We start from the raw sequence: 72,089 nt of genomic DNA, 5'->3' as shown, positions 1-72,089 counted from the left end.
CCCTCTGTGCCACTCATTTCCCCTCATATTTTGTGCCTTTCTGCCCTCTGTTCCACTCATTTGTCCCTTGTTTTTTGTGCCCTTCTGCCCTCTGTTACACTCTTTTTTTTTGCCCTTCTGGCCTCAGTGCCACTCGTTTTTCCCTCGTTTTATGTGCCTTTCTGCCCTCTGTTCCACTCGTTTTTTCACTCATTTTTTGTGCCTTTCAGCCCTCCGTTCCACTTGTTTTTTGTGCCCCTCTGCCCTCTGTGCCACTCATTTGCCCCTCATTTTTTGTGCCTTTCTGCCCTCTGTTCCACTCGTTTTTCCCTTGTTTTTTGTGCCTTTCTGCCCTATGTTCCATTCGTTTTTCCCTCATTTTGTTGTGCCCTTCTGCCCTCTGTGCCACTCGTTTTCCCCTTGTTTTTGTGCCTTTCTACCCTCTGTTCCACTCCTTTTTCCCTCATTTTTTATGCCCTTCTGCCCTCTGTTCCACTCGTTTTTTTGTGCCCCTCTGCCCTCTGTGCCACTCGTTTTCCCCTCGTTTTTTGTGCCTTTCTGCCCTCTGTTCCACTAATTTTTCCCTTGTTTTTGTGCCTTTCTGCCCTCTGTTCCACTCGTTTTTCCCTCATTTTTTGTTCCTTTCTGCCCACTGTTCCACTCGTTTTTCCCTCATTTTTTGTGCTCTTCTGCCCTCTGTTCCACTAGTTTTTCCATTGTTTTTTGTGCCTTTCTGCCCTCTGTTCCACTTGTTTATCCCTCGTTTACTGTGTCCTTCTGCCCTGTATTCCACTCATTTATCCCTCGGTTTTTTGCCCTTCTGCCCTCTGTTCCACTCGTTTTTTTGTGCCCCTCTGCCCTCTGTGCCACTCGTTTTCCCCTCGTTTTTTGTGCCTTTCTGCCCTCTGTTCCACTCATTTTTCCCTTGTTTTTTGTGCCTTTCTGCCCTCTGTTCCACTCGTTTTTCCCTCATTTTTTGTTCCTTTCTGCCCACTGTTCCACTCGTTTTTCCCTCATTTTCTGTGCCCTTTTGCCCTCTGTTCCACTAGTTTTTCCATTGTTTTTTGTGCCTTTCTGCCCTCTGTTCCACTTGTTTATCCCTCGTTTACTGTGTCCTTCTGCCCTGTATTCCACTCATTTATCCCTCGGTTTTTTGCCCTTCTGCCCTCTGTTCCACTTATTTTTTTGTGACCTTCTGCCCTCTGTTCCACTCGTTTTTTTGTGCCCTTCTGCCCTCTGTTCCACTCGTTTTTCCCTCGTTTTTTGTGCCTTTCTGCCCTCTGTTCCACTCTTTATTTTGAGCCCTTCTGCCCTGTGTTACACTTGTTTTTCCTCCATTTTTGGGCCTTTCTGCTCTCTATTCCACTCATTTTCCCCTCATTTTTTGTTCCTTTCTGCCTTCTGTTCCACTTGTTTTTCCCTCATTTTTTGTGCCCTTCAGCCCTCTGTTCCACTTGTTTTTTTGTGCCCCTCTGCCCTCTGTGCCACTCATTTTTCCCTCATTTTTTGTGCCTTTCTGCCCTCTGTTCCACTCGTTTTTCCCTTGTTTTTTGTGCCTTTCTGCCCTATGTTCCATTCATTTTTCCCTCGTTTTGTTGTGCCCTTCTACCCTCTGTGACACTCGTTTTCCCCTTGTTTTTGTGCCTTTCTGCCCTCTGTTCCACTCGTTTTTCCCTCGTTTTTTGTGCCCTTCTGCCCTCTGTTCCACTCGTTTTTTTGTGCCCCTCTGCCCTCTGTGCCACTCGTTTTTCCCTCGTTTTTTGTGCCTTTCTGCCTTCTGTTCCACTTGTTTTTCGCTTGTTTTTTGTGCCTTTCTGCCCTCTGTTCCACTCGTTTTTCCCTCGTTTTTTGTGCCCTTCTGCCCTCTGTTCCACTCGTTTTGTTTTGCCCTTTTGCCCTCTCTGCCACTCGTTTTTTCCTCGTTTTTTGTGCCCTTCTGCCTTCTGTTCCACTCGTTTTTTTTGTGCCCCTCTGCCCTCTGTGCCACTCGTTTTTCCCTCGTTTTTTGTGCCTTTCTGCCCTCTGTTCCATTTGTTTATCCCTCGTTTATTGTGTCCTTCTGCCCTGTATTCCACTCGTTTATCCCTCGTTTTTTTGCCCTTCTGCCCTCTGTTCCACTCATTTTTTTGTGACCTTCTGCCCTCTGTTTCACTCGTTTTTTTGTGCCCTTCTGCCCTATGTGCCACTCGTTTTTCCCTCATTTTTTGTGCCCTTCTGCCCTCTGTTCCACTTGTTTTTTTGTGCCCCTCTGCCCTCTGTGCCACTCGTTTTTCCCTTGTTTTTTGTGCCTTTCTGCCCTCTGTTCCACTCGTTTTTCCCTCATTTTTGTGCCCTTTTGCCCTCTGTTCCACTAGTTTTTCCCTTGTTTTTTGTGCCTTTCTGCCCTCTGTTCCACTTGTTTATCCCTCGTTTATTGTGCCCTTCTGCCCTGTATTCCACTCGTTTATCCCTCTGTTTTTTGCCCTTCTGCCCTTCTGCCCTCTGTTCCACTCATTTTTTTGTGCCTTTCTGCCCTCTGTTCCACTCGTTTTTCCCTTGTTTTTTGTGCCTTTCTGCCCTCTGTTCCACTCGTTTTTCACTCATTTTTTGTGCCCTTTTGCCCTCTGTTCCACTAGTTTTTCCCTTGTTTTTTGTGCCTTTCTGCCCTCTGTTCCACTTGTTTATCCCTCGTTTATTGTGCCCTTCTGCCCTGTATTCCACTTGTTTATCCCTCGGTTTTTTGCCCTTCTGCCCTCTGTTCCACTCATTTTTTTGTGCCCTTCTGCCCTCTGTTCCACTCATTTTTCCCTCGTTTTTTGTTCCTTTCTGCCCTCTGTTCCACTCTTTATTTTGAGCCCTTCTGCCCTCTGTTACACTTGTTTTCCTCCATTTTTTGTGCCTTTCTGCTCGCTATTCCACTCATTTTCCCCTCATTTTTTGTTCCTTTCTGCCTTCTGTTCCACTTGTTTTTCCCTCATTTTTTGTGCCCTTCAGCCCTCTGTTCCACTCGTTTTTCTGTGCCCCTCTGCCCTCTGTGCCACTCATTTTTCCCTAATTTTTTGTGCCTTTCTGCCCTCTGTTCCACTCGTTTTTCCCTTGTATTTTGTGCCCTTCTGCCCTCTGTTACACTCTTTTTTTGTGCCCTCCTGCCCTCAGTGCCACTCGTTTTTTACCTCGTTTTATGTGCCTTTCTGCCCTCTGTTCCACTCGTTTTTTCCCTCATTTTTTGTGCCCTTCAGCCCTCTGTTCCACTTGTTTTTTTGTGCCCCTCTGCCCTCTGTGCCACTCATTTTTCCCGCATTTTTTGTGCCTTTCTGCCCTCTGTTCCACTCATTTTTCCCTTGTTTTTTGTGCCTTTCTGCCCTATGTTCCATTCGTTTTTCCCTCGTTTTGTTGTGCCCTTCTGCCCTCTGTTCCACTCGTTTTTTTGTGCCCTTTTGCCCTCTGTGCTACTAGTTTTTCCGTTGTTTTTTGTGCCTTTCTGCCCTCTGTTCCACTTGTTTATCCCTCGTTTATTGTGCCCTTCTGCCCTGTATTCTACTTGTTTATCCCTCGGTTTTTTGCCCTTCTGCCCTCTGTTCCACTCAATTTTTTGTGACCTTCTGCCCTCTTTTCCACTCATTTTTTTGTGCCCTTCTGCCCTCTGTTCCACTCGTTTTCCCTCGTTTTTTGTGCCTTTCTGCCCTCTGTTCCACTCTTTATTTTGAGCCCTTCTGCCCTCTGTTACACTTGTTTTTCCTCCATTTTTTGTGCCTTTCTGCTCTCTATTCCACTCATTTTCCCCTCATTTTTTGTTCCTTTCTGCCTTCTGTTCCACTTGTTTTTCCCTCATTTTTGTGCCCTTCAGCCCTCTGTTCCACTTGTTTTCTTGTGCCCCTCTGCCCTCTGTGCCACTCATTTTCCCCTCATTTTTTGTGCCTTTCTGCCCTCTGTTCCACTCGTTTTTCCCTTGCTTTTTGTGCCTTTCTGCCCTATGTTCCATTCATTTTTCCCTCGTTTTGTTGTGCCCTTCTACCCTCTGTGACACTCGTTTTCCCCTTGTTTTTGTGCCTTTCTGCCCTCTGTTCCACTCGTTTTTCCCTCGTTTTTTGTGCCCTTCTGCCCTCTGTTCCACTCGTTTTTTTGTGCCCCTCTGCCCTCTGTGCCACTCGTTTTTCCCTCGTTTTTTGTGCCTTTCTGCCTTCTGTTCCACTTGTTTTTCGCTTGTTTTTTGTGCCTTTCTGCCCTCTGTTCCACTCGTTTTTCCCTCGTTTTTTGTGCCCTTCTGCCCTCTGTTCCACTCGTTTTGTTTTGCCCTTTTGCCCTCTCTGCCACTCGTTTTTTCCTCGTTTTTTGTGCCCTTCTGCCTTCTGTTCCACTCGTTTTTTTTGTGCCCCTCTGCCCTCTGTGCCACTCGTTTTTCCCTCGTTTTTTGTGCCTTTCTGCCCTCTGTTCCATTTGTTTATCCCTCGTTTATTGTGTCCTTCTGCCCTGTATTCCACTCGTTTATCCCTCGTTTTTTTGCCCTTCTGCCCTCTGTTCCACTCATTTTTTTGTGACCTTCTGCCCTCTGTTTCACTCGTTTTTTTGTGCCCTTCTGCCCTATGTGCCACTCGTTTTTCCCTCATTTTTTGTGCCCTTCTGCCCTCTGTTCCACTTGTTTTTTTGTGCCCCTCTGCCCTCTGTGCCACTCGTTTTTCCCTTGTTTTTTGTGCCTTTCTGCCCTCTGTTCCACTCGTTTTTCCCTCATTTTTGTGCCCTTTTGCCCTCTGTTCCACTAGTTTTTCCCTTGTTTTTTGTGCCTTTCTGCCCTCTGTTCCACTTGTTTATCCCTCGTTTATTGTGCCCTTCTGCCCTGTATTCCACTCGTTTATCCCTCTGTTTTTTGCCCTTCTGCCCTTCTGCCCTCTGTTCCACTCATTTTTTTGTGCCTTTCTGCCCTCTGTTCCACTCGTTTTTCCCTTGTTTTTTGTGCCTTTCTGCCCTCTGTTCCACTCGTTTTTCACTCATTTTTTGTGCCCTTTTGCCCTCTGTTCCACTAGTTTTTCCCTTGTTTTTTGTGCCTTTCTGCCCTCTGTTCCACTTGTTTATCCCTCGTTTATTGTGCCCTTCTGCCCTGTATTCCACTTGTTTATCCCTCGGTTTTTTGCCCTTCTGCCCTCTGTTCCACTCATTTTTTTGTGCCCTTCTGCCCTCTGTTCCACTCATTTTTCCCTCGTTTTTTGTTCCTTTCTGCCCTCTGTTCCACTCTTTATTTTGAGCCCTTCTGCCCTCTGTTACACTTGTTTTCCTCCATTTTTTGTGCCTTTCTGCTCGCTATTCCACTCATTTTCCCCTCATTTTTTGTTCCTTTCTGCCTTCTGTTCCACTTGTTTTTCCCTCATTTTTTGTGCCCTTCAGCCCTCTGTTCCACTCGTTTTTCTGTGCCCCTCTGCCCTCTGTGCCACTCATTTTTCCCTAATTTTTTGTGCCTTTCTGCCCTCTGTTCCACTCGTTTTTCCCTTGTATTTTGTGCCCTTCTGCCCTCTGTTACACTCTTTTTTTGTGCCCTCCTGCCCTCAGTGCCACTCGTTTTTTACCTCGTTTTATGTGCCTTTCTGCCCTCTGTTCCACTCGTTTTTTCCCTCATTTTTTGTGCCCTTCAGCCCTCTGTTCCACTTGTTTTTTTGTGCTCCTCTGCCCTCTGTGCCACTCATTTTTCCCGCATTTTTTGTGCCTTTCTGCCCTCTGTTCCACTCATTTTTCCCTTGTTTTTTGTGCCTTTCTGCCCTATGTTCCATTCGTTTTTCCCTCGTTTTGTTGTGCCCTTCTGCCCTCTGTTCCACTCGTTTTTTTGTGCCCTTTTGCCCTCTGTGCTACTAGTTTTTCCGTTGTTTTTTGTGCCTTTCTGCCCTCTGTTCCACTTGTTTATCCCTCGTTTATTGTGCCCTTCTGCCCTGTATTCTACTTGTTTATCCCTCGGTTTTTTGCCCTTCTGCCCTCTGTTCCACTCAATTTTTTGTGACCTTCTGCCCTCTTTTCCACTCATTTTTTTGTGCCCTTCTGCCCTCTGTTCCACTCGTTTTCCCTCGTTTTTTGTGCCTTTCTGCCCTCTGTTCCACTCTTTATTTTGAGCCCTTCTGCCCTCTGTTACACTTGTTTTTCCTCCATTTTTTGTGCCTTTCTGCTCTCTATTCCACTCATTTTCCCCTCATTTTTTGTTCCTTTCTGCCTTCTGTTCCACTTGTTTTTCCCTCATTTTTGTGCCCTTCAGCCCTCTGTTCCACTTGTTTTCTTGTGCCCCTCTGCCCTCTGTGCCACTCATTTTCCCCTCATTTTTTGTGCCTTTCTGCCCTCTGTTCCACTCGTTTTTCCCTTGCTTTTTGTGCCTTTCTGCCCTATGTTCCATTTGTTTTTCCCTCGTTTTGTTGTGCCCTAATGCCCTCTGTGCCACTCGTTTTCCCCTTGTTTTTGTGCCTTTCTGCCCTCTGTTCCACTCGTTTTTCTCTCATTTTTTGTGCCCTTCTGCCCTCTGTTCCACTCGTTTTTTTGTGCCCCTCTGCCCTCTGTGCCACTCGTTTTTCCCTTGTTTTTTGTGCCTTTCTGCCTTCTGTTCCACTCGTTTTTTGCTTGTTTTTTGTGCCTTTTACCCTCTGTTCCACTCGTTTTTTCCTCGGTTTTTGTGCCCTTCTGCCCTCTGTTCCACTTGTTTTTTTGTGCCCCTCTGCCCTCTGTGCCACTCGTTTTTCCCTCGTTTTTTGTGCCTTTCTGCCCTCTGTTCCACTTGTTTATCCCTCGTTTATTGTGCCCTTCTGCCCTGTATTCCACTCGTTTATCCCTCGGTTTTTTTGCCCTTCTGCCCTCTGTTCCACTCATTTTTTTGTGACCTTCTGCCCTCTGTTTCACTCGTTTTTTTGTGCCCTTCTGCCCTCTGTTCCACTTGTTTTTTGTGCCCCTCTGCCCTCTGTGCCACTCGTTTTTCCCTTGTTTTTTGTGCCTTTCTGCCCTCTGTTCCACTCGTTTTTCCCTCATTTTTGTGCCCTTTTGCCCTCTGTTCCACTCGTTTTTCCCTTGTTTTTTGTGCCTTTCTGCCCTCTGTTCCACTCGTTTTTCACTCAATTTTTGTGCCCTTTTGCCCTCTGTTCCACTAGTTTTTCCTTTGTTTTTTGTGCCTTTCTGCCCTCTGTTCCACTTGTTTATCCCTCGTTTATTGTGCCCTTCTGCCCTGTATTCCACTCGTTTATCCCTCGGTTTTTTTGCCCTTCTGCCCTCTGTTCCACTCATTTTTTTGTGACCTTCTGCCCTCTGTTCCACTCGTTTTTTGTTCCCTTCTGCCCTCTATGCCACTAGTTTTTCCCTCGTTTTTTGTGCCCTTCTGCCCTCTGTTCCACTCGTTTTTTTGTGCCCCTCTGCCCTCTGTGCCACTCATTTTTCCCTTGTTTTTTGTACCTTTCTGCCCTCTGTTCCACTCGTTTTTCCCTCATTTTTTTTGCCCTTTTGCCCTCTGTTCCACTCGTTTTTCCCTTGTTTTTTGTGCCTTTCTGCCCTCTGTTCCACTCGTTTTTCACTCAATTTTTGTGCACTTTTGCCCTCTGTTCCACTAGTTTTTCCCTTGTTTTTTGTGCCTTTCTGCCCTCTGTTCCACTTGTTTATCCCTCGTTTATTGTGCCCTTCTGCCCTGTATTTCACTTGTTTATCCCTCGGTTTTTTGCCCTTCTGCCCTCTGTTCCACTCATTTTTTTGTGCCCTTCTGCCCTCTGTTCCACTCGTTTTTCCCTCGTTTTTTGTTCCTTTCTGCCCTCTGTTCCACTCTTTATTTTGAGCCCTTCTGCCCTCTGTTACACTTGTTTTCCTCCATTTTTTGTGCCTTTCTGCTCTCTATTCCACTCATTTTCCCCTCATTTTTTGTTCCTTTCTGCCTTCTGTTCCACTTGTTTTTCCCTCATTTTTTGTGCCCTTCAGCCCTCTGTTCCACTCGTTTTTCTGTGCCCCTCTGCCCTCTGTGCCACTCATTTTTCCCTAATTTTTTGTGCCTTTCTGCCCTCTGTTCCACTCGTTTTTCCCTTGTATTTTGTGCCCTTCTGCCCTCTGTTACACTCTTTTTTTGTGCCCTCCTGCCCTCAGTGCCACTCGTTTTTCCCTCGTTTTATGTGCCTTTCTGCCCTCTGTTCCACTCGTTTTTTCCCTCATTTTTTGTGCCCCTCTGCCCTCTGTGCCACTCATTTTTCCCTCATTTTTTGTGCCTTTCTGCCCTCTGTTCCACTCATTTTTCCCTTGTTTTTTGTGCCTTTCTGCCCTATGTTCCATTCGTTTTTCCCTCGTTTTGTTGTGCCGTTCTGCCCTCTGTTCCACTCGTTTTTTTGTGCCCTTTTGCCCTCTGTGCTACTAGTTTTTCCCTTGTTTTTTGTGCCTTTCTGCCCTCTGTTCCACTTGTTTATCCCTCGTTTATTGTGCCCTTCTGCCCTGTATTCCACTTGTTTATCCCTCGGTTTTTTGCCCTTCTGCCCTCTGTTCCACTCAATTTTTTGTGACCTTCTGCCCTCTGTTCCACTCGTTTTTTTGTGCCCTTCTGCCCTCTGTTCCACTCGTTTTCCCTCGTTTTTTGTGCCTTTCTGCCCTCTGTTCCACTCTTTATTTTGAGCCCTTCTGCCCTCTGTTACACTTGTTTTTCCTCCATTTTTTGTGCCTTTCTGCTCTCTATTCCACTCATTTTCCCCTCATTTTTTGTTCCTTTCTGCCTTCTGTTCCACTTGTTTTTCCCTCATTTTTGTGCCCTTCAGCCCTCTGTTCCACTTGTTTTCTTGTGCCCCTCTGCCCTCTGTGCCACTCATTTTCCCCTCATTTTTTGTGCCTTTCTGCCCTCTGTTCCACTCGTTTTTCCCTTGCTTTTTGTGCCTTTCTGCCCTATGTTCCATTTGTTTTTCCCTCGTTTTGTTGTGCCCTAATGCCCTCTGTGCCACTCGTTTTCCCCTTGTTTTTGTGCCTTTCTGCCCTCTGTTCCACTCGTTTTTCTCTCATTTTTTGTGCCCTTCTGCCCTCTGTTCCACTCGTTTTTTTGTGCCCCTCTGCCCTCTGTGCCACTCGTTTTTCCCTTGTTTTTTGTGCCTTTCTGCCTTCTGTTCTACTCGTTTTTCGCTTGTTTTTTGTGCCTTTTACCCTCTGTTCCACTCGTTTTTTCCTCGGTTTTTGTGCCCTTCTGCCCTCTGTTCCACTTGTTTTTTTGTGCCCCTCTGCCCTCTGTGCCACTCGTTTTTCCCTCGTTTTTTGTGCCTTTCTGCCCTCTGTTCCACTTGTTTATCCCTCGTTTATTGTGCCCTTCTGCCCTGTATTCCACTCGTTTATCCCTCGTTTTTTTTGCCCTTCTGCCCTCTGTTCCACTCATTTTTTTGTGACCTTCTGCCCTCTGTTCCACTCGTTTTTTTGTTCCCTTCTGCCCTCTATGCCACTAGTTTTTCCCTCGTTTTTTGTGCCCTTCTGCCCTCTGTTCCACTCGTTTTTTTGTGCCCCTCTGCCCTCTGTGCCACTCATTTTTCCCTTGTTTTTTGTACCTTTCTGCCCTCTGTTCCACTCGTTTTTCCCTCTTTTTTTGTGCCCTTTTGCCCTCTGTTCCACTCGTTTTTCCCTTGTTTTTTGTGCCTTTCTGCCCTCTGTTCCACTCGTTTTTCACTCAATTTTTGTGCCCTTTTGCCCTCTGTTCCACTAGTTTTTCCCTTGTTTTTTGTGCCTTTCTGCCCTCTGTTCCACTTGTTTATCCCTCATTTATTGTGCCCTTCTGCCCTGTATTTCACTTGTTTATCCCTCGTTTATTGTGCCCTTCTGCCCTGTATTCCACTTGTTTATCCCTCGGTTTTTTGCCCTTCTGCCCTCTGTTCCACTCAATTTTTTGTGACCTTCTGCCCTCTGTTCCACTCGTTTTTTTGTGCCCTTCTGCCCTCTGTTCCACTCGTTTTCCCTCGTTTTTTGTGCCTTTCTGCCCTCTGTTCCACTCTTTATTTTGAGCCCTTCTGCCCTCTGTTACACTTGTTTTTCCTCCATTTTTTGTGCCTTTCTGCTCTCTATTCCACTCATTTTCCCCTCATTTTTTGTTCCTTTCTGCCTTCTGTTCCACTTGTTTTTCCCTCATTTTTGTGCCCTTCAGCCCTCTGTTCCACTTGTTTTCTTGTGCCCCTCTGCCCTCTGTGCCACTCATTTTCCCCTCATTTTTTGTGCCTTTCTGCCCTCTGTTCCACTCGTTTTTCCCTTGCTTTTTGTGCCTTTCTGCCCTATGTTCCATTTGTTTTTCCCTCGTTTTGTTGTGCCCTAATGCCCTCTGTGCCACTCGTTTTCCCCTTGTTTTTGTGCCTTTCTGCCCTCTGTTCCACTCGTTTTTCTCTCATTTTTTGTGCCCTTCTGCCCTCTGTTCCACTCGTTTTTTTGTGCCCCTCTGCCCTCTGTGCCACTCGTTTTTCCCTTGTTTTTTGTGCCTTTCTGCCTTCTGTTCTACTCGTTTTTCGCTTGTTTTTTGTGCCTTTTACCCTCTGTTCCACTCGTTTTTTCCTCGGTTTTTGTGCCCTTCTGCCCTCTGTTCCACTTGTTTTTTTGTGCCCCTCTGCCCTCTGTGCCACTCGTTTTTCCCTCGTTTTTTGTGCCTTTCTGCCCTCTGTTCCACTTGTTTATCCCTCGTTTATTGTGCCCTTCTGCCCTGTATTCCACTCGTTTATCCCTCGGTTTTTTTGCCCTTCTGCCCTCTGTTCCACTCATTTTTTTGTGACCTTCTGCCCTCTGTTCCACTCGTTTTTTTGTTCCCTTCTGCCCTCTATGCCACTAGTTTTTCCCTCGTTTTTTGTGCCCTTCTGCCCTCTGTTCCACTCGTTTTTTTGTGCCCCTCTGCCCTCTGTGCCACTCATTTTTCCCTTGTTTTTTGTACCTTTCTGCCCTCTGTTCCACTCGTTTTTCCCTCTTTTTTTGTGCCCTTTTGCCCTCTGTTCCACTCGTTTTTCCCTTGTTTTTTGTGCCTTTCTGCCCTCTGTTCCACTCGTTTTTCACTCAATTTTTGTGCCCTTTTGCCCTCTGTTCCACTAGTTTTTCCCTTGTTTTTTGTGCCTTTCTGCCCTCTGTTCCACTTGTTTATCCCTCATTTATTGTGCCCTTCTGCCCTGTATTTCACTTGTTTATCCCTCGGTTTTTTGCCCTTCTGCCCTCTGTTCCACTCATTTTTTTGTGCCCTTCTGCCCTCTGTTCCACTCGTTTTTCCCTCGTTTTTTGTTCCTTTCTGCCCTCTGTTCCACTCTTTATTTTGAGCCCTTCTGCCCTCTGTTACACTTGTTTTCCTCCATTTTTTGTGCCTTTCTGCTCTCTATTCCACTCATTTTCCCCTCATTTTTTGTTCCTTTCTGCCTTCTGTTCCACTTGTTTTTCCCTCATTTTTTGTGCCCTTCAGCCCTCTGTTCCACTCGTTTTTCTGTGCCCCTCTGCCCTCTGTGCCACTCATTTTTCCTTAAATTTTTTGTGCCTTTCTGCCCTCTGTTCCACTCGTTTTTCCCTTGTATTTTGTGCCCTTCTGCCCTCTGTTACACTCTTTTTTTGTGCCCTCCTGCCCTCAGTGCCACTCGTTTTCCCTCGTTTTATGTGCCTTTCTGCCCTCTGTTCCACTCGTTTTTTCCCTCATTTTTTGTGCCCTTCAGCCCTCTGTTCCACTTGTTTTTTTGTGCCCCTCTGCCCTCTGTGCCACTCATTTTTCCCTCATTTTTTGTGCCTTTCTGCCCTCTGTTCCACTCATTTTTCCCTTGTTTTTTGTGCCTTTCTGCCCTATGTTCCATTCGTTTTTCCCTCGTTTTGTTGTGCCGTTCTGCCCTCTGTTTCACTCGTTTTTTTGTGCCCTTTTGCCCTCTGTGCTACTAGTTTTTCCCTTGTTTTTTGTGCCTTTCTGCCCTCTGTTCCACTTGTTTATCCCTCGTTTATTGTGCCCTTCTGCCCTGTATTCCACTTGTTTATCCCTCGGTTTTTTGCCCTTCTGCCCTCTGTTCCACTCAATTTTTTGTGACCTTCTGCCCTCTGTTCCACTCGTTTTTTTGTGCCCTTCTGCCCTCTGTTCCACTCGTTTTCCCTCGTTTTTTGTGCCTTTCTGCCCTCTGTTCCACTCTTTATTTTGAGCCCTTCTGCCCTCTGTTACACTTGTTTTTCCTCCATTTTTTGTGCCTTTCTGCTCTCTATTCCACTCATTTTCCCCTCATTTTTTGTTCCTTTCTGCCTTCTGTTCCACTTGTTTTTCCCTCATTTTTGTGCCCTTCAGCCCTCTGTTCCACTTGTTTTCTTGTGCCCCTCTGCCCTCTGTGCCACTCATTTTCCCCTCATTTTTTGTGCCTTTCTGCCCTCTGTTCCACTCGTTTTCCCTTGCTTTTTGTGCCTTTCTGCCCTATGTTCCATTTGTTTTTCCCTCGTTTTGTTGTGCCCTAATGCCCTCTGTGCCACTCGTTTTCCCCTTGTTTTTGTGCCTTTCTGCCCTCTGTTCCACTCGTTTTTCTCTCATTTTTTGTGCCCTTCTGCCCTCTGTTCCACTCATTTTTTTGTGCCACTCTGCCCTCTGTGCCACTCGTTTTTCCCTTGTTTTTTGTGCCTTTCTGCCTTCTGTTCCACTCGTTTTTCGCTTGTTTTTTGTGCCTTTTACCCTCTGTTCCACTCGTTTTTTCCTCGGTTTTTGTGCCCTTCTGCCCTCTGTTCCAGTTGTTTTTTTGTGCCCCTCTGCCCTCTGTGCCACTCGTTTTTCCCTCGTTTTTTGTGCCTTTCTGCCCTCTGTTCCACTTGTTTATCCCTCGTTTATTGTGCCCTTCTGCCCTGTATTCCACTCGTTTATCCCTCGGTTATTTTGCCCTTCTGCCCTCTGTTCCACTCATTTTTTTGTGACCTTCTGCCCTCTGTTCCACTCGTTTTTTTGTTCCCTTCTGCCCTCTATGCCACTAGTTTTTCCCTCGTTTTTGTGCCCTTCTGCCCTCTGTTCCACTCGTTTTTTTGTGCCCCTCTGCCCTCTGTGCCACTCATTTTTCCCTTGTTTTTTGTACCTTTCTGCCCTCTGTTCCACTCGTTTTTCCCTCATTTTTTGTGCCCTTTTGCCCTCTGTTACACTAGTTTTTCCGTTGTTTTTTGTGCCTTTCTGCCCTCTGTTCCACTTGTTTATCCCTCGTTTATTGTGCCCTTCTGCCCTGTATTCCACTCGTTTATCCCTCATTTTTTTCCCCCTTCTGCCCTCTGTTCCACTGCTTTTTTGTGCCATTCTGCCCTCTGTTCCACTCGTTGTTCCCTCGTTTTTTGTGCCTTTCTGCCCTCTGTTCCACTCTTTATTTTGAGCCCTTCTGCCCTCTGTTACACTTGTTTTTCCTCCATTTTTTGTGCCTTTCTGCTCTCTATTCCACTCATTTTCCCCTCATTTTTGTTCCTTTCTGCCTTCTGTTCCACTTGTATTTCCCTCATTTTTTGTGCCCTTCAGCCCTCTGTTCCACTCGTTTTTTTGTGCCCCTCTGCCCTCTGTGCCACTCATTTTTCCTTATTTTTTGTGCCTTTCTGCCCTCTGTTCCACTTGTTATTCCCTTGTATTTTGTGCCCTTCTGCCCTCTGTTACACTCTTCTTTTGTGCCCTTTTGCCCTCAGTGCCACTTGTTTTTCCCTCGTTTTATGTGCCTTTCTGCCCTCTGTTCCACTTGTTTTTTCCCTCATTTTTTGTGCCCTTCAGCCCTCTGTTCCACTTGTTTTTTTGTGCCCCTCTGCCCTCTGTGCCACTAATTTTTCCCTAATTTTTTGTGCCTTTCTTCCCTCTGTTCCACTCGTTTTTCCCTTGTTTTTTGTGCCTTTCTGCCCTATGTTCCATTAGTTTTTCCCTCGTTTTGTTGTGCCCTTCTGCCCTCTGTTCCACTCGTTATTTTTGTGCCCTTTTGCCCTCTGTACCACTCGTTTTTTCCTCGTTTTTTGTGCCTTTCTGCCCTCTGTTACACTCTTTAGTTTGAGCCCTTCTGCCCTCTGTTACACTTGTTTTTCCTCCATTTTTGTGCCTTTCTGCTCTCTATTCCACTCATTTTCCCCTCATTTTTTGTTCCTTTCTGCCTTCTCTTCCACTTGTTTTTTCCTCATTTTTGTGCCCTTCAGCCCTCTGTTCCACTCGTTTTTTTGTGCCCCTCTGCCCTCTGTGCCACTCATTTTTCCCTCATTTTTTGTGCCTTTCTGCCCTCTGTTCCACTCGTTTTTCCCTTGTTTTTTGTGCCCTTCTGCCCTCTGTTACACTCTTCTTTTGTGCCCTTCTGCCCTCAGTGCCACTCCTTTTTCCCTCGTTTTATGTGCCTTTCTGCCCTCTGTTCCACTCGTTTTTTCCCTCATTTTTTGTGCCCTTCAGCCCTCTGTTCCACTTGTTTTTTTGTGCCCCTCTACCCTCTGTGCCACTCATTTTTCCCTCATTTTTTGTGCCTTTCTGCCCTCTGTTCCACTCGTTTTTCCCTTATTTTTTTTGCCCTTCTGCCCTATGTTCTATTCGTTTTTCCCTCGTTTTGTTGTGCCCTAATGCCCTCTGTGCCACTCGTTTTCCCCTTGTTTTTGTGCCTTTCTGCCCTCTGTTCCACTCGTTTTTCTCTCATTTTTTGTGCTCTTCTGCCCTCTGTTCCACTCGTTTTTTTGTGCCCCTCTGCCCTCTGTGCCACTCGTTTTTCCCTCGTTTTTTGTGCCTTTCTGCCTTCTGTTCCACTCGTTTTTCGCTTATTTTTTGTGCCTTTTACCCTCTGTTCCACTCGTTTTTTCCTCGGTTTTTGTGCCCTTCTGCCCTCTGTTCCACTCGTTTTTTTGTGCCTCTCTGCCCTCTGTGCCACTCGTTTATCCCTCGTTTTTTGTGCCTTTATGCCCTCTGTTCCACTTGTTTATCCCTTGTTTATTGTGCCCTTCTGCCCTGTATTCCACTCGTTTATCCCTCGGTTTTTTTGCCCTTCTGCCCTCTGTTTCACTCATTTTTTGTGACCTTCTGCCCTCTGTTCCACTCGTTTTTTTGTGCCCTACTGCCCTCTATGCCACTCGTTTTTCCCTCGTTTTTTGTGCCCTTCTGCCCTCTGTTCCACTCGTTTTTTTGTGCCCCTCTGCCCTCTGTGCCACTCGTTTTTCCCTTGTTTTTTGTACCTTTCTGCCCTCTGTTCCACTCGTTTTTCCCTCATTTTTTGTGCCCTTTTGCCCTCTGTTCCACTAGTTTATCCCTCATTTATTGTGCCCTTCTGCCCTGTATTCCACTCGTTTATCCCTCGGTTTTTTGCCCTTCTGCCTTCTGTTCCACTCGTTTTTTATGCCCTTCTGCCCTCTGTTCCACTAGTTTTCACTCGTTTTTTGTGCCTTTCTGCCCTCTGTTCCACTCTTTATTTTGAGCCCTTCTGCCCTCTGTTACACTCGTTTTTTCCTCGTTTTTTGTGCCCTTCTGCCTTCTGTTCCACTTGTTTTTTTTGTGCCCCTCTGCCCTCTGTTCCATTTGTTTATCCCTCGTTTATTGTGCCCTTCTGCCCTGTATTCCACTCTTTTATCCCTCGTTTTTTTTGCCCTTCTGCCCTCTGTTCCACTCATTTCTTTGTGACCTTCTGCCCTCTGTTTCACTCGTTTTTTTGTGCCCTTCTGCCCTCTGTGCCACTCGTTTTTCCCTCGTTTTTTGTGCCCTTCTGCCCTTTGTTCCACTTGTTTTTTTGTGCCCCTCTGCCCTCTGTGCCACTCGTTTTTCCCTTGTTTTTTGTGCCTTTCTGCCCTCTGTTCCACTCGTTTTTCCCTCATTTTTGTGCCCTTTTGCCCTCTGTTCCACTAGTTTTTCCCTTGTTTTTTGTGCCTTTCTGCCCTCTGTTCCACTAGTTTTTCCCTTGTTTTTTGTGCCTTTCTGCCCTCTGTGCCACTCATTTTTCCCTCATTTTTTGTGCCTTTCTGCCCTCTGTTCCACTCGTTTTTCCCTTGTTTTTTGTGCCCTTCTGCCCTCTGTTACACTCTTCTTTTGTGCCCTTCTGCCCTCAGTGCCACTCCTTTTTCCCTCGTTTTATGTGCCTTTCTGCCCTCTGTTCCACTCGTTTTTTCCCTCATTTTTTGTGCCCTTCAGCCCTCTGTTCCACTTGTTTTTTTGTGCCCCTCTACCCTCTGTGCCACTCATTTTTCCCTCATTTTTTGTGCCTTTCTGCCCTCTGTTCCACTCGTTTTTCCCTTGTTTTTTTTGCCTTTCTGCCCTATGTTCTATTCGTTTTTCCCTCGTTTTGTTGTGCCCTAATGCCCTCTGTGCCACTCGTTTTCCCCTTGTTTTTGTGCCTTTCTGCCCTCTGTTCCACTCGTTTTTCTCTAATTTTTTGTGCTCTTCTGCCCTCTGTTCCACTCGTTTTTTTGTGCCCCTCTGCCCTCTGTGCCACTCGTTTTTCCCTCGTTTTTTGTGCCTTTCTGCCTTCTGTTCCACTCGTTTTTCGCTTATTTTTTGTGCCTTTTACCCTCTGTTCCACTCGTTTTTTCCTCGGTTTTTGTGCCCTTCTGCCCTCTGTTCCACTCGTTTTTTTGTGCCTCTCTGCCCTCTGTGCCACTCGTTTATCCCCCGTTTTTTGTGCCTTAATGCCCTCTGTTCCACTTGTTTATCCCTTGTTTATTGTGCCCTTCTGCCCTGTATTCCACTAGTTTATCCCTCGTTTTTTTTGCCCTTCTGCCCTCTGTTCCACTCATTTTTTGTGACCTTCTGCCCTCTGTTCCACTCGTTTTTTTGTGCCCTACTGCCCTCTATGCCACTCGTTTTTCCCTCGTTTTTTGTGCCCTTCTGCCCTCTGTTCCACTCATTTTTTTGTGCCCCTCCGCCCTCTGTGCCACTCGTTTTTCCCTTGTTTTTTGTACCTTTCTGCCCTCTGTTCCACTCGTTTTTCCCTCATTTTTTGTGCCCTTTTGCCCTCTGTTCCACTGGTTTATCCCTCATTTATTGTGCCCTTCTGCCCTGTATTCCACTCGTTTATCCCTCGGTTTTTTGCCCTTCTGCCTTCTGTTCCACTCGTTTTTTATGCCCTTCTGCCCTCTGTTCCACTCGTTTTCCCTCGTTTTTTGTGCCTTTCTGCCCTCTGTTCCACTCTTTATTTTGAGCCCTTCTGCCCTCTGTTACACTTGTTTTTTCCTCGTTTTTTGTGCCCTTCTGCCTTCTGTTCCACTCGTTTTTTTTGTGCCCCTCTGCCCTCTGTTCCATTTGTTTATCCCTCGTTTATTGTGCCCTTCTGCCCTGTATTCCACTCTTTTATCCCTCGTTTTTTTTGCCCTTCTGCCCTCTGTTCCACTCATTTCTTTGTGACCTTCTGCCCTCTGTTTCACTCGTTTTTTTGTGCCCTTCTGCCCTCTGTGCCACTCGTTTTTCCCTCGTTTTTTGTGCCCTTCTGCCCTTTGTTCCACTTGTTTTTTTGTGCCCCTCTGCCCTCTGTGCCACTCGTTTTTCCCTTGTTTTTTGTGCCTTTCTGCCCTCTGTTCCACTCGTTTTTCCCTCATTTTTGTGCCCTTTTGCCCTCTGTTCCACTAGTTTTTCCCTTGTTTTTTGTGCCTTTCTGCCCTCTGTTCCACTAGTTTTTCACTTGTTTTTTGTGCCTTTCTGCCCTCTGTTCCACTTGTTTATCCCTCGTTTTTTGTGACCTTCTGCCCTCTGTTCCACTCGTTTTTTTGTGCCCTTCTGCCCTCTGTTCCACTCGTTTTCACTAGTTTTTTGTGCCTTTCTGCCCTCTGTTCCACTCTTTATTTTGAGCCCTTCTGCCCTCTGTTACACTTGTTTTTCCTCCATTTTTTGTGCCTTTCTGCTCTCTATTCCACTCATTTTCCCCTCATTTTTTGTTCCTTTCTGCCTTCTGTTCCACTTGTTTTCCCCTCATTTTTGTGCCCTTCAGCCCTCTGTTCCACTCGTTTTTTTGTGCCCCTCTGCCCTCCGTGCCACTCATTTTTCCCTCATTTTTTGTGCCTTTCTGCCCTCTGTTCCACTCGTTTTTCCCTTGTTTTTTGTGCCCTTCTGCCCTCTGTTACACTCTTTTTTTGTGCCCTTCTGCTCTCAGTGCCACTACTTTTCCCCTCGTTTTATGTGCCTTTCTGCCCTCTGTTCCACTCGTTTTTTACCTCATTTTTTGTGCCCTTCAGCCCTCTGTTCCACTTGTTTTTTTGTGCCCCTCTGCCCTCTGTGCCACTCATTTTCCCCTCATTTTTTGTGCCTTTCTGCCCTCTGTTCCACTCGTTTTTCCCTTGTTTTTTGTGCCTTTCTGCCCTATGTTCCATTTGTTTTTCCCTCGTTTTGTTGTGCCCTAATGCCCTCTGTGCCACTCGTTTTCCCCTTGTTTTTGTGCCTTTCTGCCCTCTGTTCCACTCGTTTTTCTCTCATTTTTTGTGCCCTTCTGCCCTCTGTTCCACTCATTTTTTTGTGCCCCTCTGCCCTCTGTGCCACTCGTTTTTCCCTTGTTTTTTGTGCCTTTCTGCCTTCTGTTCCACTCGTTTTTCGCTTGTTTTTTGTGCCTTTTACCCTCTGTTCCACTCGTTTTTTCCTCAGTTTTTGTGCCCTTCTGCCCTCTGTTCCACTCGTTTTTTTGTGCCCCTCTGCCCTCTGTGCCACTCGTTTTTCCCTCGTTTTTTGTGCCTTTCTGCCCTCTGTTCCACTTGTTTATCCCTCGTTTATTGTGCCCTTCTGCCCTGTATTCCACTCGTTTATCCCTCAGTTTTTTTGCCCTTCTGCCCTCTGTTCCACTCATTTTTTTGTGACCTTCTGCCCTCTGTTCCACTCGTTTTTTTGTGCCTTTCTGCCCTCTATGCCACTCGTTTTTCCCTTGTTTTTTGTGCCCTTCTGCCCTCTGTTCCACTCGTTTTTTTGTGCCCCTCTGCCCTCTGTGCCACTCGTTTTCCCCTCGTTTTTTGGGCCTTTCTGCCCTCTGTTCCACTTGTTTATCCCTCGTTTATTGTGCCCTTCTGCCCTGTATTCCACTCGTTTATCCCTCGGTTTTTTTGCCCTTCTGCCCTCACAACGCCAACCCACTCCGCCGGCCACATGCTCGACCCAGTCTTCTCCTCAAGTCCGTACGTCTCCATCAGCCACAGCACTGAACTCCTCTTGACCGGCCACCGCTGCATCCACTTCGCCTTCCAGAAACCCACCACACACCACCGCACCCAACAGATACCCTGCCGCTGCTAGAGCAAAATTACCGAAGATCAACTACACGCAAACCTCGCTCTCAGCCCACCCACCAAACCCTCCAACACTGACGACGCTGCCCACAGCCTCAGACGCTGGATCGAGGACTGCGCCAACACCCTCGCCCCGCTGAAGAAACCGCCCCACAGAGACACCAGCAAGAGGGCCAGCTGGTTCACCCCAGAACTCCTAGACTCCAAGCAAGCCTGCAGGAAACTAGAGAAGAAATGGCACAGTGAACAAACTCCGGACAGCCACGCAGCACACAAGGACGCCATCCGCAACCACTACCATCTCATCAGGACAGCCAAGAAGACCTCCTTCAAAGACCGCCTCGACAACAACGAACACAATAGCAAGGAGCTCTTCAACATCATGAAGGAACTCTCCAACACCAACGACATCCCACCGTCGCAAGCCCTGTGCGACTGCGACTCCCTTGCCACCTTCTTCCACTGCAAGATAGCAGACATCCACGACAGCTTCAACACACAGACAGCCCCAACAGACAGCAACACAACAGACCCTCAGTACACCATCAACCATGACCCCCTGCTAGCCTGGGCCAGCGTGAGCATCTATGACACCATCAAGACCCTGGGCTCAATCCACTCAGACTCTCCGTCAGACCCTTTCCAGCACCACGTCTTCAACAGAGCACGCAGCTCCATCACACCCCACCTGCTCAACATCATCAATCTCTCCCTCGATACCGCGACCTTCCCAGAGAGCTGGAAACACGCCGAGATCAACGCCCTACTCTAAAAACCTAAGGCAGACCCAAGAGACCTCGAGAACTTCCGGCCCATCTCTCTGCTGCCCTTCCCGGCCAAGGTCATCGAGAAAACCGTCAACAGACAGCTAACCCTGTCATGTATTCCTATAGGTTCTGAATCGATCCCCCTATTCCTGACCCTATTCTAGTTAAACAAACCAACAAGTTAACTAGCAGTCAGCCCATGAGGCAGAAAACCCCCATGATGCAGATACCGTTATCTGACGCAGTCACACTACGGCACAGGAACGTGTTATCTGATTAGGTCATAACGCTTGCGATCTAATTAGACAAGCGATATTCCTCCAGCCCCTGATAAGGCATACGGAGTTCTCATAACAAATCAAACCTATGACAACCTGGGCAAAACCCTGCGGCCATTGTTTTGATTTCACAGAGAACTTCAGTAAAAGAATGTGCTAACGAGCAAGTCGTATGACATCCTTATTGACGTATCTATGTCCATCCTTACGTCAATCTCGGCACCTTAAAGGTATAAATATTACCGATCTTGCCCTATGCAAACACACGCGTGGTGACGAGACGGAGCAGCCATACCTGCCGAAGCCAAGAGCAGAGCAGACCCCGCTGGCAGCAGCCCCGCCTTCCTGACGCGCTGAGAGACGCGCTGCTTTCTCCTGCCGAGAATCCAGCACCGGCGTTTCTGGGTAGCCCTCGCAGGCAGCCTGGAATATCGAGACCAGAGAGAGAGATACCATTCCTCATTCATCCTAACTTCCAGGTACAGAACTGAATAACCCCTCACAGAGAATTCTTTAGTTATTCACTTGGCAAAAACAAACTTAACTTAAACTGTAACTTTCTATTCCCGCCCACGTATTAGGCTTAGGTCAGGTACACGGGGTAGGCGTATCTAGAAACACCAGTTGAGTACGTTTAGTCAAATGTATATGTGTATGTAATATATTTTATTCATTTTAAAACATCTTATGGCTTAGAAACCATATCAATGTTTTTACAGTATTATTTTATACTATTGCTTTTAATGTATGCACTTTACTTAGCTATAAGTATTGCAATAATATCGATCCATTTCTCTTGTATGAGAAAAGAGACTGATCAATAAATAACACCTTTTTATTGAACACGCCCGTCTCTTCCTTTTCTCTACATTCTGATGAGACTAAGAATGCACGTACTGACTGAGTAAAATAAATTGCCTTTTGTTCACACGACTCTCGAGATTTACTCTTGATTAGGGGAGAGCAAAGTTGTCATGTTCTATGGTTGTCAGAAACTAAATCCCTTCTTGTCTAATCAGGGAAGTTAAGTCCTCCTTGAACATTCGAGAAAGTTTCTAGTGAACTCTGAGCTAAGCTGGCAAACCCAAAACTTTAAGTCTAGTATCGACAGTAGTAGACCTAGTTAACGTCTGGCCTAGGCCTTTACTGCTGTAGGTATTATTCCAATGCGCAGAGCCTATTGGGATGATAGGAACTACACTACATGGCGCCCAACGCGTTTGGAAAGGGCGATAAAACTAACGTAAGACATTTAGAGTAACTCAGTCGTGCTTTCTCACTCAGACCCTTTTCCCAAATACTCCAAAGACGTCTGGAGTGGGTGAAAGGTTATATCCGCCAGACCTCGCAGGAGGGAACTCCTATGTATGGGTCTTGGTATAGTCAACGTTGAAGGATACACTGTTCCAAAATATTGTGCATCTAATCTTTGTTTCCATAAGGAACCTGATCTGCAAACAAAGGAAATAACCTTCAGGACAGTAAAATGTCAGACAATGAAGAAGAAAGAGAGGCAGTTAGATTAGCAGCTGAACTCGCAGCGGCTGATGCTGCAGCACTAGATGCGGACGGGGATATAATACTCATCCCGGTCATCAAAAGGAGATCTATAACCCTGAAACTTATAGAAAATGGACTGACACCTAGAGGTGGCACAGTCATATTCGTAATTGAGGCACACGAATATCGGCAGACAGAGGTATACTATTCATGGATACATTTTCCAGCAGCAAATGCTGTAACAAAGTACTTCCACTATTACAAAATAGAGGAACCTCCTAATGAGTACACTCCTTTCGAGGAGGTGGAAGTACCACTCAAATTTCAAGAGCATTTGCTCTTATTTGATGGCGCCCTAAAACATAACAATCACATCACCAGGCTCGGTCCTTTAGGTAGACCAGGAGCAACGTGGCCGGTCCTAGCCGGATACACTCCACATCCAGACATCAATGGGATGTCTGCAGCAGAGCTGTTAACACAGCTAAAACAATTAATAAAAATTCATAGACAATTAGTTCAGTATGTGATGCGGACATCAACAATTCAGCCAGCGATTAAACTTCCACAGCTGACCCCTCACCAGGGGAACACAAATAAAATTACACCACAAAACATCCAATCCTGCCTAGGTAAAGTACCGGCTAAACGGGAACAAATACCATTCTGGCTAGCGCAAAAAATCACCCAAATAGAGGCGGTGTTTCCTGACACCACCCCGCTAGAAAAGCACAGGATTCTGACTATCTGCCTTCCAATGGGAATCGCACCACACATTGAGGACTGTGACACTTGGGGTACAGTCTTTGCTTCCATCTACACAAAAACGCACGGTGTTCCATCCATTTCGGTAATACCAGATGTGCTAAAACAAATTCAAGATGAATATGGACCTGAACCCGCTTTAACTCTTGGTATGAAATTACTAAAAGACTTCAAGCAGGTCTCGGCTATATTATTATCCAACATAAAGGGAGAAGCAGCAAACGTGGCGATCCGCCAGAGGTTAAAAGAGACAGATATAGCAGACCAACCAGCTGAAATTGCCAGAATCATAGAAAAATCCTATGAGGAACTAGGTAGAGATAGTTTAGGTGGAATACCAGTAAAACCACAACTGACTGAAAGTCCAGAAAAAATATTTTTTAATAATAATTCACCAAAAAAGAACTGGGATGGAAACAAACAATCCAATCCTAAAGAAAAGAAATTCCAGTCCAGAGGAAGGTATCCTAGGCGAAGAGAGAAATCTCCGAACCAAAGACACAGGTCACCCCAGAGTGACCCCTCTGGGAAAAGATATAACCTTAGAAATAGGGATAATATAAAAAAGCCTGATAGATATCAAGACATTGATACACGTCCCTCTCAATCTTTTCAGACTTCCTCGCAGAAATCGGAAAGAAGAGGACGATCAGAACAAAGAGAAGAGCACACCAAGTCCAAAGACAAGGAACCTGCTCAGCTAAAAAAGAAATTACAATTTCCAAAAAAGAAGGTAGCCAGTATCAAGGTAGTTAACAATGCCGAGAATACTGAGGACACAACTGAAAAACGGAGAGTGGGCTCAGACAATGCTAGACAGCGCAGCAGAAGTGAGCATAGCTCGCAAAGTCCTTATGAATCATCTGGAGACAGTGGACACGAATGAATATCTTCAAGTGGAAACTGCGGACACCAGAGTTAGCAAACCTCACAAAATATACGAAATAACATTGCGTATAGAGGGAGATAAGACTAGGAAAATAAGGGGACTATTTTGGGATAATCTCTCCAAGGGCTATGATATCCTTCTAGCTGAAAAAGACTGGCCACCAGAGTTTGTAAGGGAGTGCCCTCATGGCGAAGAAGTAATTATGCCTGCCTTCTCGAATCATATCCCGATTCATAAAAAATACACACTTGCCAGAAAATGGGCAGTGGCTCTAGCTCCTGCCTTATATAAAAATCATGTAGGATGGGATGAGGACTCTCCTCCTCACAAAATCCAGTTAAAATCACAACCAACTGCACAAAGGCAGTACCCAATTAAGCAAAAGCTAAAAAACAGGTAAATGAAATACTAGTCCAGCTAGAATACCAGGGGGTGATTGAAACTTGCACCTCACAAATGAACAACCCTTTGTTTCCGGTCTCCAAACCAGACAATTCATATCGTCTAGTTTTGGATTACCGACACCTTAACACATGTTGCAAAACTTTTGCAGTACAAAACTCACACAGTGCTGCACTAATGAATAACATAGTGCGCAAAAAATACAAAACAACCTTGGACATCTCTAATGGATTCTTTTGTCAAAACATAGCACCAGAGAGCAGATATTTAACTGCATTCTCAATAAATGGCACTCAAAAACAATTCTGTCGGTTAGCCCAGGGGTACAAGAACAGCCCGGGGGTATTCTCAGCGAGAGTAACAGAATTACTACAACTATATGATGATGAAGCATTATCTTATGTCGATGAAGAGAGTGAACACCATAATACTTGGGTTCGCAGCAGAGGGTTACAAATTCAACTTTAAAAAAATCCAGAATTGCCCATCTAACAGTCTTGTACGTAGGATATGAATTATCAAGTATAGCCTGGTTGACAATTTTCTAAGAACTAGAAGAATTAAAAAATCTAGAATATGAAGAAACATATCCTCTGCCAATCGACATTCTGCCTTTACGACATTACGCCTGTGTAATCTATACAGACGGACATGCTCAACCCCCCGTTTGGGGAGAACAGGCATACAACCCCACATGTGAGATTACAAAAGAAGTGTGGCGCGGAGGTAAACTAAAACCTCTATTAACAAAAACACACTCAGTAGAAACTAATTCTGAACAACAAACAGAAATAATAGCATTGAAAATGGAGCTAGATAATGCGGATCGCGAATTCCCGACACTTATAGTGTCAGATTCATATTACTGCGTCAAATCATATAACAAGGATTTGCAGACATGGATTCAAAACGGTTACAAAGATGACACAGATGCACCAATAAAGCAGAAAATGCTCTGGGAACAAATAGCTCTTTTACAAAAAGAACTACCAAAGACTCACGTGACACACTCACTGAGTCATCAGCGTGATGGCGTTCACGTTGCAGGGAATTCATTGGCTGAAACAGCCACAGCGGCAGCAACTAAAACGGCTCCCGTAGATCGAAAAAAGCGTACATTAAAATACATTGACGGTGAAACAGTGCTGGCAGTGAAAACGTCATCAAAAGGCGACTGCTCAGCGTTACCGATCAACTATCCACTCAATTATACATACATAATCGATGCAAACTCCGTCCCTTTTGCTCAAATCCCTGGAGTGGGGGATAGAGTGATTCCAAACATGGACAGGAGAAACTTGTTAATCGCAGACGCACATATGGGCGAGGGTCTCAGACACCTCAAACTAAAAGATTCTCTGGAAGAATTACAATCACGGTACTGGTGGCCAGGCATGAGCCTGCGTCACACCATGTTTGTAAAAAACTGCCCAAACTGCAACAGAGATCGCAGTGGGGAGAGAAACAGTTTAATACCTCGTCGGTTTACTCCAGGAAAAATCAGGAGTAAAAAGGAATGGTTGCGATTAACTTATACAGGCTAGTTCCACTTATAATGTAGATCACCAGCACTCGGCTGACGTCCGGACTGTTATACAAAGATTTGCGAGTCTAAATGGCATATACGCTAAGAGCATGCTATGTTTGACCATTGTCTCCACTCTAGCCCTCAAGCATGGGGGGAAACATGGCCAAATGAGCATAGCCCAGCGGGAATCTTCTCACTTCCTTCCTGAGGGTACGGGATGGTGTAAAGAAAAAACCAAGGCATAAAGCAATCTATAACGGAAAGGATATTAGGTACGGGAGCTGGGTGGGTCAAACATCTAATAAGTGTCCAACGTAGTCTCAATAACTTGCTAAGAAATTCTCTGAAGGGATTCAGTCCGTACGAATTATTATTCGGAACTAGGATGATTATCTCTGACCTTGACAGTCAGACTTCAGTGGTGAAAGAAAAAAGCTTTGATATCAAAGACCGTTTGGCTATTTTGCAGGACTTAAACAAAACAAGAAAAGACCTGAGCAACATAAAGTTGAAACAACAGCCAACAACCACTGAAGAACCACCACCTGTCCCAGCAAGACCTGTCTGGATTCCTAAAGTCGGGGATCTAGTCAGGGAGAAGATCGCGGTAAAGAAGGAATTTGGGCCTTCTTACAGAAAAGCAGTTCCTGTCTTGTCTGTCAACGGGACAAGATCAGTTGTACTACCACCACTTGCTGGTAAAAAGGAGAACCGAGTTGTATCCATTGACCTGGTAAAACCACAACATGTGGCCGATAACAAACAGTAGGCCAAGTGGACTCCCAATAAGTAGCAGAACACCAAGGTTTGCTACCAGTACAGAGGTCCTAACGAAGAGGCTCATCACATTCGAAACGCCTACAGAAGAACAACAAGGACTATGCAACAATGCAATAGAACTCAGACCTCTGAAAACCCAAATAAAAACATTTAGCAGAGACACACCAATCTATAATGAAGTACCAAGTGAAAATGCAAGAAACAGTAATCCTGAAGCAATTGGAACAATTGACAGAACAGCATCTGGCTACTTCATAAACTTCGATGATTCCTCTGAAGGCTTCAGTGAATCAAAGACACAGCCATCATCAAAAACCTTTAAAGATAAAGCTAAAGAACTTTTGAAACAACTGAAAGAAACATATCTGATTTCTCCATGGATTGAATTTTGGGTGGGTTTTGGTGCATTTATCCTCATACTTTGGCTCATCATGATACTAACATTGGGACGCTTTATTGAGGGAAAATATGCAAAAATGGACACAGCAAGTCAGAAAATCAACTTGATCCTCAAACCACACACATCTTCACACGTCGAGAAAAGAGAACTTTCTTCAGCCAACTTCACAGCCAATCCGATACCTGGTGGGGTAGCCTGGGACAACACTGACTATGAAATTTATGGTCCGGTCGAGATCCTGAAATATCCACACCAAATTAAGATCTCCTTGAGTGACTTTGTAAAACCAAACTCATTTGCTGATGATTGGGACTTCGAAAGCATTAATAATATGATGTCTGATTTAGTAATGTCTGCTAAATTTACCAAACATGATTATTTTCAGGGTTCTACCAATTATGATAGTATGTACTGTTATAACCACTATGGTAACCATTTTTTACATAGATCTGCACAACCTAGAAATGTTTTAAACTATAATCAATGGGAACATTGTGCAACATCTCCAAAAGGGAGCTCAAGAACCGTTTAAGACAAATATTCATATTTTTCAGGTTTTAACACAAGTAATGCTGAAGCATTTTATTTTAAATTATCAAATAAGACAGGGACCAAGACCATGATAACCAACACAAAATTGTTATATTCAGACTCATTCTTTGAAAAAATGAATACCTTTGGATTTGATTATTGGGACAAAAATGTTGAATTGAAAAGTGTTTGGGGTACAAAAGATTGGCAAGTACAGGGTATAGAAGCTTTGTTTAGAGCCTGCATGATCCCAGAACAAATGATATTTTTAAATGACACTGTTCAACAGACCACCTGTCTTGGCTTAGCCAAAATCAAAGATTTAAATAAACCGTCTATTCCAAAGCCAACAATGTTTATCAATAACTCTGATACAGATGAAGAGATAGACGTAAACCATATATTAAACCAAAACAGAACACATCCTGATTGGAAACAGTGGTTGATCTGGCCCACAGATACTAATAACTGTCAAGACAGATTCCTGAACAAAACGCAGGGGTTCAAAATGACCAGGCCAGACCCTAGATATCCTCAAAGACATCACCCAGGGATAATAACCACCTACAGTGTGGGCAAATTATGCCTTCAATGGCTACAAACTTCCACACTGGCAGAAATTAAGCAACACCTAACTTTACTTACTGATGGTGCTGACTTGCGTGATTTCACTATGGGACCACGCAAACAGCGTCAAAAGCGTTTCATAGCAGCCTCTGTATATGCAGCATACAATGAGGCCTGGAAGGTTACTCAAATTGAAACAGCAGAGAGAATACGGGAAATTGACCGTATTAATTTGTAAAAAATCACTTTCTGTAGTGGACAATGGGTTTATGACTCTGTCCTCCAGAATTTTTTCTTTGGACAGCATTGTGTCTTCAGCAATCGATATATTATCGCAAGACTTACTGTTATTACAACACGGTCAGTCACAATTGCGTTCTATTGTACAGCTTGGCTGGACGTTACAAAATCTGCGTTCAGGCTATGTGCCTTGGCGTCTAATCAACACAACGTCATTATTCCAAATCTTTAACCTTACTGATAGACAAATCAGTATGGCACAAAAGGGTGCTGATTATACAATCTTGAGCATTGAAAAACTCGAAAGATTACCAGTGACAATGTCAGAACGACCTGTCAGTGAATGGATAATACATGGGATAATAAATATTCCAATCTCAACCTTCAGGTTTCAATACTGCCAAAAATATATACAGGCTGGCATGTACGAGAAATTGGGAAAGGGGGACCTTAAAACAACATGGAACCTGCCCTATTCACATGCATGTGTCAGTAATAAAGGACAGAAAGTGTTTCTTAGTGGCAACAATTGTGCGATGTCACTAAGTGGCACACTTCTGTGTAACGGAATTAGTTTGCATGGAGCCTGTGAAGGGAATTCATACAGCCTTTCATGTCACCAGCAAGGCGCACCTGCAACAGAAATAGAACCATTCTTTCAAAGACTCTATAATGGGAGTTACATTCTAATTGTAGACCGCAGATGTTGTAGTCTTATGCCCGGGACTCCTTATCTAGTAACTACCACTGCGAAGGTCAAGTGCTGTGGACGCTCATTGTTCCCCAGCTCCTTCCCAGACAGGGAGGCAAGGGCATGGCCCGATTTGAAAATTACTTCTATTCGAATAGATACTTTAAGCAGAATGAAAACAGTGCTTCTTCAGACGCCTACCAGGCTCTCGTCATCAAAAGAAACGTATGATCTACAAGTCGCAAGGACGACTGCAGAGATACATACATTATTATCAACTAATTCCCCCGTTCATTTCGCGGAAATCCTGAATGAAATCTTAAATATTTCTGATACCAATGGGGTCTCAAAGGTATTTAAGACAGCATTTTCGATGGCATTAACACCATTCAAAGCCATACTGGGTATTTTTCCAGATTTCGTCCATTCGATTTTTGGCGGACTTCCCCTGATCTTGGGACTAATTGCAGGAATCCTATTCTTAGTCCTTATTTTTCGTTATGGCAACCCATGTCACAGACGAAACTCTGGCGACAAGAGAAGAAACAATCCTAGCCATTGGATACAGGGACCGGATATCAAAAATCCTGGGACTCTCCCGGCTTAGAGACCTGAACATGACTTGGTTTCTATCATTTCGACCAATGTGGCAAAGATGTGTTTTACCTGTATTGAGGTGTCTGCTATGCGGAGAAGAATGCGTGTTAGACACATGTCTGACGCTACAATCGGATGCGCCGATGGATGCAGAAACATTGTTGAGCCCGATCAAGGTTCATGCTTTGTGCTGCCCTCAAAGGCTACCAATCCTGATGACGGCATTCGTGGAAGCTTCACCACTGCGATTGATGGGTAGTGAAGTTCAAGATGAAAGCAGCATCGAACAGGTACGACCTTCTGTCAGCAATGCGAATCAGAATGTCAATGGAGACAATCATGCACAAGAATGCATGATTACACCTATTTCCGAGTTAGTGGAACTTTCCCAGGAAGCTGTTGACAGTTTTTTCGAAAGCCTAAATGATATGATGTTCTCACCCGAACAGAAATAGAGACTTTTGAGCAAGCTCGCACACGGCGTTCCCTGAATTCGGCCTTCAACTTTAAATAATAAAGTCACATGAACTATTTTTCACTCCAGTTCACGGACAGCAACTCTTTCAGAAGCCCCAATTCATTTTTTCGGTTTTTCGGGACACTTATCTTCTGCTTAAAGTAAGAAACTATTCCTAAAGAACTAAGATTTCTATTTTTAGATACTTTATAGACTTTTAGCTGCCCGCTGGTATGTTCACAAATATTTTATTCTGTGATGGAATGGTCTCGAAACTTTTTTCTGTATTTAAGAAACCATTTCATGTGTAATTCTCATATACTAAATAAGCAATAATGTATACAAATGCGTGATTACTTTAGCATTATTCCATAGCTTGAGTGCATACAATATATATGTCTGCAAATTTTCCGTATATTTGAAGAATTTCAAAATGCATTTATGTATTTTGGGGTGGTAAGGTATACACACTACTCTATAGTATGTTGTACTATGTTATACTATGCCTAGATTAGTAAATATGTCCATAGTTAGCGTGGAGTGGGTGTCATGTATTCCTATAGGTTCTGAATCGATCCCCCTATTCCTGACCCTATTCTAGTTAAACAAACCAACAAGTTAACTAGCAGTCAGCCCATGAGGCAGAAAACCCCCATGATGCAGATACCGTTATCTGACGCAGTCACACTACGGCACAGGAACGTGTTATCTGATTAGGTCATAACGCTTGCGATCTAATTAGACAAGCGATATTCCTCCAGCCCCTGATAAGGCATACGGAGTTCTCATAACAAATCAAACCTATGACAACCTGGGCAAAACCCTGCGGCCATTGTTTTGATTTCACAGAGAACTTCAGTAAAAGAATGTGCTAACGAGCAAGTCGTATGACATCCTTATTGACGTATCTATGTCCATCCTTACGTCAATCTCGGCACCTTAAAGGTATAAATATTACCGATCTTGCCCTATGCAAACACACGCGTGGTGACGAGACGGAGCAGCCATACTTGCCGAAGCCAAGAGCAGAGCAGACCCCGCTGGCAGCAGCCCTGCCTTCCTGACGCGCTGAGAGACGCGCTGCTTTCTCCTGCCGAGAATCCAGCACCGGCGTTTCTGGGTAGCCCACGCAGGCAGCCTGGAATATCGAGACCAGAGAGAGAGATACCATTCCTCATTCATCCTAACTTCCAGGTACAGAACTGAATAACCCCTCACAGAGAATTCTTTAGTTATTCACTTGGCAAAAACAAACTTAACTTAAACTGTAACTTTCTATTCCCGCCCACGTATTAGGCTTAGGTCAGGTACACGGGGTAGGCGTATCTAGAAACACCAGTTGAGTACGTTTAGTCAAATGTATATGTGTATGTAATATATTTTATTCATTTTAAAACATCTTATGGCTTAGAAACCATATCAATGTTTTTACAGTATTATTTTATACTATTGCTTTTAATGTATGCACTTTACTTAGCTATAAGTATTGCAATAATATCGATCCATTTCTCTTGTATGAGAAAAGAGACTGATCAATAAATAACACCTTTTTATTGAACACGCCCGTCTCTTCCTTTTCTCTACATTCTGATGAGACTAAGAATGCACGTACTGACTGAGTAAAATAAATTGCCTTTTGTTCACACGACTCTCGAGATTTACTCTTGATTAGGGGAGAGCAAAGTTGTCATGTTCTATGGTTGTCAGAAACTAAATCCCTTCTTGTCTAATCAGGGAAGTTAAGTCCTCCTTGAACATTCGAGAAAGTTTCTAGTGAACTCTGAGCTAAGCTGGCAAACCCAAAACTTTAAGTCTAGTATCGACAGTAGTAGACCTAGTTAACGTCTGGCCTAGGCCTTTACTGCTGTAGGTATTATTCCAATGCGCAGAGCCTATTGGGATGATAGGAACTACACTACAACCCGATACCCAGAAGAAAACAAGATCCTGGATCCTTCCCAGTCAGGGTTCTGCAGCAACCACAGCATCGAGACTGCCCTCATTGCCACCACCGACAACATCAGGACCGCAGCACTCATCCTCCTAGACCTCTCTGCCGCCTTTGACACCGTTTGCCACTGCACACTACGCGCACGACTCCACACTGCAGGGATCCGAGACAAGGCTCTGGATTGGACCACCTCCTTCCTCTCTGGCAGAACCTAGAGGGTCCACCTCCCCCCATTCCGTTCCAAAGCCTCCGAGATCATCTGCAGCATACCCCAGGGATCCTCTCTCAGCCCGACGCTGTTCAACATTTACATGGCCCGCTCGCACACGTAGCCCGACAGCACGACCTCAACATAATCTCCTACGCCGATAACACTCAGCTGATCCTCTCCCTCACCAAGGACCCAAATCACCGCCAAAGCCAACCTCCACAAAGGAATGAAGGCCGTCCCCGACTGGATGAAGACCAGCCGTCTGAAGCTGAACTCGGACAAGACGTCCTCATCCTCGGCTCCAATCCTCCAGCCTGGGATGACTCCTGGTGGCTGACAGCACTGGGGGCAGCCCCGACACCCACCGACCACGTACGCAACCTGGGAATCATCCTCGACTCAACACTCTCAATGACCAAGAAAGTCAACGCCGTCTCCTCCTCCTGCTTCAACACCCTCCGCATGCTCCACAAGATCTACAGATGGATCCCGACAGATACAAGAAAGACAGTCAACCAGGCCCTCGTCAGCAGCCGACTCGACTACGGAAACGCCCTCTATGCGGGAGCCCCGACCAAGCTCATCAAACGACTACAACACATCCAAAACGCCTCAGCACGACTGATCCTCGACATACCACGCCACAGCCACATCACCCCCCACCTGAGAAATCTTCACTGGCTCCCCGTCAACAAGAGGATATCTTTCAAGCTCCTCACCCACGCACACAAGGCACTTCACAAGACTGGCCCAACCTACCTCAACAGGAGGCTTTCCTTCTACATCTCCAACCGCCAGCTACGCTCAGCCGACCTCTCCCTCGCCACCATCCCGTGCATCCGAAGAACAACCACCGGTGGGAGATCCTTCTCCCACCTCGCCGCGAAGAAATGGAACACCCTCCGACTGAGCCTATGACAGACCCAAGACCTGCTGACCTTCAGGAGGATAATCAAGACCTGGCTGTTCGATCAGTAGCGGCCCCTCTCCCCAGCGCCTTGAGAGCCTTGCAGGTATGTAGTGTGCTTTACAAATGATTGATTGATTGATTGATTGATTGATTGATTGATTGGTGTGTACTCGAGAGTTTGGTCTGCCGGGTACAATGGGTCCAATATTTATGCTTGGTGCCAGCTTTTAAGTAGGTTCCGCCCTAGAGGTGTTTGAAATATCCTGTCTCCTTAGCCTTGCCCCAGCTTGTTTAGGGGTACAATAAACTGGTGTGAGGCCCTTTCTGAGTACGATTCTTTAAACACCAAACTCACATCCCTACCTATTCCCAATTGAACATCATCACTTATTTAATATAATAAGGTAACCCAATGTTATCCTATGGGAGAGGGAGGCCTTGCAGTAATGAAAAACGAATGTAAGAGTTTTTCACTACCAGGATGTGTAGAAAACTGAAAAATACATGCCCAACTTTTAAGATACATTGCATCATACCCTGTGGGGCATTGTGGGCCTACCCAAGGGGTAGCCTACGTGAATTAAAAAGGAAGAATTAGGCCTGGCAAGAGGTTAATCTTGCCAGGTCAAAATGGCAGTTTAAGACTGTGCACACATGCTGCAATGGCAGGCCTGACACATGTTTAGAGGGCTATTTAAGTGAGTGTCACATTAGTTGCTTCAAGCCCAGTACTAGCATTTAATTTACCGACCCTGGGTACATGTAGTACCACTTTGCTAGGGATGCACAGGTAACTTAAATGAGCCAATTAGGTGTAAGCCAATTTTACCATGTTTAAAGGAGAGAGCACAAGAATTTTATCACTGGTTAGCAGTGGTAAAGTGTGCAGAGTCCCAAGAGCCAACGGGTTCAGAAAACAGGAAGGTGAAGACAAAATATCTGGAGATGACCTGGAGTGAGGGCCAAGTCCAACATCAAATTTCAATGGTGTAAAGTACATCTTAGTAGTTGTCTACTTTTTTCAAAATTTTTGAAACATACCCAACCCTTCTATTGAGACAGACCATGGTACTCATTTTAAAAATGAGGATTTGCAGATAATCTGCGAAGCATTTAAAATCAACCAGAGGTTCCGTTGTAGTTATCGTCCACAATCTTCAGAAGTTGTAGAAAAAGTCAATGGAACTCTCATGAATAAACTGGTGAAAGTTTGTGTTTTAACTGGTTTGAAATGGCCAGCCGCCCTTCCTCTTGTTTGGATAAGCACGAGTAGTCCTGATAGAAAGACTGGTTTATCCCCCCATTAGTTCACTATGGGGAATGCAATAGGACTTGCATATGTACCTTCAGCTGAATTAGTTTTAATAACTGATGATTTTGTGCTAGATTACTGCAAGGGTCTGGCTGATATGTTGGAAAAAGTCTCTCATCAGGTGAATGTGGCAACAGACGGCACAAAGGACATTCCGTGTCACAACCAGAAACCAGAGGATTGGATGGTACTCCTGAAACATGTCAGAGAAAGATGCTTGAGGGAGAGGTAGTGTGGACCCTTCCAAGTAATGTTGACAACTGCACTGGAGTGCTGCAGTGGATCCACATTGTTCACACAAAGAGAGTGAGAGGGGCAGAAACAGTGAAATAATCGACTGATGAAACAGATATAAATCCACAAACTTGAGTTTTCAGCATGAATCGAGAGGGGGGCGGGGTGGAAATTTTGAAACTGGTGAAGAAATGAAGTGTTGAAATTCTAGATTAGTGAAAGCTCTAATGAAGAACCTGAAAATCCTTACGACCAGTTTCAAAGGAGGGATCACAGTGAAGAGCTGTTATGGTGCAAAAGTCAAACACATGTGTGGCAGCAAGAAAAAAGTAGACCCTAATCCAATCAAAGAGAAGTAGCAGTTAAAAATCAGAGCTACAAAGACTCCCAAAGAAATAAAGAATTTCACAGTGAACAAAGCATAGAGAGCTGATAAAAGTTCAAGTGCAAGTTCAAGCTTGAGTCAAAGTTCATTGGAAAGTAAAGAGACTCTGGCAAAGACTGTTGATGAACAGATTACAAAAAGGGGGTGGTGATGGACAGAGTATCTGAGTTAATCAGAACACTCCTACCCAGTCAACAGATCAGGGCTTGATCCATCACCGTTTTTTAGCTCACTGCACCATCCCAGTTCAGAACCTGGCTATATGCAAATTAGTCTGTCCCTGGCCCAGTGCATCATGGGAACAGGGCAGACCAAACTACCAAGCCAATTCTTCACTGGAAAGGAAACAAGCAACGGGGACCAGTTTCTTGGCTTTTGTAGTCTGGTCTGCCCTGTTCCCATGATGCACTGGGCCAGGGACAGACTAATTTGCATACAGCCAGGTTCTGAAACTGGGATGGTGCAATGAGCTAAAAAATGGTGTTGGATCTAGCCCTGATCTCTTTACTGGGTGAGAGTATTCTTCTTAATTCAGAGACTCTGTCCATCACCACCCCTTGTTGTAAATAATTTTGTCCACCCTAAGCGTGGAAGGGTATACTCAGATGTGAGTCCCTTGCTCATTGCACCATCAGGATTCAAGCAAGCCGGGCCGAAGACGGCTGAAATGCCAGAAACCGGTCCCCGGAAGCTTGTTTCCTTCCCAGTGTAAGAATTGGCTTTTGTAGTCTGGTCTGCCCTGTTCCCATGATGCACTGGGCCAGGGACAGACTAATTTGCATACAGCCAGGTTCTGAAACTGGGATGGTGCAATGAGCTAAAAAACGGTGTTGGATCTAGCCCTGATCTCTTGACTGGGTGAGAGTATTCTGCTTAATTCAGAGACTCTGTCCATCACCACCCCTTGTTGTAAATAATTGTGTCCACCCTAAGCGTGGAAGGGTATACTCAGATATGAGTCCCTTGCTCATTGCACCATCAGGATTCAAGCAAGCCGGGCCGAAGACGGCTGAAATGCCAGAAACCGGTCCCCGGAAGCTTGTTTCCTTCCCAGTGTAAGAATTGGCTTTTGTAGTCTGGTCTGCCCTGTTCCCATGATGCACTGGGCCAGGGACAGACTAATTTGTATACAGCCAGGTTCTGAAACTGGGATGGTGCAATGAGCTAAAAAACGGTGTTGGATCTAGCCCTGATCTCTTGACTGGGTGAGAGTATTCTGCTTAATTCAGAGACTCTGTCCATCACCACCCCTTGTTGTAAATAATTTTGTCCACCCTAAGCGTGGAAGGGTATACTCAGATGTGAGTCCCTTGCTCATTGCACCATCAGGATTCAAGCAAGCCGGGCCGAAGACAGCTGAAATGCCAGAAACCGGTCCCCGGAAGCTTGTTTCCTTCCCAGTGTAAGAATTGGCTTTTGTAGTCTGGTCTGCCCTGTTCCCATGATGCACTGGGCCAGGGACAGACTAATTTGCATACAGCCAGGTTCTGAAACTGGGATGGTGCAATGAGCTAAAAAATGGTGTTGGATCTAGCCCTGATCTCTTGACTGGGTGAGAGTATTCTGCTTAATTCAGAGACTCTGTCCATCACCACCCCTTGTTGTAAATAATTTTGTCCACCCTAAGCGTGGAAGGGTATACTCAGATGTGAGTCCCTTGCTCATTGCACCATCAGGATTCAAGCAAGCCGGGCCGAAGATGGCTGAAATGCCAGAAACCGGTCCCCGGAAGCTTGTTTCCTTCCCAGTGTAAGAATTGGCTTTTGTAGTCTGGTCTGCCCTGTTCCCATGATGCACTGGGCCAGGGACAGACTAATTTGCATTCAGCCAGGTTCTGAAACTGGGATGGTGCAATGAGCTAAAAAACGGTGTTGGATCTAGCCCTGATCTCTTGACTGGGTGAGAGTATTCTGCTTAATTCAGAGACTCTGTCCATCACCACCCCTTGTTGTAAATAATTTTGTCCACCCTAAGCGTGGAAGGGTATACTCAGATGTGAGTCCCTTGCTCATTGCACCATCAGGATTCAAGCAAGCCGGGCCGAAGACGGCTGAAATGCCAGAAACCGGTCCCCGGTGTGGTATATAAATAAATAATACCGGATCTATTTTTTAATGAATGAATGAATAACAGATAGCTCAATAAAATAAGAGTCAAGATTCGAGGTAGTAGGAGTTTCTGCAGGTTTATTACAGCATAAGGACAGGATCAGGACAACCTGCATAGAATGACCCAGCAGCTGCTGGGGCTTGGTCTGGGATGAGCGCGCTAACTTTTAATAACAATACATGGACTTATATACATAGCGCAAACACATAGCATTACATTGCAGTAGGCGTAGCAGTGGGTGGAGCAGAAGGCGTGACGCGTAGCAGTCGCGAAAGATAACAGTAAAAAGAGGTGTAACTGGGAGTATACTTAGGCATGTGATGAAAACGTAACAGAATATGTCATGAATGGGCGGAAACTTTGGAGGGGGCTACCTAAGGAGCCGGGACCTCTAACCTAATGGTGCGCGAAAACTGGCAATGACGTATTACTAGGAGAAGCTGGGGGCTACGAACTCTGTGCTAGGAGCAGAGACTAGAGTCTGGAGGGTCGGAGCGACATGTACCTAAACCCTATCTGGTATCTGATGTTTAGGGAACATGTTGATATAAACTAGAAGTCATGAGGGGAAAAGCTAACTTGACTCTAAGACTGGACCATGCATTATTCTACATGTAGTGCGTGATGAAGAATATTAAATGACCATTAAATGCAGTATTTCTCTAACATGGAGACGAGAAGGCTAGACAATGACGGAAACTATTGATGCAGTTCAGTAGCTTAGGAATGCAGAGAAGGAGGACTGAACTGATAACTGGAACTATAACATACTCTTGGCAGACTCAGAGGCAGAGCCAAGCTGCACCGGGCACTGCGAGGCAGGAAGTAAGTGAAGGGTCGAGGATACAGGTGGGGGCTGTATCGCTCCTCAGCGAGGCTTTCAGGAGACAGGAGCTGAATCTGATGTCCGGGCCCTTTTGAGGCCTGGAAACGGGGACTTTATAATGGAATAACGTGCACACTGAGAAACGTGGCAACGTAGCTTTACATAGGCCTGATATTCGTATTATTCACGAGGACTGGAAACTGGCATACTAGAAGTGGACACAACTATAATTGCGTCATTAATCAGACATGGGGAATAACATATGCATATTGGTCATGCACACATAACATATGATGGATGAGGCGTAGGGACACAGAACATGGCAAAATTTACTTTTCCACATTCCCTCCTTGTCACTACGTTTCCATCAGGAAACATCAATATTCATGATACCATCTATCATTTCATACAGTACCATTTGCTCGTCTCGAATTGTCTTGGAACGGGACTTAGAACGGGGCTTGGGACTAGGAATACAAGAGGTAGCACAAATGCCGCAAATCGCAGGGCCACATTGTATACAGAGGCAGCAGCTAAATATGATCGCTACTGCAATACCTAAAAAGGACAGGACTTTCCATCCCCATGCGGAAATTATATTCCAGAACCAACCTGACCATGTCCAGGTGCCTGGATCTTGGTGTAACAGATGGGCAATTTTATGGAGTCTGGTTATAGCTGAATAAACAGACGGCGCGTTATTTGGAATGAAAATGCAGCAACTAGATCCGATGACTCTACAGGCCCCGCCCCTATCGGCCAGTATGACGTCAAGGACGAGACGATTTTGCAAAACGACAAATCTCATAGCAGATTGTTCTTCGGTTAAGTTACCTAGAGCAGAGGCAGTCTCATTTACTACAGCTTCAAGGGTTCTTGTTAACCTACGGATCAGTTTACTATTCTGGACAGGTCCTACAAAGAAGAAGAAACCTTTATTGAAATCTGTATACTGTTCTAGAGTAGTTTCAGTATAATCGACAATTGGGGACTCCCTTCTATGTCTAATGTGTACTAGATGTGTGTTTCTGTGATAATCAGATGGGGCTAGGAAAACAGGTGGCAGTAGGAAAGCAATGTAACAGGTTCCCTCCCAATCGAGGGGCAGACGAACATATGCGGTTTGACCACAAATAAAATAAGAATGACGTGAAGCTTTGAAAATAGATTTCCCACTGTCACTATACTTGACAATAGTAGTACAATCACTATGTCCTACGTGTACGGAACCATAATTACGGACACATAATTCACCTTTGACTGGTAGTACTGAAATAGCAGGTAAGTCTGGAGTAGTATCAGACTGAACATTCAGGACCATGAAATTCGACGAATAATTACCTAAATTATATACTTCATTTTCTAGATCTAAACCTGTTCTGTGGGGAAGACCTTGCTTGTCTGGGAAACATGTACTGTTAAGAAAAGACATATCTGTTGAGGATGACGTTAACGTGGACCATGCTCCACACGAACCATTATGTGAGAATGGATAAGGAAAGAGTGGCAGAACTCCCTTCGGTATCTGGAAAGGGGGGAGTCGACCACACACCCAACAATTAGTGGCATTGCTGGTCTGGTGTGAGTAATGTAACATACGGATGAAAGAATTGTTGCGCATAGCGAGGCGGTATGAATATTCGTGAGGAGGCAGATCACTAAACGTGTGCTCTACTGTAGCATTAGCAGACATATTTACATGAGGAACTGGAAAATACAAATAGAACGCATAGCTGGTGCAGGAAATCATTATACTGATGAATAATATGAAACTCAGAAAAACGATACATCGGTTTGCGTTTAGACTGACTCTCTCACTATGGGGGTCTATTTTATACATGTCAGAAACAGTCTAACCGTTTCACCTAGGGGAGGACTTATACAATCAAACTGACTGACTTATTTTACTAGACCTGAGCTTTAACTTATACTCCTGTTGCGGAGTTTTCTCTAACAAGGGAGGGGTTGTAATAATGTCTTTTGCGGGACAGTCCTTTAAAACAATGTTCTGGCAGTCTTTCGAATCCTGGGAATCCTTGGAAATGGTTTTAGAAACCGGTTTCAATCCATTGAAAAGTTTTACATGAGAAAGGTGGACCCACCCCTTCCTGCCTTCCAGCTTGACGGCAGTACGGGTGGTCAAGAGGACCTGACGTGGCTCTTTCCAACGAGGCTCCAGCGGACTTGATCTGTCAAAATTTCGGACCATCACAAGGGAACCTGGAACGATTTCATGCGGTGCCACCTCGGTGTTGTCTGGAAAGGCGGCAGCAACCTGTGAACGACATGAGTTGAGGGCAGACATCAAGGAAGCTAGGTAATCTGTCAGCATATTACATGAAACATCGGTAATACTTCGGGGTCTAGGAGTACCCCACATGTTAGGGGGGCGGCCGAATACGACCTCGTACGGGGACAGACCTGATCTGGAATGTGCAACCATGCGCATATAAAACAAAGCGACTGGCAGAGCTACTAGCCAGTCCACACCTTTTTCTTTACAGACTTTGGCAATGCGGATTTTCAGGGTCTGATTATGTCTCTCGACTAGACCGGCTGCTTCAGGATGGCGTACACAATGGAACTTCCACTGGTACCCTAACAACAGGGAAACGTGCTTCATGAGTTCAGATGAGAATGGCTGACCGTTATCAGAATATACGACTCTAGGGAGTCCGTATCTAGGGAAAAACTCACGAACCAACTGCTTGGCAGTGGTCGCGGCTGTGTAATCTGGGACTGGATATGCTTCTGTCCATCTGGACAAAGCGCATACAACTACAAGGACATACTTGAAACCTCGACATCGCTCCATCTGAATATAATCCATCTGGAGGACCTCAAAAGGGTGGTCAGGAGGCTGGAAACCACCTCGTTCCACCGGAACACTTTTACCTGGATTAAACTGACAACATATCATACAGGTACGGACTTTCTGCTTGGCTGCAGCTCGTAAATGCTTATTGAACCAAATGTTCTGGATACTGTCTAACATAGCTTTTTCTCCTAAATGTGCTGGACTATGTGCGGTATTAATAATGACTTGAACCATAGAATCGGGGAGAAACCATGTGGCTCTACCCTTCGTTAACCATCCTTGATCTGTCTGGACCCCTCCTTGTTCGGACCATTTCTTGATTTCATCGGGGGTAGCATGTAACTGTATATCTATGACGTCTTGTGTAGGGTCCTTAACTGTCATGCATGTAATCGGATCTGGAGTATGTGTCATATTAACTGGAATGTCTGGAGTCTGTGCTGTAAGCTTGGCTGTGCGATCTGCTAGATCATTACCTTGGGAAATAATGTCAGTAACTTTCGTATGTGCTTTGCACTTCATGATAGCAATGGATGTCGGTAAGTGTATGGCATCTAACAGAGCTTGAATAAGGAGACCATGCTGAATCTTGGTTCCATGAGAAGTCATAAAACCTCTCTCCTGCCAGAGCACTCCGAAGTCGTGTACAACTCCGAATGCGTAACGTGAATCTGTGTAAACATTAACTTTCAGGTTCTTGGCATGTATACAGGCTTGTGTCAGAGCGACTAGCTCTGCTGCTTGAGCGGACAGGGTATCAATACGGTGTGTTTCAATAACTTCGGTGTCAGTAGTCACGGCATACGCGGCGACTAGTTCTCCTGTACTAGTTCTCATACATGAACCATCCACATAAAGTGTCAGGTCAGGATCTGGTAACGGAATGTCTGTCAGGTCTTGTCTTGGCTTTGTCGTAATATTAACTACTTCCACACAGTCATGTGGGTCAGAATTTGAACTAACTGATGGTAACAGTGTAGCAGGATTTAAAACGTTGCAGCGTCTGATTTCTATGTGTGGCTGGAACAGTGTCAATTCATAACCTGTTAAACGTGCAATTGTCAAGTGCTGAGTTTGTGTTCGGTTTAAAAGAACTTCCACGGCGTGTGGAACTTGTACTGTCAGGGAATGTCCTAAAACTATGGAATCACTTTGTCTGATAGCTAGTGCTGTGGCTGCAACTGACTTGAGGCACGCAGGCAACGCCTGGGCGACTGGATCTAGTGTGCTCGAAAAATAAGCACAGGGCTTGTATTGTCCTGCTTGATCTTGTGTAAGAACAGATAATGCTGTACCTTCGCGTTCAGTAACGAAAAGTGTAAAAGGCTTACTGTAGTTCGGTGTAGCTAGAACTGGAGCTTGACATAGGGCTTTCTTTAACTCGTTGAAACTAAGTGTGTGTTCAGATGTCCAAGGGAGGACAGTCGATACGGCTGCCTCCTGTGTCGTTAACTGTATCAGTGGCTTGGCTAGAAATGCATACTGGGGAATCCATTGCCTACAATAAGAAGTAAGGCCGATAAAGGCACGTACCTCCTTCTGGGTTCTGGGCTGGGGAAGACTCGCTATTAACTGGATACGGTCGGGTGTCAACTGCCTACCCCTCTTGGACAGCAAGTGCCCTAAGTATACCACTTGCTGGACACAGAATTGAAGCTTCGAAGGTGACACCTTGTGCCCCATCTCGGCTAGGAAATACAGAACTGTAAGGGATGCTCGCTCGCAGGCACGTTCAGAACGGGCTGTGATCAGTAGATCATCGACATACTGGAGCAGGGCAGTGTCAGTTGGCATGTGAATGTTGTCTAGTTGTCTCTTAAGTGCTTGACTGTAAATACTAGGACTTTCTGTGAAACCTTGAGGAGCGCGTGTGAACATATAGCTCCTTCCATTTAAACAAAATCCGAAAAGAAACTGGCTGTCTGGATGAATAGGAACACTAAAAAATGCATTCTTGAGGTCTATGACAGTGAAGAACGTGGCTTCGGAATCAATAGCAGTTAACAGGGAAGAGATATCTGGGACAACTGGGTACTGAGGAATAATACATTTATTAAGCTCTCGTAAATCAATCACTAATCGATATACTGGGGGTGCATTTGGATCAGTACGTTTCATGACTGGAATGATCGGAGAATTACATACATTGGAGTCAGTTTCTACAACTACTCCTTGAGCCATGAGCTCGTCAATAATTTTGGATAAGGCTGCTACAGCCTCGGGTGGCAATCTGTACTGTCTGATTCGTGGTAACACTACACCTGGCTTGAGAGTCACACGATAGGGTGTGATTTGCATATAACCTACATCAGTTGGACCTTGCGCCCATAAATGCTGCGGAACATTAGACAATCTGGAATCAAAATCTCGTAATACATAGTGACCCTTAAAGTCACGTAGGAACAGACGTATTCCCTCTGGGGAACAGCAAATAACTGCACCTAACTCTTTCAGTGTCTTAATGCCTAACAGATTTTCTGGACATGACTTAGTAAGTAACAGATCAGTAGTGCGGGACAATGGACCTACTTCTAGAGTAACTGGCTTTGATATCTCGTTAACTATTGGCTTTCCTGAAAATCCAAGGGAAACATTTCTTGAGCCTGAGAGCGGAGCCCCTGGAACTTCGGCATGACTAATTGTGGTCCTACTTGCCCCTGTATCGATCAAAAACTTTCTGTCTTTCCCTAATACTTGACTGTGAACATAGGGACCTTCTTGATCTACAGGTATCTCGATGAGAGGCAAGCCTACCTCCCTCTCTAGGCTGTTTCATGAATATGGCTGGTACTCTGGATACTCTGTCTGAGCATACTGGTACATCTGCGATGTGACATGCTGTGTTGCAGCAATAGGCTGCGGTGCGGGAACTGTCTGTTGTGCATTCTGTGACTGAGGAATCTGTGAAACTTGTTCTTGTCTAGGCGGACGTGGTCTTTCTTTAGTCTTACCAGTAGCTATGTTGTGTTTCAGAACTGCACACTCATTTATAAAATGACCTGGCTGTTTACAATAATTGCAATTCCCTTTAACGGGAGCTGCAGGATGACTGGCTTGATTCGGACCCCTCTTCTGACTGTCTTGAGGAACAGATTGTGCAACTAGCACTTTCATTTTCGTGTCTTTCATACGTTTTCTCTCGTGTTCTTGCTCTTCCCTGATTCTATTCTGGTGGTACTGGAGCATCTGGAGCATCTGGGACGGAGTATTTGCTTGCCAGGTGCTTTCAACTTTTAAAACTCGATTTTTAATTTGTGGACTTGAATTCTCGACTAATTTAGTAACAAAAAGATGAGGGTATGACTCACTACTTGTCTTGAGACCACTGTTGATACTGAAACATTTTTCAAATCTAGAATAAAAATCACTAATATCTTCATCTTGTTTCTGTTTACAGGCTGAGATTGCATCCCAGTCTTCTTTTCTCGTTGTCAATAATCTGGGTAAAACTTGAATCAGTAATTCTGGTAATTCCGTACATTTATCTCCAAGACCGGTACCTGGTACTCGTGCCTTGTCTTCAGCTTCTAGAACTGCCCAATCGATCTTTTTCTCTCCCACCTCCCATTCCTTTTCCTTTAACTTTTCATACACCCCTGCGGGTAACAGGACCTTTAACATTTTAATGATATCTGGGTAAGTGTATTCTCCCATACGGAGCATGTCTTTTAATTCTCTATGGAACCCTGCTGGATCTTTGTCATGACAGGGAATTAACTTCTTCATTTCAAGAAGTTCCATCTTTGAAATCGGAGTGTATACAAACACTCGTTGCATTTCGCCACCCGTCCCTCTGACTGGGTGGACTTCTCGTAACGGATTCTGTCTGTCTATGTAGAATGGTTTACTTTCTGGGGGTGAGACATGAACAAAATGCGGGTTCAGAAACGTTCTATATTTGTGACGCTGTTCTAGAATGACACTAATTAAATCGGTACCTAGACCTCTCCATCTGTACTGGAGTAACTCGTTCAGGATATCGTGTAACGGGCCTGGATCAGAATGTTGACCCTCATACAGAGTAATGAGGTGCTGGATCATATACATACCCACCAGTCGTTGCTCGACTGGGGGCAATTTCAGAAACATTTGTGCCACTATTTCGTCTGGAAAAGTGGTAGAATCAGTAGTCCATCGGACTGCTGATCGGGCTAGTTCTTGTTCATGCATGGTACTTAATTCGCTATAACCGATTCGTGATTTCAGAATGTGATCGGTAGCTTGAAATACTTGTTCTAGGGAACCTTGTTCTGGTGCTTGATGATGGAAAATAGACTTGCATTCTAGACCTAAATGGCGATCTGGAAATCTAGATTTTCCTACATACGCTATTCTGACGGGATTCTCGTCTTCCTCTTCAGGATCAGAGATACTTTCTTTCTCGCTTACTTGTGCTGCTTTACGCTGTTCGTGTATCTTTATTATCTCTTTACGGATTTTCTTGTACATACTTTCCATGGCACTAATGGTATTGTGTTTTCCTTCGGCTATATTATCACTCCACTTCGTCAGAGTTTTCATTTCGACTGGATCTGTAGACGGGGTATCTTGTTCTCTTATTAGACAATTAATTAAGAACTTTAATATCATACGCTGAATCTCAGCTTTCCTTTGAGACATGGCATCACTAATACTTCCTGGATCATCCCCTGTACGGATGAAACGATATATTCTGTCTAGATCTTCTTTCATATTCGGCAAGGTGACTAGATACTCGGTCACTCTCCTCACACGTAAGGAATATAAAACCATATTGTATTCGCCTGGAACTGGATCATAGACACATTCGGTAAGGGTTTGCCTGATTTCTGTAACAGACTGATGTTTGGGCGTGCGCTGTAACGCTTGAGCATGTAATTCGAGTAATGTTAAACGCTTGTGTGGCGGCGGGGTTTGAGGAAGACCTCCTCCTGTGGCCCCTAAACCAGAATCATCAACTGATGCTTTTCGTGCTGGCAAGGTCGGTAATTGTAACGTGGGCTGGACTTGTATGGCGGACTGGGCCGGGGGAGCTGTTAAGGGCACCCCGGTGTCTGGAGGAGCAGGAAGTGCCTGATTTACAGGGACTGGCGGAGCGCGAACGGGATTTGCATATTCGGGGACTGTGTCGTCCAAGTAGGACGAAATAAAAATATCAGCTGCGGTCGGTTTGTGACGTAGCTTGGTCGGAACTAATGGTGGCGGGCAATTACTAGATGCCTCTGGGGTCGCTTTTGGCAAGCCTTCGGCAAGCAGAGGATACATACCCTTAATAAGGGCATGCCTCTGTCTGTCTGACTGTTCGGCTTTGACTCGTTCACCTATCTCGATTAATTCTCTTTCTTGGACTCGTTCTTGGGATTCTCTACTTAACTCTGACTTTCTGACTTCCTTTTCCGTTCTTTTATGAGCTTCTTTACGCCATAACTCGATGGCGTCTTTCTGTGACTGTCTGGCTTTCTTTTTCCATAATGCTTCTTCTACTCTCATGATACATTCGGCATCCCATGTACCCGATACGGGCCATCTGTACTTTTCGTCTAACTGTTTGGTATACTCTACCCATAAATCTAGATACAATATGGCGCTTATGCCATGTATCTGATACATAAAATGACCTGGACTGTCCCTAGGCGGAACAGGAACTGCTTCCTCTAATAAACCCTTTCTAGTTTTTAACTGACGTAACTTGGAAAAGAGCGGCATTGTAAACTTGAATCGGAACACAATACAATACACGAAAAACAATAACAATTGGGAAAACAATTCAGGCATACCACGACATTGGAAAGACATTAAACAACATTATAAATAACAGTTCGAACAGAATATTACCTGGAATACTGAGAACAGAAATACAAGAAGTTTCTCGAGAACGGAACAGACTAGAGTTACTGGATGCACTGCTGTAACAGTACGGAACATACCGGTCCCATAAAGGGACGCATCAAGACCCGTATCCACCTAGGTGAACACTTCGTTTGTGAGTCTGGGCACCACCAACCCACGGACCAGGAGTCAATTTAGATTGGTCCTGTCTAGATACTACCCCAGCAATGGTACTCACCGGGCAGCACGGAACGGAAGGCCTCGGACGGGACTGGACTGCTACGACGACGAACTTCGGACTTCGGACTTCAGTTACGGGTGGGCCTCCGGATACCTCGGACCTTGGACTCTTGGCTTGGGCTCTGGTCGGGACTCGCCGCGTTCCTCCACCGTCTCGTTTGGATGCTGGACCGCCTCCTCCGTCTCCTCCGTGGGCCTGAGGGATACTTGAAGCAGAAATATCTGCACGTGGCCGGTATGGTTCCGTCACGGCTGCAGAGGGTCAGGGGGTCGGCGTGGCTTCACCGACGCGTGGGGAAAGGGCAAGTCCCTATTCGGGCGCCATTATGTGGTATATAAATAAATAATACCGGATCTATTTTTGAATGAATGAATGAATAACAGATAGCTCAATAAAATAAGAGTCAAGATTCGAGGTAGTAGGAGTTTCTGCAGGTTTATTACAGCATAAGGACAGGATCAGGACAACCTGCATAGAATGACCCAGCAGCTGCTGGGGCTTGGTCTGGGATGAACGTGCTAACTTTTAATAACAATACATGGACTTATATACATAGCGCAAACACATAGCATTACATTGCAGTAGGCGTAGCAGTGGGTGGAGCAGAAGGCGTGACGCGTAGCAGTCGCGAAAGATAACAGTAAAAAGAGGTGTAACTGGGAGTATACTTAGGCATGTGATGAAAACGTAACAGAATATGTCATGAATGGGCGGAAACTTTGGAGGGGGCTACCTAAGGAGCCGGGACCTCTAACCTAATGGTGCGCGAAAACTGGCAATGACGTATTACTAGGAGAAGCTGGGGGCTACGAACTCTGTGCTAGGAGCAGAGACTAGAGTCTGGAGGGTCGGAGCGACATGTACCTAAACCCTATCTGGTATCTGATGTTTAGGGAACATGTTGATATAAACTAGAAGTCATGAGGGGAAAAGCTAACTTGACTCTAAGACTGGACCATGCATTATTCTACATGTAGTGCGTGATGAAGAATATTAAATGACCATTAAATGCAGTATTTCTCTAACATGGAGACGAGAAGGCTAGACAATGACGGAAACTATTGATGCAGTTCAGTAGCTTAGGAATGCAGAGAAGGAGGACTGAACTGATAACTGGAACTATAACATACTCTTGGCAGACTCAGAGGCAGAGCCAAGCTGCACCGGGCACTGCGAGGCAGGAAGTAAGTGAAGGGTCGAGGATACAGGTGGGGGCTGTATCGCTCCTCAGCGAGGCTTTCAGGAGACAGGAGCTGAATCTGATGTCCGGGCCCTTTTGAGGCCTGGAAACGGGGACTTTATAATGGAATAACGTGCACACTGAGAAACGTGGCAACGTAGCTTTACATAGGCCTGATATTCGTATTATTCACGAGGACTGGAAACTGGCATACTAGAAGTGGACACAACTATAATTGCGTCATTAATCAGACATGGGGAATAACATATGCATATTGGTCATGCACACATAACATATGATGGATGAGGCGTAGGGACACAGAACATGGCAAAATTTACTTTTGCCATGTATACAGCAAATCAGGATTCAAGCAAGCCGGGCCGAAGACGGCTGAAATGCCAGAAACCGGTCCCCGGAAGCTTGTTTCCTTCCCAGTGTAAGAATTGGCTTTTGTAGTCTGGTCTGCCCTGTTCCCATGATGCACTGGGCCAGGGACAGACTAATTTGCATACAGCCAGGTTCTGAAACTGGGATGGTGCAATGAGCTAAAAAACGGTGTTGGATCTAGCCCTGATCTCTTGACTGGGTGAGAGTATTCTGCTTAATTCAGAGACTCTGTCCATCACCACCCCTTGTTGTAAATAATTGTGTCCACCCTAAGCGTGGAAGGGTATACTCAGATATGAGTCCCTTGCTCATTGCACCATCAGGATTCAAGCAAGCCGGGCCGAAGACGGCTGAAATGCCAGAAACCGGTCCCCGGAAGCTTGTTTCCTTCCCAGTGTAAGAATTGGCTTTTGTAGTCTGGTCTGCCCTGTTCCCATGATGCACTGGGCCAGGGACAGACTAATTTGTATACAGCCAGGTTCTGAAACTGGGATGGTGCAATGAGCTAAAAAACGGTGTTGGATCTAGCCCTGATCTCTTGACTGGGTGAGAGTATTCTGCTTAATTCAGAGACTCTGTCCATCACCACCCCTTGTTGTAAATAATTTTGTCCACCCTAAGCGTGGAAGGGTATACTCAGATGTGAGTCCCTTGCTCATTGCACCATCAGGATTCAAGCAAGCCGGGCCGAAGACAGCTGAAATGCCAGAAACCGGTCCCCGGAAGCTTGTTTCCTTCCCAGTGTAAGAATTGGCTTTTGTAGTCTGGTCTGCCCTGTTCCCATGATGCACTGGGCCAGGGACAGACTAATTTGCATACAGCCAGGTTCTGAAACTGGGATGGTGCAATGAGCTAAAAAATGGTGTTGGATCTAGCCCTGATCTCTTGACTGGGTGAGAGTATTCTGCTTAATTCAGAGACTCTGTCCATCACCACCCCTTGTTGTAAATAATTTTGTCCACCCTAAGCGTGGAAGGGTATACTCAGATGTGAGTCCCTTGCTCATTGCACCATCAGGATTCAAGCAAGCCGGGCCGAAGATGGCTGAAATGCCAGAAACCGGTCCCCGGAAGCTTGTTTCCTTCCCAGTGTAAGAATTGGCTTTTGTAGTCTGGTCTGCCCTGTTCCCATGATGCACTGGGCCAGGGACAGACTAATTTGCATACAGCCAGGTTCTGAAACTGGGATGGTGCAATGAGCTAAAAAACGGTGTTGGATCTAGCCCTGATCTCTTGACTGGGTGAGAGTATTCTGCTTAATTCAGAGACTCTGTCCATCACCACCCCTTGTTGTAAATAATTTTGTCCACCCTAAGCGTGGAAGGGTATACTCAGATGTGAGTCCCTTGCTCATTGCACCATCAGGATTCAAGCAAGCCGGGCCGAAGACGGCTGAAATGCCAGAAACCGGTCCCCGGAAGCTTGTTTCCTTCCCAGTGTAAGAATTGGCTTTTGTAGTCTGGTCTGCCCAGTTCCCATGATGCACTGGGCCAGGGACAGACTAATTTGCATACAGCCAGGTTCTGAAACTGGGATGGTGCAATGAGCTAAAAAACGGTGTTGGATCTAGCCCTGATCTCTTGACTGGGTGAGAGTATTCTGCTTAATTCAGAGACTCTGTCCATCACCACCCCTTGGTGTAAATGATGAACAGAGAAAAGCTGAAGAAGTTATCCCAAGGAAAATAACTTACAAACTAAAGAATTGTGAACCAGAAGAGAAAAGACTTGAGAGACAGTTACATTCTCAAACTAGAGGAAGTGTCACCGGAATCACAAGTGGACAAAAGATCAACAACAATGAGTGCCAAATAAAAAGCATGCTTCATCTGAATGGGTATATCTTTTTACAGTACCTAAAGTAGAAGAAGACGATACAAAAGGGGATGATGGACGGAGCGTTTGAGCAAATCAAACACTCAACCCCAGTCAACTGATCTAGGTTTAATCCATCACCATTCTTTAGCTCACTCAGCCACACCAGTTTAGACATGGCCATATGCAAATCAGTCTGACCCTGTGCCTCATGGGAACAGTCCAGCCCGAACTGCCAAGCCACGTCTTCCCTGGACCGGAAACAAGCATCCTGGGACCGGTTTCGGATTCATAATCCTCATCAGCCAGGCTATCTTGAATCCAGTGGCCAAGTGAGCAAGGGACTCACGTCTGAGCATACCCTGCCAACTTAGGGCGAACAAAGCGATACAAAAGGGGATGATGTAGAAGTAGAAGAAGAAGCAGCAGAATTAGAGGAATACAAATTAGTAGTAAATCATTGCCAGTACGAGTTTGAGACTGAGTCTGACAGTGAAATAGACACAGAAGAAGAACCACCTTGAAAGGATGAAGAAGAGACTATTAAAGTTGAGATGAAAGACAGGTACTGAACAAGACAATACATTTTGAGGACTTAATGACTTAAATGAACTTTTGAAATCATAAAGAAAAGAAGATTAATGTTTTAGATTGGTGTTTAGATTATTGTTTTATGGAATGAGAAGAAAATAAGAAATGTATTATGTTAAAGAACATTTTTCTTGCTTTTAATCTTTAAGTTCCACAATATATTTTTTGTTTCAATTAGAAGATAGAATATAGCAAATTATTTAATTTTATAGGGATATTATTAACATTACTATTAGGTTTAGTTGGGCTGTTGGTGTGCTTACTAATTTTTGTGGGACATACTTCTAATAATATCGAATTAATTACCGTTAGAAATGTTGTCATGATATGTTAGAGCATAGAGAAAGTTTTAGACTTCATGAAAACCTATAAATTTGAATGTTACAAGAATATATATATATATATATATATAATTAGGATTAGTCAGTGTTATATCTGTATCATACTTTCTACTTCTGTTGTGAATATACACTCAGCTTCTATGATCATTTGGGTTGTCATGTGATATGTTTATTGCTATATTTAAAAGTCATTATTTTATTCCTCCCTGTTTACCTGATTTTAGTGTGTCTATATAAAATCTTCCAATACAATTAGATAGGTCTGATGTTAAATATGGTAAGTATTTAAGAAGAATTGTACAAACTGAACATGGATCTAAAAGAACTAATCAGGAATATGTGTATGGTTTAGATAAGGAACAACGTGAGTTCATTAGAGTATGCAATGGGAGAGGAGTCAAAATTGTGCAGAATGTTGAAAAAGGAAAGGCGGTGGGGAAAAGCTAAATGAAAAGCAAGAATTTAGATTGTCAAATATGCATCCTAGATTGAGGATGGAGCTGGAACAGAACAGTAAATTGTGTATGGTTAGAAGAAGGCCACTGAAAAGCTAAGGTTGAAAATCTGGGAAAAAGTGAGTGTGAATGAGTTATGAGATGGGTGGAGATTATGCATGGGCTGAGAACCAATTTTGAAAATAATTTTTGATGTTGGTGGGAAGCTGTAAGAAATTGGGGTATTCGATAACTGGGGTGTGGGCCTTGGTCAAGCAGCAACCACAATCCTTGATCGGGGTGATGCATAAGCCAACTCTATATTAACCTGTGCTCAACCCACCAGTAACTTACCACAAAGCAGTCAGGCTTAACTTAGAGGTAGTATGTAAAGTATTTATGCAACACTTCAAACAGTAGCAACACATCACAAAAGGATCCCACACTGGTTTGGAAAATTTAGTAATTTTTAATAAATGAACCAAGACCAAAATGCAAAAAAAAACCAATTAGTAGAACCGGAGATGAGCTTTTAATTTCTTTTTTGTAAAAATAATGCCAAAAAGTACAAAGCGCTAACTGTGAATATCTGATCACACTAGACCCGTGGTACACATAGTATGGCCCGCGGGCCTCCAGCGGTCCAGCAGGCCTTGCTTGGCGGCCCGCGGACCTTGCAGGTAATGTACCCATAGCCTCCCAGAGAGATAGAGATTGGAAAGAGAGAGAGAGAAATAGAGTGGAGAGAGAGAGTGGAGAGGGAGAGACAGTGGAGAAAGTCAGTGGTGAGAGAGAGTGGAGGGAGAGAGAGAGAGAGAGAGAGTGGAGAGAGAGAGAGTGGAGAGAGAGACAACGTGAAGAGAGAGAGAAAATAGAGGGAGAGTGGAGAGAGAGTTGAGAGAGAGAGAGTGAGAGAGAGTGTAGAGAGAGTGGGAGAGAGACAGTGGAGAGAGACAGTGGAGAGAGACAGCGGAGAGAGTGGAGAGAGAGAGAGTAGAGGGAGAGCGTGAAGAGAGAAAGTAGAGAGAGAGACAGTGGAGAGAGAGAGAGAGAGAGAGAGAAAGAGACTGACTGACTGACAGAGAGAGAGACTGACTGATAGAATAACTGACTGAGAGAGTCTGACAGAGAGACTGACTGACTCAGAGAGAGACTGACTGAGACTGGCTGCGGGAGAGACTGACTGAGAGACTGGCTGACAGAGAGAGAGACTGACTGAGAGACAGATTAAGAGAGAGAGAGACTGACTGACTGACACTGACTAAGAGAGAGACTGGCTGACTGATTAAGAGAGAGACTGACTGACTGAGAGAGACTGCTTGACAGAGAGAGAGATTGAGAGAGAGACAGAGAGCCTGACTGACTGAGAGAGAGACTGACTGACTGAGAGAGAGAGATATAGAGAGAGAAACTGACTGACTAAGAGAGAGAGCGAGAGAGAGACTGTGATCGAATTGGGGTCAAAGTGTGTATGAAGCTAGATAGTGGAGAGAGAGAGACAGTGGAGAGAGACAGTCAAGAGAGAGAGTGGGGAGAGAGATAGTGGAGAGAGAAAGAGAGAAAGTGGAGAGAGAGAGAAAGTAGAGAGTGGAGAGACAGTGGAGAGAGATAGCAGAGAGAGAGAGAGTTAGGAGAGAGAGAGACAGTGGAGAGAGACAGTGGAGAAAGAGTGGAGAGAGAGAGAGAGTGGAGAGAGAGAGGGTGGAGAGAGAGACAGTGGAGGGAGAGACTTTGCAGGGAGAGACAGTGGAGAGAGACAGTGGAGAGAGAAAGAGTGAGTGGAGAGAGACAGTGTAGAGAGCGAGAGTGGAAAGAGAGTAGAGAGAGAGACTGACTGACTAAGAAAGAGACTGACTGATAGAGAGAGACTGACTGACAGAGAGACTTACTCAGAGAGAATGACTGACTGAGACAGAGAGACTGACTGACTAAGACCGACTTAGAGAGACTGACTGACAAAGAGAGAGAGAGCGAGAGACACTGACTGACAAAGACACTGACTGACTGACAGAGACTGACTGACTGACCGAGAGAGACTGGCAGGGAGAGACCTGACTGACAGAGAGAGAGAGACTGACTGACAGAGAGACTGACTGAGAGAGAGACTGACAGAGAGACTGACTGACTCAGAGAGAGACTGACTGATTGAGACTGACTGAGAGCGAGACTGACTGAGAGAGAGACTGACTGACTGAGCAAGAGACAGGCTGACAGAGAGAGAGAGACTGACTGACAGAGAGAGAGACTGACTGAGAAAGAGACTGACCAGGGGCCATATGTATCAAAATCCTCTTTTGCGATTCTCAAATACCGATTTTTTGCGAATCGCTTTTTGAGAATCGCAGAATGCTATGTATGTAGGATTTGCAATACATTTTGCGAATCCTACATATTCCTTAAATGCGAATCTCAAATTGCGATTCGCAATTAAGGAATACCTCCCCATTCATTCCTATGGACCTAGTGGCCCATAGGAATGAATGGAAAGACATTCTCAATTTGCGATTAGCAATTAGAGAATCGCAAATTGAGAATGAAATTTCAAAGGTGCAAGGGTGTCAAAAGGACACCCTGTTGCACCCCTGAAATAAGCATGGGTGCACATGTGACCCACTAACATGCCCCAAGGCAAAAAAGTGAATTTTTCAAAGAAATTGCAAATTAGTGGTGGTAATTTGCAATTCCTTATGGCCAAATTGCACTTTTTTGGTGCTTCTTGCATTGCATTTAAGGAATCGCAAAATTTGCGATTCCTTAAATGCAATCGCAAAATAAGGAATTGCGATTCCTTATTTTGCGCACAGATTTGCCTTCATACACACCATTTGGTAAAATTGTGATCGCAATTTTGCTTGATACATATGGCCCTAAGAGAGAGAGAGAGAGAGAGAGAGAGAGAGAGAGACAGACAGACTGACTGAGACTAAGAGAGAGACTGACTGACTGATTGAGAGAGAGACTGACTGACTTAGAGAGAGAGAGAGCGAGCGAGAGACTGACTGACTAAGAGGGAGAGAGACTGACTGACAGAGAGACAGAGAGAGAGATGCTGACTGACTGAGAGAGAGAGACTGTGATGGAATTGGGGTCAAAGTGTGTATGAAGCTACGCAATGCCTCTTAAGATTGCTATTGTCTGCTAATAATGCAGCTGCTGGGGCTTGGTCTGGGATGAGCGCGCTAACTTTTAATAACAATACATGGACTTATATACATAGCGCAAACACATAGCATTACATTGCAGTAGGCGTAGCAGTGGGTGGAGCAGAAGGCGTGACGCGTAGCAGTCGCGAAAGATAACAGTAAAAAGAGGTGTAACTGGGAGTATACTTAGGCATGTGATGAAAACGTAACAGAATATGTCATGAATGGGCGGAAACTTTGGAGGGGGCTACCTAAGGAGCCGGGACCTCTAACCTAATGGTGCGCGAAAACTGGCAATGACGTATTACTAGGAGAAGCTGGGGGCTACGAACTCTGTGCTAGGAGCAGAGACTAGAGTCTGGAGGGTCGGAGCGACATGTACCTAAACCCTATCTGGTATCTGATGTTTAGGGAACATGTTGATATAAACTAGAAGTCATGAGGGGAAAAGCTAACTTGACTCTAAGACTGGACCATGCATTATTCTATATGTAGTGCGTGATGAAGAATATTAAATGACCATTAAATGCAGTATTTCTCTAACATGGAGACGAGAAGGCTAGACAATGACGGAAACTATTGATGCAGTTCAGTAGCTTAGGAATGCAGAGAAGGAGGACTGAACTGATAACTGGAACTATAACATACTCTTGGCAGACTCAGAGGCAGAGCCAAGCTGCACCGGGCACTGCGAGGCAGGAAGTAAGTGAAGGGTCGAGGATACAGGTGGGGGCTGTATCGCTCCTCAGCGAGGCTTTCAGGAGACAGGAGCTGAATCTGATGTCCGGGCCCTTTTGAGGCCTGGAAACGGGGACTTTATAATGGAATAACGTGCACACTGAGAAACGTGGCAACGTAGCTTTACATAGGCCTGATATTCGTATTATTCACGAGGACTGGAAACTGGCATACTAGAAGTGGACACAACTATAATTGCGTCATTAATCAGACATGGGGAATAACATATGCATATTGGTCATGCACACATAACATATGATGGATGAGGCGTAGGGACACAGAACATGGCAAAATTTACTTTTCCACATTCCCTCCTTGTCACTACGTTTCCATCAGGAAACATCAATATTCATGATACCATCTATCATTTCATACAGTACCATTTGCTCGTCTCGAATTGTCTTGGAACGGGACTTAGAACGGGGCTTGGGACTAGGAATACAAGAGGTAGCACAAATGCCGCAAATCGCAGGGCCACATTGTATACAGAGGCAGCAGCTAAATATGATCGCTACTGCAATACCTAAAAAGGACAGGACTTTCCATCCCCATGCGGAAATTATATTCCAGAACCAACCTGACCATGTCCAGGTGCCTGGATCTTGGTGTAACAGATGGGCAATTTTATGGAGTCTGGTTATAGCTGAATAAACAGACGGCGCGTTATTTGGAATGAAAATGCAGCAACTAGATCCGATGACTCTACAGGCCCCGCCCCTATCGGCCAGTATGACGTCAAGGACGAGACGATTTTGCAAAACGACAAATCTCATAGCAGATTGTTCTTCGGTTAAGTTACCTAGAGCAGAGGCAGTCTCATTTACTACAGCTTCAAGGGTTCTTGTTAACCTACGGATCAGTTTACTATTCTGGACAGGTCCTACAAAGAAGAAGAAACCTTTATTGAAATCTGTATACTGTTCTAGAGTAGTTTCAGTATAATCGACAATTGGGGACTCCCTTCTATGTCTAATGTGTACTAGATGTGTGTTTCTGTGATAATCAGATGGGGCTAGGAAAACAGGTGGCAGTAGGAAAGCAATGTAACAGGTTCCCTCCCAATCGAGGGGCAGACGAACATATGCGGTTTGACCACAAATAAAATAAGAATGATGTGAAGCTTTGAAAATAGATTTCCCACTGTCACTATACTTGACAATAGTAGTACAATCACTATGTCCTACGTGTACGGAACCATAATTACGGACACATAATTCACCTTTGACTGGTAGTACTGAAATAGCAGGTAAGTCTGGAGTAGTATCAGACTGAACATTCAGGACCATGAAATTCGACGAATAATTACCTAAATTATATACTTCATTTTCTAGATCTAAACCTGTTCTGTGGGGAAGACCTTGCTTGTCTGGGAAACATGTACTGTTAAGAAAAGACATATCTGTTGAGGATGACGTTAACGTGGACCATGCTCCACACGAACCATTATGTGAGAATGGATAAGGAAAGAGTGGCAGAACTCCCTTCGGTATCTGGAAAGGGGGGAGTCGACCACACACCCAACAATTAGTGGCATTGCTGGTCTGGTGTGAGTAATGTAACATACGGATGAAAGAATTGTTGCGCATAGCGAGGCGGTATGAATATTCGTGAGGAGGCAGATCACTAAACGTGTGCTCTACTGTAGCATTAGCAGACATATTTACATGAGGAACTGGAAAATACAAATAGAACGCATAGCTGGTGCAGGAAATCATTATACTGATGAATAATATGAAACTCAGAAAAACGATACATCGGTTTGCGTTTAGACTGACTCTCTCACTATGGGGGTCTATTTTATACATGTCAGAAACAGTCTAACCGTTTCACCTAGGGGAGGACTTATACAATCAAACTGACTGACTTATTTTACTAGACCTGAGCTTTAACTTATACTCCTGTTGCGGAGTTTTCTCTAACAAGGGAGGGGTTGTAATAATGTCTTTTGCGGGACAGTCCTTTAAAACAATGTTCTGGCAGTCTTTCGAATCCTGGGAATCCTTGGAAATGGTTTTAGAAACCGGTTTCAATCCATTGAAAAGTTTTACATGAGAAAGGTGGACCCACCCCTTCCTGCCTTCCAGCTTGACGGCAGTACGGGTGGTCAAGAGGACCTGACGTGGCTCTTTCCAACGAGGCTCCAGCGGACTTGATCTGTCAAAATTTCGGACCATCACAAGGGAACCTGGAACGATTTCATGCGGTGCCACCTCGGTGTTGTCTGGAAAGGCGGCAGCAACCTGTGAACGACATGAGTTGAGGGCAGACATCAAGGAAGCTAGGTAATCTGTCAGCATATTACATGAAACATCGGTAATACTTCGGGGTCTAGGAGTACCCCACATGTTAGGGGGGCGGCCGAATACGACCTCGTACGGGGACAGACCTGATCTGGAATGTGCAACCATGCGCATATAAAACAAAGCGACTGGCAGAGCTACTAGCCAGTCCACACCTTTTTCTTTACAGACTTTGGCAATGCGGATTTTCAGGGTCTGATTATGTCTCTCGACTAGACCGGCTGCTTCAGGATGGCGTACACAATGGAACTTCCACTGGTACCCTAACAACAGGGAAACGTGCTTCATGAGTTCAGATGAGAATGGCTGACCGTTATCAGAATATACGACTCTAGGGAGTCCGTATCTAGGGAAAAACTCACGAACCAACTGCTTGGCAGTGGTCGCGGCTGTGTAATCTGGGACTGGATATGCTTCTGTCCATCTGGACAAAGCGCATACAACTACAAGGACATACTTGAAACCTCGACATCGCTCCATCTGAATATAATCCATCTGGAGGACCTCAAAAGGGTGGTCAGGAGGCTGGAAACCACCTCGTTCCACCGGAACACTTTTACCTGGATTAAACTGACAACATATCATACAGGTACGGACTTTCTGCTTGGCTGCAGCTCGTAAATGCTTATTGAACCAAATGTTCTGGATACTGTCTAACATAGCTTTTTCTCCTAAATGTGCTGGACTATGTGCGGTATTAATAATGACTTGAACCATAGAATCGGGGAGAAACCATGTGGCTCTACCCTTCGTTAACCATCCTTGATCTGTCTGGACCCCTCCTTGTTCGGACCATTTCTTGATTTCATCGGGGGTAGCATGTAACTGTATATCTATGACGTCTTGTGTAGGGTCCTTAACTGTCATGCATGTAATCGGATCTGGAGTATGTGTCATATTAACTGGAATGTCTGGAGTCTGTGCTGTAAGCTTGGCTGTGCGATCTGCTAGATCATTACCTTGGGAAATAATGTCAGTAACTTTCGTATGTGCTTTGCACTTCATGATAGCAATGGATGTCGGTAAGTGTATGGCATTTAACAGAGCTTGAATAAGGAGACCATGCTGAATCTTGGTTCCATGAGAAGTCATAAAACCTCTCTCCTGCCAGAGCACTCCGAAGTCGTGTACAACTCCGAATGCGTAACGTGAATCTGTGTAAACATTAACTTTCAGGTTCTTGGCATGTATACAGGCTTGTGTCAGAGCGACTAGCTCTGCTGCTTGAGCGGACAGGGTATCAATACGGTGTGTTTCAATAACTTCGGTGTCAGTAGTCACGGCATACGCGGCGACTAGTTCTCCTGTACTAGTTCTCATACATGAACCATCCACATAAAGTGTCAGGTCAGGATCTGGTAACGGAATGTCTGTCAGGTCTTGTCTTGGCTTTGTCGTAATATTAACTACTTCCACACAGTCATGTGGGTCAGAATTTGAACTAACTGATGGTAACAGTGTAGCAGGATTTAAAACGTTGCAGCGTCTGATTTCTATGTGTGGCTGGAACAGTGTCAATTCATAACCTGTTAAACGTGCAATTGTCAAGTGCTGAGTTTGTGTTCGGTTTAAAAGAACTTCCACGGCGTGTGGAACTTGTACTGTCAGGGAATGTCCTAAAACTATGGAATCACTTTGTCTGATAGCTAGTGCTGTGGCTGCAACTGACTTGAGGCACGCAGGCAACGCCTGGGCGACTGGATCTAGTGTGCTCGAAAAATAAGCACAGGGCTTGTATTGTCCTGCTTGATCTTGTGTAAGAACAGATAATGCTGTACCTTCGCGTTCAGTAACGAAAAGTGTAAAAGGCTTACTGTAGTTCGGTGTAGCTAGAACTGGAGCTTGACATAGGGCTTTCTTTAACTCGTTGAAACTAAGTGTGTGTTCAGATGTCCAAGGGAGGACAGTCGATACGGCTGCCTCCTGTGTCGTTAACTGTATCAGTGGCTTGGCTAGAAATGCATACTGGGGAATCCATTGCCTACAATAAGAAGTAAGGCCGATAAAGGCACGTACCTCCTTCTGGGTTCTGGGCTGGGGAAGACTCGCTATTAACTGGATACGGTCGGGTGTCAACTGCCTACCCCTCTTGGACAGCAAGTGCCCTAAGTATACCACTTGCTGGACACAGAATTGAAGCTTCGAAGGTGACACCTTGTGCCCCATCTCGGCTAGGAAATACAGAACTGTAAGGGATGCTCGCTCGCAGGCACGTTCAGAACGGGCTGTGATCAGTAGATCATCGACATACTGGAGCAGGGCAGTGTCAGTTGGCATGTGAATGTTGTCTAGTTGTCTCTTAAGTGCTTGACTGTAAATACTAGGACTTTCTGTGAAACCTTGAGGAGCGCGTGTGAACATATAGCTCCTTCCATTTAAACAAAATCCGAAAAGAAACTGGCTGTCTGGATGAATAGGAACACTAAAAAATGCATTCTTGAGGTCTATGACAGTGAAGAACGTGGCTTCGGAATCAATAGCAGTTAACAGGGAAGAGATATCTGGGACAACTGGGTACTGAGGAATAATACATTTATTAAGCTCTCGTAAATCAATCACTAATCGATATACTGGGGGTGCATTTGGATCAGTACGTTTCATGACTGGAATGATCGGAGAATTACATACATTGGAGTCAGTTTCTACAACTACTCCTTGAGCCATGAGCTCGTCAATAATTTTGGATAAGGCTGCTACAGCCTCGGGTGGCAATCTGTACTGTCTGATTCGTGGTAACACTACACCTGGCTTGAGAGTCACACGATAGGGTGTGATTTGCATATAACCTACATCAGTTGGACCTTGCGCCCATAAATGCTGCGGAACATTAGACAATCTGGAATCAAAATCTCGTAATACATAGTGACCCTTAAAGTCACGTAGGAACAGACGTATTCCCTCTGGGGAACAGCAAATAACTGCACCTAACTCTTTCAGTGTCTTAATGCCTAACAGATTTTCTGGACATGACTTAGTAAGTAACAGATCAGTAGTGCGGGACAATGGACCTACTTCTAGAGTAACTGGCTTTGATATCTCGTTAACTATTGGCTTTCCTGAAAATCCAAGGGAAACATTTCTTGAGCCTGAGAGCGGAGCCCCTGGAACTTCGGCATGACTAATTGTGGTCCTACTTGCCCCTGTATCGATCAAAAACTTTCTGTCTTTCCCTAATACTTGACTGTGAACATAGGGACCTTCTTGATCTACAGGTATCTCGATGAGAGGCAAGCCTACCTCCCTCTCTAGGCTGTTTCATGAATATGGCTGGTACTCTGGATACTCTGTCTGAGCATACTGGTACATCTGCGATGTGACATGCTGTGTTGCAGCAATAGGCTGCGGTGCGGGAACTGTCTGTTGTGCATTCTGTGACTGAGGAATCTGTGAAACTTGTTCTTGTCTAGGCGGACGTGGTCTTTCTTTAGTCTTACCAGTAGCTATGTTGTGTTTCAGAACTGCACACTCATTTATAAAATGACCTGGCTGTTTACAATAATTGCAATTCCCTTTAACGGGAGCTGCAGGATGACTGGCTTGATTCGGACCCCTCTTCTGACTGTCTTGAGGAACAGATTGTGCAACTAGCACTTTCATTTTCGTGTCTTTCATACGTTTTCTCTCGTGTTCTTGCTCTTCCCTGATTCTATTCTGGTGGTACTGGAGCATCTGGGACGGAGTATTTGCTTGCCAGGTGCTTTCAACTTTTAAAACTCGATTTTTAATTTGTGGACTTGAATTCTCGACTAATTTAGTAACAAAAAGATGAGGGTATGACTCACTACTTGTCTTGAGACCACTGTTGATACTGAAACATTTTTCAAATCTAGAATAAAAATCACTAATATCTTCATCTTGTTTCTGTTTACAGGCTGAGATTGCATCCCAGTCTTCTTTTCTCGTTGTCAATAATCTGGGTAAAACTTGAATCAGTAATTCTGGTAATTCCGTACATTTATCTCCAAGACCGGTACCTGGTACTCGTGCCTTGTCTTCAGCTTCTAGAACTGCCCAATCGATCTTTTTCTCTCCCACCTCCCATTCCTTTTCCTTTAACTTTTCATACACCCCTGCGGGTAACAGGACCTTTAACATTTTAATGATATCTGGGTAAGTGTATTCTCCCATACGGAGCATGTCTTTTAATTCTCTATGGAACCCTGCTGGATCTTTGTCATGACAGGGAATTAACTTCTTCATTTCAAGAAGTTCCATCTTTGAAATCGGAGTGTATACAAACACTCGTTGCATTTCGCCACCCGTCCCTCTGACTGGGTGGACTTCTCGTAACGGATTCTGTCTGTCTATGTAGAATGGTTTACTTTCTGGGGGTGAGACATGAACAAAATGCGGGTTCAGAAACGTTCTATATTTGTGACGCTGTTCTAGAATGACACTAATTAAATCGGTACCTAGACCTCTCCATCTGTACTGGAGTAACTCGTTCAGGATATCGTGTAACGGGCCTGGATCAGAATGTTGACCCTCATACAGAGTAATGAGGTGCTGGATCATATACATACCCACCAGTCGTTGCTCGACTGGGGGCAATTTCAGAAACATTTGTGCCACTATTTCGTCTGGAAAAGTGGTAGAATCAGTAGTCCATCGGACTGCTGATCGGGCTAGTTCTTGTTCATGCATGGTACTTAATTCGCTATAACCGATTCGTGATTTCAGAATGTGATCGGTAGCTTGAAATACTTGTTCTAGGGAACCTTGTTCTGGTGCTTGATGATGGAAAATAGACTTGCATTCTAGACCTAAATGGCGATCTGGAAATCTAGATTTTCCTACATACGCTATTCTGACGGGATTCTCGTCTTCCTCTTCAGGATCAGAGATACTTTCTTTCTCGCTTACTTGTGCTGCTTTACGCTGTTCGTGTATCTTTATTATCTCTTTACGGATTTTCTTGTACATACTTTCCATGGCACTAATGGTATTGTGTTTTCCTTCGGCTATATTATCACTCCACTTCGTCAGAGTTTTCATTTCGACTGGATCTGTAGACGGGGTATCTTGTTCTCTTATTAGACAATTAATTAAGAACTTTAATATCATACGCTGAATCTCAGCTTTCCTTTGAGACATGGCATCACTAATACTTCCTGGATCATCCCCTGTACGGATGAAACGATATATTCTGTCTAGATCTTCTTTCATATTCGGCAAGGTGACTAGATACTCGGTCACTCTCCTCACACGTAAGGAATATAAAACCATATTGTATTCGCCTGGAACTGGATCATAGACACATTCGGTAAGGGTTTGCCTGATTTCTGTAACAGACTGATGTTTGGGCGTGCGCTGTAATGCTTGAGCATGTAATTCGAGTAATGTTAAACGCTTGTGTGGCGGCGGGGTTTGAGGAAGACCTCCTCCTGTGGCCCCTAAACCAGAATCATCAACTGATGCTTTTCGTGCTGGCAAGGTCGGTAATTGTAACGTGGGCTGGACTTGTATGGCGGACTGGGCCGGGGGAGCTGTTAAGGGCACCCCGGTGTCTGGAGGAGCAGGAAGTGCCTGATTTACAGGGACTGGCGGAGCGCGAACGGGATTTGCATATTCGGGGACTGTGTCGTCCAAGTAGGACGAAATAAAAATATCAGCTGCGGTCGGTTTGTGACGTAGCTTGGTCGGAACTAATGGTGGCGGGCAATTACTAGATGCCTCTGGGGTCGCTTTTGGCAAGCCTTCGGCAAGCAGAGGATACATACCCTTAATAAGGGCATGCCTCTGTCTGTCTGACTGTTCGGCTTTGACTCGTTCACCTATCTCGATTAATTCTCTTTCTTGGACTCGTTCTTGGGATTCTCTACTTAACTCTGACTTTCTGACTTCCTTTTCCGTTCTTTTATGAGCTTCTTTACGCCATAACTCGATGGCGTCTTTCTGTGACTGTCTGGCTTTCTTTTTCCATAATGCTTCTTCTACTCTCATGATACATTCGGCATCCCATGTACCCGATACGGGCCATCTGTACTTTTCGTCTAACTGTTTGGTATACTCTACCCATAAATCTAGATACAATATGGCGCTTATGCCATGTTTCTGATACATAAAATGACCTGGACTGTCCCTAGGCGGAACAGGAACTGCTTCCTCTAATAAACCCTTTCTAGTTTTTAACTGACGTAACTTGGAAAAGAGCGGCATTGTAAACTTGAATCGGAACACAATACAATACACGAAAAACAATAACAATTGGGAAAACAATTCAGGCATACCACGACATTGGAAAGACATTAAACAACATTATAAATAACAGTTCGAACAGAATATTACCTGGAATACTGAGAACAGAAATACAAGAAGTTTCTCGAGAACGGAACAGACTAGAGTTACTGGATGCACTGCTGTAACAGTACGGAACATACCGGTCCCATAAAGGGACGCATCAAGACCCGTATCCACCTAGGTGAACACTTCGTTTGTGAGTCTGGGCACCACCAACCCACGGACCAGGAGTCAATTTAGATTGGTCCTGTCTAGATACTACCCCAGCAATGGTACTCACCGGGCAGCACGGAACGGAAGGCCTCGGACGGGACTGGACTGCTACGACGACGAACTTCGGACTTCGGACTTCAGTTACGGGTGGGCCTCCGGATACCTCGGACCTTGGACTCTTGGCTTGGGCTCTGGTCGGGACTCGCCGCGTTCCTCCACCGTCTCGTTTGGATGCTGGACCGCCTCCTCCGTCTCCTCCGTGGGCCTGAGGGATACTTGAAGCAGAAATATCTGCACGTGGCCGGTATGGTTCCGTCACGGCTGCAGAGGGTCAGGGGGTCGGCGTGGCTTCACCGACGCGTGGGGAAAGGGCAAGTTCCTATTCGGGCGCCATTATGTGGTATATAAATAAATAATACCGGATCTATTTTTGAATGAATGAATGAATAACAGATAGCTCAATAAAATAAGAGTCAAGATTCGAGGTAGTAGGAGTTTCTGCAGGTTTATTACAGCATAAGGACAGGATCAGGACAACCTGCATAGAATGACCCAGCAGCTGCTGGGGCTTGGTCTGGGATGAGCGCGCTAACTTTTAATAACAATACATGGACTTATATACATAGCGCAAACACATAGCATTACATTGCAGTAGGCGTAGCAGTGGGTGGAGCAGAAGGCGTGACGCGTAGCAGTCGCGAAAGATAACAGTAAAAAGAGGTGTAACTGGGAGTATACTTAGGCATGTGATGAAAACGTAACAGAATATGTCATGAATGGGCGGAAACTTTGGAGGGGGCTACCTAAGGAGCCGGGACCTCTAACCTAATGGTGCGCGAAAACTGGCAATGACGTATTACTAGGAGAAGCTGGGGGCTACGAACTCTGTGCTAGGAGCAGAGACTAGAGTCTGGAGGGTCGGAGCGACATGTACCTAAACCCTATCTGGTATCTGATGTTTAGGGAACATGTTGATATAAACTAGAAGTCATGAGGGGAAAAGCTAACTTGACTCTAAGACTGGACCATGCATTATTCTACATGTAGTGCGTGATGAAGAATATTAAATGACCATTAAATGCAGTATTTCTCTAACATGGAGACGAGAAGGCTAGACAATGACGGAAACTATTGATGCAGTTCAGTAGCTTAGGAATGCAGAGAAGGAGGACTGAACTGATAACTGGAACTATAACATACTCTTGGCAGACTCAGAGGCAGAGCAAAGCTGCACCGGGCACTGCGAGGCAGGAAGTAAGTGAAGGGTCGAGGATACAGGTGGGGGCTGTATCGCTCCTCAGCGAGGCTTTCAGGAGACAGGAGCTGAATCTGATGTCCGGGCCCTTTTGAGGCCTGGAAACGGGGACTTTATAATGGAATAACGTGCACACTGAGAAACGTGGCAACGTAGCTTTACATAGGCCTGATATTCGTATTATTCACGAGGACTGGAAACTGGCATACTAGAAGTGGACACAACTATAATTGCGTCATTAATCAGACATGGGGAATAACATATGCATATTGGTCATGCACACATAACATATGATGGATGAGGCGTAGGGACACAGAACATGGCAAAATTTACTTTTGCCATGTATACAGCAAATCAGGATTCAAGCAAGCCGGGCCGAAGACGGCTGAAATGCCAGAAACCGGTCCCCGGAAGCTTGTTTCCTTCCCAGTGTAAGAATTGGCTTTTGTAGTCTGGTCTGCCCTGTTCCCATGATGCACTGGGCCAGGGACAGACTAATTTGCATACAGCCAGGTTCTGAAACTGGGATGGTGCAATGAGCTAAAAAACAGTGTTGGATCTAGCCCTGATCTCTTGACTGGGTGAGAGTATTCTGCTTAATTCAGAGACTCTGTCCATCACCACCCCTTGTTGTAAATAATTGTGTCCACCCTAAGCGTGGAAGGGTATACTCAGATATGAGTCCCTTGCTCATTGCACCATCAGGATTCAAGCAAGCCGGGCCGAAGACGGCTGAAATGCCAGAAACCGGTCCCCGGAAGCTTGTTTCCTTCCCAGTGTAAGAATTGGCTTTTGTAGTCTGGTCTGCCCTGTTCCCATGATGCACTGGGCCAGGGACAGACTAATTTGTATACAGCCAGGTTCTGAAACTGGGATGGTGCAATGAGCTAAAAAACGGTGTTGGATCTAGCCCTGATCTCTTGACTGGGTGAGAGTATTCTGCTTAATTCAGAGACTCTGTCCATCACCACCCCTTGTTGTAAATAATTTTGTCCACCCTAAGCGTGGAAGGGTATACTCAGATGTGAGTCCCTTGCTCATTGCACCATCAGGATTCAAGCAAGCCGGGCCGAAGACAGCTGAAATGCCAGAAACCGGTCCCCGGAAGCTTGTTTCCTTCCCAGTGTAAGAATTGGCTTTTGTAGTCTGGTCTGCCCTGTTCCCATGATGCACTGGGCCAGGGACAGACTAATTTGCATACAGCCAGGTTCTGAAACTGGGATGGTGCAATGAGCTAAAAAATGGTGTTGGATCTAGCCCTGATCTCTTGACTGGGTGAGAGTATTCTGCTTAATTCAGAGACTCTGTCCATCACCACCCCTTGTTGTAAATAATTTTGTCCACCCTAAGCGTGGAAGGGTATACTCAGATGTGAGTCCCTTGCTCATTGCACCATCAGGATTCAAGCAAGCCGGGCCGAAGATGGCTGAAATGCCAGAAACCGGTCCCCGGAAGCTTGTTTCCTTCCCAGTGTAAGAATTGGCTTTTGTAGTCTGGTCTGCCCTGTTCCCATGATGCACTGGGCCAGGGACAGACTAATTTGCATACAGCCAGGTTCTGAAACTGGGATGGTGCAATGAGCTAAAAAACGGTGTTGGATCTAGCCCTGATCTCTTGACTGGGTGAGAGTATTCTGCTTAATTCAGAGACTCTGTCCATCACCACCCCTTGTTGTAAATAATTTTGTCCACCCTAAGCGTGGAAGGGTATACTCAGATGTGAGTCCCTTGCTCATTGCACCATCAGGATTCAAGCAAGCCGGGCCGAAGACGGCTGAAATGCCAGAAACCGGTCCCCGGAAGCTTGTTTCCTTCCCAGTGTAAGAATTGGCTTTTGTAGTCTGGTCTGCCCAGTTCCCATGATGCACTGGGCCAGGGACAGACTAATTTGCATACAGCCAGGTTCTGAAACTGGGATGGTGCAATGAGCTAAAAAACGGTGTTGGATCTAGCCCTGATCTCTTGACTGGGTGAGAGTATTCTGCTTAATTCAGAGACTCTGTCCATCACCACCCCTTGGTGTAAATGATGAACAGAGAAAAGCTGAAGAAGTTATCCCAAGGAAAATAACTTACAAACTAAAGAATTGTGAACCAGAAGAGAAAAGACTTGAGAGACAGTTACATTCTCAAACTAGAGGAAGTGTCACCGGAATCACAAGTGGACAAAAGATCAACAACAATGAGTGCCAAATAAAAAGCATGCTTCATCTGAATGGGTATATCTTTTTACAGTACCTAAAGTAGAAGAAGACGATACAAAAGGGGATGATGGACGGAGCGTTTGAGCAAATCAAACACTCAACCCCAGTCAACTGATCTAGGTTTAATCCATCACCATTCTTTAGCTCACTCAGCCACACCAGTTTAGACATGGCCATATGCAAATCAGTCTGACCCTGTGCCTCATGGGAACAGTCCAGCCCGAACTGCCAAGCCACGTCTTCCCTGGACCGGAAACAAGCATCCTGGGACCGGTTTCGGATTCATAATCCTCATCAGCCAGGCTATCTTGAATCCAGTGGCCAAGTGAGCAAGGGACTCACGTCTGAGCATACCCTGCCAACTTAGGGCGAACAAAGCGATACAAAAGGGGATGATGTAGAAGTAGAAGAAGAAGCAGCAGAATTAGAGGAATACAAATTAGTAGTAAATCATTGCCAGTACGAGTTTGAGACTGAGTCTGACAGTGAAATAGACACAGAAGAAGAACCACCTTGAAAGGATGAAGAAGAGACTATTAAAGTTGAGATGAAAGACAGGTACTGAACAAGACAATACATTTTGAGGACTTAATGACTTAAATGAACTTTTGAAATCATAAAGAAAAGAAGATTAATGTTTTAGATTGGTGTTTAGATTATTGTTTTATGGAATGAGAAGAAAATAAGAAATGTATTATGTTAAAGAACATTTTTCTTGCTTTTAATCTTTAAGTTCCACAATATATTTTTTGTTTCAATTAGAAGATAGAATATAGCAAATTATTTAATTTTATAGGGATATTATTAACATTACTATTAGGTTTAGTTGGGCTGTTGGTGTGCTTACTAATTTTTGTGGGACATACTTCTAATAATATCGAATTAATTACCGTTAGAAATGTTGTCATGATATGTTAGAGCATAGAGAAAGTTTTAGACTTCATGAAAACCTATAAATTTGAATGTTACAAGAATATATATATATATATATATATAATTAGGATTAGTCAGTGTTATATCTGTATCATACTTTCTACTTCTGTTGTGAATATACACTCAGCTTCCATGATCATATGGGTTGTCATGTGATATGTTTATTGCTATATTTAAAAGTCATTATTTTATTCCTCCCTGTTTACCTGATTTTAGTGTGTCTATATAAAATCTTCCAATACAATTAGATAGGTCTGATGTTAAATATGGTAAGTATTTAAGAAGAATTGTACAAACTGAACATGGATCTAAAAGAACTAATCAGGAATATGTGTATGGTTTAGATAAGGAACAACGTGAGTTCATTAGAGTATGCAATGGGAGAGGAGTCAAAATTGTGCAGAATGTTGAAAAAGGAAAGGCGGTGGGGAAAAGCTAAATGAAAAGCAAGAATTTAGATTGTCAAATATGCATCCTAGATTGAGGATGGAGCTGGAACAGAACAGTAAATTGTGTATGGTTAGAAGAAGGCCACTGAAAAGCTAAGGTTGAAAATCTGGGAAAAAGTGAGTGTGAATGAGTTATGAGATGGGTGGAGATTATGCATGGGCTGAGAACCAATTTTGAAAATAATTTTTGATGTTGGTGGGAAGCTGTAAGAAATTGGGGTATTCGATAACTGGGGTGTGGGCCTTGGTCAAGCAGCAACCACAATCCTTGATCGGGGTGATGCATAAGCCAACTCTATATTAACCTGTGCTCAACCCACCAGTAACTTACCACAAAGCAGTCAGGCTTAACTTAGAGGTAGTATGTAAAGTATTTATGCAACACTTCAAACAGTAGCAACACATCACAAAAGGATCCCACACTGGTTTGGAAAATTTAGTAATTTTTAATAAATGAACCAAGACCAAAATGCAAAAAAAAACCAATTAGTAGAACCGGAGATGAGCTTTTAATTTCTTTTTTGTAAAAATAATGCCAAAAAGTACAAAGCGCTAACTGTGAATATCTGATCACACTAGACCCGTGGTACACATAGTATGGCCCGCGGGCCTCCAGCGGTCCAGCAGGCCTTGCTTGGCGGCCCGCGGACCTTGCAGGTAATGTACCCATAGCCTCCCAGAGAGATAGAGATTGGAAAGAGAGAGAGAGAAATAGAGTGGAGAGAGAGAGTGGAGAGGGAGAGACAGTGGAGAAAGTCAGTGGTGAGAGAGAGTGGAGGGAGAGAGAGAGAGAGAGAGAGTGGAGAGAGAGAGAGTGGAGAGAGAGACAACGTGAAGAGAGAGAGAAAATAGAGGGAGAGTGGAGAGAGAGTTGAGAGAGAGAGAGTGAGAGAGAGTGTAGAGAGAGTGGGAGAGAGACAGTGGAGAGAGACAGTGGAGAGAGACAGCGGAGAGAGTGGAGAGAGAGAGAGTAGAGGGAGAGCGTGAAGAGAGAAAGTAGAGAGAGAGACAGTGGAGAGAGAGAGAGAGAGAGAGAGAAAGAGACTGACTGACTGACAGAGAGAGAGACTGACTGATAGAATAACTGACTGAGAGAGTCTGACAGAGAGACTGACTGACTCAGAGAGAGACTGACTGAGACTGGCTGCGGGAGAGACTGACTGAGAGACTGGCTGACAGAGAGAGAGACTGACTGAGAGACAGATTAAGAGAGAGAGAGACTGACTGACTGACACTGACTAAGAGAGAGACTGGCTGACTGATTAAGAGAGAGACTGACTGACTGAGAGAGACTGCTTGACAGAGAGAGAGATTGAGAGAGAGACAGAGAGCCTGACTGACTGAGAGAGAGACTGACTGACTGAGAGAGAGAGATATAGAGAGAGAAACTGACTGACTAAGAGAGAGAGCGAGAGAGAGACTGTGATCGAATTGGGGTCAAAGTGTGTATGAAGCTAGATAGTGGAGAGAGAGAGACAGTGGAGAGAGACAGTCAAGAGAGAGAGTGGGGAGAGAGATAGTGGAGAGAGAAAGAGAGAAAGTGGAGAGAGAGAGAAAGTAGAGAGTGGAGAGACAGTGGAGAGAGATAGCAGAGAGAGAGAGAGTTAGGAGAGAGAGAGACAGTGGAGAGAGACAGTGGAGAAAGAGTGGAGAGAGAGAGAGAGTGGAGAGAGAGAGGGTGGAGAGAGAGACAGTGGAGGGAGAGACTTTGCAGGGAGAGACAGTGGAGAGAGACAGTGGAGAGAGAAAGAGTGAGTGGAGAGAGACAGTGTAGAGAGCGAGAGTGGAAAGAGAGTAGAGAGAGAGACTGACTGACTAAGAAAGAGACTGACTGATAGAGAGAGACTGACTGACAGAGAGACTTACTCAGAGAGAATGACTGACTGAGACAGAGAGACTGACTGACTAAGACCGACTTAGAGAGACTGACTGACAAAGAGAGAGAGAGCGAGAGACACTGACTGACAAAGACACTGACTGACTGACAGAGACTGACTGACTGACCGAGAGAGACTGGCAGGGAGAGACCTGACTGACAGAGAGAGAGAGACTGACTGACAGAGAGACTGACTGAGAGAGAGACTGACAGAGAGACTGACTGACTCAGAGAGAGACTGACTGATTGAGACTGACTGAGAGCGAGACTGACTGAGAGAGAGACTGACTGACTGAGCAAGAGACAGGCTGACAGAGAGAGAGAGACTGACTGACAGAGAGAGAGACTGACTGAGAAAGAGACTGACCAGGGGCCATATGTATCAAAATCCTCTTTTGCGATTCTCAAATACCGATTTTTTGCGAATCGCTTTTTGAGAATCGCAGAATGCTATGTATGTAGGATTTGCAATACATTTTGCGAATCCTACATATTCCTTAAATGCGAATCTCAAATTGCGATTCGCAATTAAGGAATACCTCCCCATTCATTCCTATGGACCTAGTGGCCCATAGGAATGAATGGAAAGACATTCTCAATTTGCGATTAGCAATTAGAGAATCGCAAATTGAGAATGAAATTTCAAAGGTGCAAGGGTGTCAAAAGGACACCCTGTTGCACCCCTGAAATAAGCATGGGTGCACATGTGACCCACTAACATGCCCCAAGGCAAAAAAGTGAATTTTTCAAAGAAATTGCAAATTAGTGGTGGTAATTTGCAATTCCTTATGGCCAAATTGCACTTTTTTGGTGCTTCTTGCATTGCATTTAAGGAATCGCAAAATTTGCGATTCCTTAAATGCAATCGCAAAATAAGGAATTGCGATTCCTTATTTTGCGCACAGATTTGCCTTCATACACACCATTTGGTAAAATTGTGATCGCAATTTTGCTTGATACATATGGCCCTAAGAGAGAGAGAGAGAGAGAGAGAGAGAGAGAGAGACAGACAGACTGACTGAGACTAAGAGAGAGACTGACTGACTGATTGAGAGAGAGACTGACTGACTTAGAGAGAGAGAGAGCGAGCGAGAGACTGACTGACTAAGAGGGAGAGAGACTGACTGACAGAGAGACAGAGAGAGAGATGCTGACTGACTGAGAGAGAGAGACTGTGATGGAATTGGGGTCAAAGTGTGTATGAAGCTATGCAATGCCTCTTAAGATTGCTATTGTCTGCTAATAATGTTAGATTTTTTTACTTTAGCCCCGCCCCCCACTGACCCCACACTGTAACTTTGGCCCCCAACAGAAAGTTTGTGAGTGCCAATGTGCTAGACCAAGAGAAAGTCACAAGTTCAGGCTGACTGCGGTAGAGCATGGGCCAGCTATAAGGACCCAGTTAGGCCAGCTGAACAAAAGTACCTTAAATCCTGGTCTTCGGAGCATTGCGGGGGTTCACTTTGTGCAGCTGAAATAATGCAACGGTTTCAAGATGCAGGCTGAGATGCAAAAGCAGGCATCATTGTCGAGGATCCTGTCAACAGGTCTTGTGATGTGAAGTCTGGTGGCGAAGATGTCGTGAAGTTGGAGCGATGCATCGGTTATGAGGAGCTGCGAGGCTGCGATGCGGAGGAAGTCATCATCATTGTGGCTGCAGTTGATGATGGACACAAATGCCTGCACAGAGGATGAATCGCACAGTCATGGTTCTTATAAGGCGTCAAACTGTAATGCAAAA

This window comes from Lissotriton helveticus, chromosome 8, assembly GCF_964261635.1.
Source record: "Lissotriton helveticus chromosome 8, aLisHel1.1, whole genome shotgun sequence".
In the NCBI taxonomy this organism is placed as follows: domain Eukaryota; kingdom Metazoa; phylum Chordata; class Amphibia; order Caudata; family Salamandridae; genus Lissotriton; species Lissotriton helveticus.
The sequence above is the reverse complement of the archived record's forward strand: the minus strand, read 5'-3'. Positions refer to the sequence as shown.